Below are 70,993 nucleotides of genomic sequence, written 5' to 3'. Positions count from 1 at the left end.
GCAACCGAGGGGGAGGTGGGGCCTGAGGAAGCCTCTAGTCTTTGCAGTTCAGCCGGAGCAACCTGCAGCTGTTTGAAGCAGTCAAATCTAGAGGCGGCCAGAGACGTGCTATCTATCACCAGAGGTGTGTGCAGACACGCAGGCACATGCATGGGTGTGGGCGCCCATATGCACATATGCATGTGGCAAGGTTAACTCCATGAGGAAGGAAATGTCTGCAGCTGAGGGATCGGGAGGCGCTGGTGCAGAACTCTGGGTCAGGCCTGTGGACAGGGCTGCATGCTGGACACATGGCTCACGCCCTACTCCCTGGCCTCCCCACACAGCTTTCTTCCCCTCAGCACACTCTCCAGGGCCCCTACCTCAAGCCAGACCAGTGCCAGGCACATTGCCCACATCAGCTCATCCCCCAGAGAGTGTTTCATCTCATTCCTTTCAGAGGCAGTCAGCCAACATCTCCAAGTCCACACAGAGCTACAGCCTGAGCTTGGGCCTATCTGGCTTCACAACTTTCGTTGCTCCAGGTTGAAATTGGGGGGATGAGTATGGGTGCTCGCTGGATACCAGGTACAGAAGGAAGCAGTAAGAGGGCATGGAGGCACAGACTGGCAGGGGCACCTCTTCAGAAAGTATTTTCTAACCAAAACAGGTACCGGAGAAGTGCTCACGGATGGACCCCTAGAGGGACTGCTGTTCTTTCAGCTGAGAACTATTCTCTAGGGAGGGCTGATGCCAGCGGCCAGAGCCATCAAGAAACTGAGGCTGAGAGACTTGAATTGGAGAGAGGTTTATACTAGATCAGAGATCACACAGTGGGGGGCCTGAAGGCTGAATTTGACCCTCAGGTGTGTTTTGGGGGGGTTTTTTGTCCAATACAATTCTGTCCCACTCCCACTAATGGTATTTTAAAAATCAAATTAGTTGCCTACATCTAACAACCAGGAGATTGTTGAAGATCCAACAATCCTACAAGACATTAATTCGGTGCAGGTGAATAGCAGCCGTCCACTCTGAAGAAGCCTGGATTGCTCACCACAGTCCCCACCCCTCCCTACCGTCCACACTTGGCTTCTGCGCTTCTTTTTTTGAGACAGAGTCTTACTCTGTCCCCCAGGCTGGAGTCCAGTGGCACACTCTCAGCTGACTGGAAACTCCACCTCCAGGATTCAACCAATTCTCCTGCCTTAGCTTCCCAAGTAGCTGGGATTATAGGTGCCCGCCACCACACCTGGCTAATTTTTGCATTTTTAATAGAGACAGCACTTTGGGAGGCTGAGGTGGGCAAACCAGTTGAGGTCAGGAGTTCGAGACCAGCCTGACCAACATGGTGAAACCCTGGTCTCTACTAAAAATACAAAATTAGCTGAGCATGGTGGTGCATGCCTATAATCCCAGATACTTGGGAGGCAGGAGGATCGCTTGAACCCATGCGGTTGAGGTTGCAGCGAGTTGAGATAACGCCACTGCACTCCAGCCTGGGCAAGAAGAGCGAAATTCAGCCTCAAACGATGTGAGAAGCCTCAAGTGGTCTGCCCGCCTCGGCCTCCCAAAGTGCTGGGATTACAGGCGTGAGCCACCACACCTGGCCCACTCACTACTTTTACTGTCAACTCCCGTGGGTCTTTGATATTGTTTGCCTGGATGATGTCCCTTCTGGCTTTCAGATGCCAGGTTCTTGGGCAAGAAGACCTATTTCCAACAGTTACCAACATGCCTGGCCCTGCAGAAGGTCACTACATGTAGAAAACACACAAAGGGGGTGACCATTTGTGCAAGTGACTTCTGCTCTCATGGGCAAGCCAAACTAAGTGAGAAGGCCCATCCCAGCGCTAAGATTCTGGGCTTCTATGAACAGAAAACGGAAAAGAAGGAGAGAAAAGGAGGGAAAGAAGGAAGGAAGTTGAGATGAAGGGAAGATGTATCCTGGAGACCTTGTGGTGAGAGTAAGGGGTGAAATGTGTCTGAGATGGTGAAGTATGGTGGATATAAAAGTACATCATTAAGTTAATGATGCATAAAAACCCACCCCCAAAATTAGAGGATTCAAACAACAACCATGTTTCTAGCTCAAGATCATGCAGGTCAGTAATTAAGGTCAGGCTCAATGGGAGGTTCCACTGGTCTTGGCAGGCTGTGGGCTCATCTGGGTGGGGCTAGCTCCACATCTGTATCAGTGATGGACCAGCTGGGGGTTGGCTGGTCTAAGATGGCATCGCTCACATGTCTGGGGGCTGGCTGGTGGACAGCTAGGGCAGTGATGAGGACTGAGCCCTGTATATCTGATCCTCCAATAGGCCTGCTGTGCCGGCTTCCAAGAAATCAAGCAGAAGAATGCAAGACTTCTTGAGACCTCAGCTCAGAATTGCTTCAGTCACTTCTGCAAAACAGATACAAAGGGAGACGAAATCGTCCTTTTGTATCCGTTTGGGGAAGCTGAAAGGTCACGTTATAAAAGGTGTGGATATAGGAAGGAGGAGGTGATTACAACCATTTTAAATCAATCTACCACAAATAGTAAACACACATAAGTGGTTTAAACAATTCTCTCAACAGTCTGAAATGGTTATCCAGAAGTAGCATGGCAGCTCCTCAAAGCCTTCGGAGAGTCTGATTTTTTCTGTCTTTCTGTTCTGCCACCTCAATGCTGCTCTACCCCTTAAGGTTGCCTTGTGTTACAAAACTGCTGTTGAGGCTCCAGCCATCAAGTCCTCATTCCAGGCAGAAAGCAGAAAGCGTTGGGGTGGGGAGGAGAGGCAGTCACCCTAACCCAAAAACTTCTGTCTCCTTAGTTGATACTGGCTATCAAGGGAGTCCTCATATTGGGAACTTTGCTATAGGGCATAAAATCAGTTTTCTTAGAAATGAAGAAGTGGAGAATGAATATTGGGTATGAAAACAGCAGAGTCTGCCACAGGGAAGAGGGGCAGGGGGAAAAGTCTCAAAAGGAATTTAAGGTGATTCACTTCCCCTTCTTGGCCTTTTAACTAAAGAACATCTACCCAGAGAGCAGGAAAGCAGGGAAGCACTCTTTTTCAATCATTTCACCTGTAAAATTATATTAAACATGCAGAAGTGTGCAAACATGTACTAAACGTATCTGTACATTTATTAATGAAAATTTATTAATGAAAATAAACATCCATGTACCCTAAGGGTAAGAGAGAATTATCAGTCACCATCCCATCAGTAGAGCCTACAGATCCAGGACTGTCCTCCTATCACCCCTCCTGCAGGAGGACACCCCTACATAGCACATCTCCTCACCACGTCCTCCTCTTCCACCAGTGGAGAACCCTGGGTGGGAGCCCCAGTCCCAAGCACGGCCCACCTCGTATCTGGACAGCACCTGCGGCCACCCCTGCCACACCTCGGCAGTTCCTCTTCACTGCTTGCACCCTAGAACTGGACCAGGCTCAGCGGCACGCCCCCCCATCCCTCTCGCAAGCCTCACTGACTCCAGATGGGCTCTCTGAGGCCCCAGAGAGAACAATAAATGTCAGGAAAGGCTGATGTCAGAGGGAGGCGATAGAACATGAAATGCAGACGTAGCTGCTCTGGTCTGGCCCAGACATACAGGGCCCACTACAGCTTCCCGCCTGAGAGCGATTTCCCCTGGCCTCCACTGAGCTGTGACACCTCAGACAAGGGCCTGGGCCCGGGGAGAGGGGACACAGTGGGCTGGGCACTCTGCCTCAGGGCAAGCATCCAGCATCAGAGCCCTCGACAATCAGGTGGCCGCTCTGTAGGGGGTGCTTTTCCCCCAGCCAAGGGAAAAGTGAAGTTTGCATCACTGCTCATGGTATAGACCAGGCACCCATTGGAGCCCCCTACCCCAGCCGGCCTCATGAGGCCCTTGGAGCCAAGTTCTTAGCTGGTATCAGGCAATAGAGCTCTGAGTCAGCAAAGGCCAGGAATTCTAGGGCATGAGCCCTACCTATGTGGAATGAATACTCTGTGTCAGAATCCCAGGGGTGCCCAGAGATGGAAGGACCTGCTAAGCTCGGGCCTCAGAGCCTCCACCCCCCTTGAGTTGAGTTGCTCCTCTCCAGCATGTTCCTCATGCTTGGCTCATTATTTCAAATTATTTCATCTGAAGAACAGGCTCCCAACTAAAAATGAATGCAGGAGTAAATGAGTGAGTGAATGAATGAATGAATGAATGAATGCCTGAATGAATAAACCAGTGAATGAATGAATGAATGACAGCCCTGTGCTGGGAGAGCTTTGTGATCTATTGCACAGGCACTTATTACATGGGTACCCAGTGTGTAAGTGGTACCTATAACATGAACAGCTCCTGTGCAGAGGGCAGGGGGTATTAAAAGGAAAATATCCCGCCTTGCCCACCATCCCAGTGGGGAAACTTGTGTTCTGAGAGGCAGACTAATGGGAAGACAAGCCTATGAGAAAGTAGTAAGTGCTGTAGTAACTGACCCTGCAGCCACGCCTCTCTGGTCTCATCCTCCCTCCTACCAAGGCCCTGATTTTGTGCCCACATTCCACCACCCCACAAGCTACCGCTGTGTCCCTTCCTATTGCAAACTGGCCCCATCCCAGCTCCAACGTGAACCTAGATGATGCCCCAATAATGGCCTCACCCCATTCCTTGCTGGTGATCAATGGGGCCAACAATCCTGGACCAGAGGCTCCTGAGGGCCTCTGCCCCATTGTCCCTCTCTCTTCCAGAATCAGAAGTGACTTGCTCTGTCCTCTCCAGGCTGCTGTCCTGCAGAGACATGAGCCTAGAGCTGCTGCAGGGTCTCACGCTCTACCCAGAGGGGCTACAGCCCACAGGCAGAGTGGAGGACCGTGGACAAGGTGCACTGAGTCACCCCCGGAGCCCTCTCTGCTCCTGACCTGCAGTCCTGTGGAACCCAGAGCACCAGCGCATAAGCCTGCCGCAGTGGAGTTCTTGTCTTTCACACAGAGTCACCCCCTCAAAGTGGCCAGATAGAGGCTACAACAGGAGAGATTCTCTGCCTGGAGACAGAGATCTCTAGGCAGAGTTTGAAGAGATGGGCATGAATTTGCCAGAAGGATAAGCAAGAAAGAACATTCCACGTAAAGAGAGTGGCAGGAGGAGGATCCTGAAACTTTAAGAAGAGAGGAGTGGAATCCTAGCACCAACCCCACAGTGATCCATGAGGACCTACAGATGTGATCTCCATTGGAGGCTAATCATTAGCTTTATACCCATGATGAGATTGAGGCACAGAGAGGGTAAATAACTTGCCCAAGGTTGCACAGCTGGTAAGTGGCAGAGCTCAGATTCCCAGTCAAGCTCCTGGGAAGAGTCCAGACTCTTTCTGCTCTGAATCTGGTCATGTCACCTTGGGCAAGTCATTTAACAGGCTGAGCCTCTCTCTTCTCCGCTGTGAATGGAGATATAAAATCCTAATGAGAGACCATGGACCTGAGCAGCAGAGCTTACATCTTTTTCAATCTGTAAATGGGGGTACCCTGCCCTTTCTCCTTGAGGGAGGCAGTCTTGGGAAATGGATGGATGTGCAGGCTGAGAAGTCCCCAGGCCTGGGCACATCCACTTGACCATGCTCTTTCTCAGTGGCTTTGGGCATGTCTTTTAATTGAGGAAACTCTGGTTCTCATATGTAAAATGGAACTAGTGATTCCCATCTCATGGGGGTCTGACTCACTGGCAGTTTAGCATGCTGGCCTGCTGCAGTATGTCAGGAGAGGGGGCCGGGGCCAGGGAGGGGTGAGGGACCAAGGAGTGCAGGCTCTATCCTAGCACTTTCAGAGGAGGAGATGAGCACGGGAACAGGGCAGCCTCAGGAGAGCAGCCAGTAGAGGTAAGCCCCAGCCCCAAGAACCCCACGGGGGCTGAGGAGGGGGCCTGTGGAGGCCAAGGGCTCCGGAGCACAGCACATCAGGGCACAGCAGATGCCAGGAGCCAGGCCAGCCGAGGAGCCGGGCAGGCAGGTCAGCCTGTCAAATGCCACAGAGAGGGCAGCCTCGATAAGAGCCCCCAAGTGCCTGTCAGATCTGGCAATTAGGAGGTCATCAGTGACCTTGACAGTGGCTGTCAGGCAGTGGGAGGGCAGGAGGGAGCCGTGGAGGGCCATCCAGAGGGAGTAGAAGCTGGCAAAGCGGGAGAGGCCCTCCCACAAGAGGAGATAACTAGGAACACCAAACAGTGAGATACGGCGGGCAGGCAGTGAGGCCTGAGAGTTCTCAGGCACGGAGGGCCCAGCGGGGGCAGCTGAGCCCTACACCCACCCCATCCCCACCCCACCTCAACCACCCAGGGCAAGGCAGGGCAGCCACTTCCAAGGACACGAAGGTTCTGCCTTTCAAATACACGTCTGAAGTCCAGCCCCGCTGGGAACCCAGGTCGGGAGTTGAGGCTCTGTCTCGTTATAATTCCAGTACTGTGTGCCTCAATGTCCTAAGTCAATACAGACGCTTGGGAAGGTGGATGGGGCATGCATCACGGATGGTTGGATGGATGGAGGGATGGAGGGATGGATGGACAGATGGATGGATGAATGGATGGATGGATGGATGGATGGTCAGTTGGATGAATGGACAGATGTATAAAATGCTAATGATAAATGAACTCAGAAAAATTGAACTTTTAGAAATCCAAAACTAGCCAGAAGCAATTGAGTGAAGAGTGACAAGTAGATCCCCCTGCAATGTCCTGGAGGTGAGCCCGTGTATGGCATAGAGGGGCGGCAGCTGGCTCTCCAGCCCCATCTCTGCCTCCTAGCCAAAGGGTGCTCTGGGAAGCTGCCCAGTGCTCTCTGCCCAGGCTGGTCCTGCTCCAGGAATACCCTTCTCTGCCTTCTCCATCTGCCTTTTTCCTTGTCATTATCCTTCAAGGTGTGTTCAGATGTCCCCCTTCTAGGAAGCTGTCCCTGACCTTTGCCTTCTGATCCTTCCTGCCCCCAGCTGGGTTGGGGAGGGAGCCATCTTGCTACTACATGCATCTCTTAGCAGAGTCTCCGTGGCCTACAGTAGTCCCAGAAGAGTAGAAGATGCTTAGTATGCTATTAAACCAATTTGTTAAAGGAAGGACAAATGGAAGGAGGTAGAAAAATGAGTAAAAACCTCTATTAACTAGAATGCCTGGCTCTCCACGGGGGGATAAATGCTACAGTTCTCTGCTCCTGGACCTCCTCCTGCTCCTTCCCTGACCTCCTAGCCTGGGTGTGCTTGGTAACTAGCAGCACCCCTGCACTCCACTCTCCCCCACCTTCCACCAAGCACATACTCAGGGTCAGATGTGTTCTTGCACCACACAGCCTAGAGATGGGGTGGGGAAGACAAAGCGCCAACCACCTACAGGCTTGCCAGAGACCAGATGACTCCAGGATCTGAGCCCAAGTTCAGAGAGAGATGGAAGACAGGCTGGCCTGGGCAGTTGAGGAGGACCAAGCAGGTCTTCAGAGCACAGGAAGGGCAGATTCTAGAAGGGAGAGATGGAGTGTTTTCAGAAGATTCACGGGAGAGACAGAGACACCACAAACATGGCGCACTTGTTTCACTACTAGATTGCTAATGTGTCCATTATTCATTCAACACATATTTACTGAGCAGCTGCTGGGGCCAGGCAATGTGCTAGGGAAGGAACCCAGGCATAAGCAAAGCAGGGCCCCACCATGCCTCCATGGAGAATTCACAGGCATAAACTACCCACGACAAACTGGCCCAATTTAAAAGATTTCTTAAAATGAGGGCATTTTAATGTCAAATGAGTAAATCAAATTAATTTGCAAGGAATATTGCAGCCTCCCCCCCACCATTCCTTATTCCCTTTCCCCTCTTTATCTTTCTCCATAGCACTTTACCACCATTTGATATGCCATTTACTTCCTTTATTTTAAGGCTTGTCTCCCCCAGTAGAATGTCAGCTGGAGAAAGGAAAGGATTTTTGTCTGTTTTGTTTGTCTAGAGCTGTGCCTGGCACAGAGTAGACACTCAATTATTGAGATGGATGAATAGATGGATGGATGGATGGGTGGATGGATGGGTAGATGGATGGATGAATGGATGGATGGATAGATGGATGGATGGACAGATAGATGAATGGATAGATGGATGGATAAATGGATATGTGGGTAGGTGGATGGATGGATGGATAAATGGATAGGTGGGTAGATGGATGGATGGATAGGTGGATAGATGGATGGATAAATGGATGGATGGATAGATGGATGGACAGATAGACAAATGGATAGATAGATGAATAAATGGATAGGTGGGTGGATGGCTAGGTGGATAGGTGGGTGGATGGATGGATGGATGGATGGATGGATGGATGGATGGATGGATAAATGGATGGGTGGGTAGATGGATGGATGGATGGGTGGATGGATGGATGGATGGATGGATGGATGGATGGATGGATGGGTGGATGGATGGATGGATGGATGGATGGGTGGATGGATGGATGGGTGGATGGATGGATGGATGGGTGGATGGATGGATGGATGAATGAATTGGTAAGTATGTTAGTGAGTAGATGGGTGGATGGATTGGTGTGTAGATGGATGGGTGGATGGATGGGTAGATTGTTGGATGGGAGGTTGGGTGGGTGAAACATTTTGGGGATATATGGTTTGGGGCAGTAGATAAGTGACCACTAATATCACAGGAATACTTTGAAAAAAATCAGAAACACTTAAACACAATATATTTCCCTATAAATACAGAAAGTAACTAAAAATCCTCCAGCATTTTTCTCTGATCGGACCATCACTATTTGATTACAGAATACAAATGTTTATCCGAGCTGCATCTGAGAACCCTCATCATTTTAACTTACTACTCCCAGGTCCTGGACTTGAAGTAACAGCGTAGTTAGAGTTGTTCCCCACACAGCTGTGTCTACACAATGCTGATCAGATGTACCATGAGTAAAGTATAAAGAAATTATTTTTGCACAGGCCCAGAACACAGTAGTTGCTCAATAAATGCTGGCTCTTATTTTACTTTTCGGGTGAAATCATCACACATTTCAATGAGTCCTAATTGAGTGGTTTTTCTAGAGTTAGCATCTTGTCAGTCATTCTGGGGACCAACCCAGAACACCCACAACCACATTAGCCTTGCCAAGTCCCCCACCAAGCCCCCAAATTCTCAAGATTCAGAAAAAGAGAAATTACTTCTCTGAAGCCAGACTAACCAGCGGCAGGGTGGGACAGCAGCCTCTCCCATGGCCCACAGCACAACCACCCTGCAGCCAAAAGGTCTGCCTCCAGTGCTGGCTCTGCTCCTTACCCAGCTGTGTGACCTTAGACCAGCAACTTAACCTCTCTGAGCACCACCCTTCTCATCTGCAAAACAGGAACAGTAATAGCATGTGAGTACAAGGATGGTTGTTAGGATCAGGAGTAAAACCTTTAGCTCCACACAGAGAGCGCATGCATTTAGTAAATGGGAAGTAATAATCATTATTACTTCCTAAAATAACAATTCTCCCCAGGTAGATCATTCTTACAATTACAATGAGACAGAGCAGAGGTTCTCATTCAAATCATGTCCATAAGGAAACAGGCTGATCAGAAAGGGTGAGAGACTGGCCTGAGATCACACAGCAAAAAGGAGGTATCAGAAAGATGCCTCCACCTCCTGCCCAGACACCTTCCCAAGGCCCCTCCTGAAACCTAGCAAGACATCCTCTTCCACTTCCCAGGACTAGGCCCTGCTCATCTTTGTCCTGTCTTCCCCTCCCCCTTTCCCAGGCAAACATGATTTCATTCAGCCCCAAACGTGTGAGAAGCTTGGGCTGATGCATAATTCATGATGCCAATTTGCATTCCCTGTGCCAGGCCTCCAGCCTCCTCCCCCACCGCCCCCAGCCCAGCCCAGCCGATCCTCCCAGATCGAGCATCTGCGTTCCCAGTGACATTTTTCTAGCAGCAGTGGTTCTGGAAGCCCATCCCAGGGATAGGATCTCACAGAGCTGGAAATACTCTGTGAATTGCAACACGCTTCCTTGCCCCAAGGGCCTTATCAGCAATCCTGTGGCCTGTCCTTGGGGACGTTGGGTCAAGTTCCAGTCAGAATGGCAGCAGGGGCAGGAGGAAAATGTGCACTTGGCATTTAAAGCAAGCTCACGTGCAGGGATCCTTGTCATTGTCCCTCTGTGGAAGGTGTGTCTCACATTTCATTTTGGCCCAAACCACAGGGTGCCCAAAGTCATGTTTGCTGACCCCCCGCTGACCTGCCAGAGCTTGTCCTCAGATGAGAATATTGGTCTGGTTGAGTCCAAAGTCCACGCTGTCGCTGTGGGATGCCCTAGGGCATCCCAAGCTTCTGCAGACGATTTGGCTGAGGCCTGGGGAGGATGTGGCCTTGACTCTGTGTCCTCACCTGTGGGCCTGAGCCCCCATGATCCCCGACTTCACCCTGAGAGGGGAACGACAAGGGGAAGAAGACACCACCAAGGACTGCCCAAGAGGGAGGCTCCAGACTGGTCCAGTACAGGGAGCTGCCAGGCGAGACTACCCCATCCAGGAGGCCTGGCAAACCCCAGGAACCTGGCACAGGCCCATCCCCTAAATGGGGCTCCCAGAATGGACAGACATCAGGACATGAAAGCTTCCTCTGTGACATTAAGGAGGCTCCTAGGGACATATGTGGGCTCGGTCACCCAGAACAACTGCCCTGATACAGTGGATCATGGGGACAGCCAGATTGCCCAGTGTGGGGAAAGGGTCTTTGAGGGTGAGGCTCTTGTCAGCCCAGCCTCTCCATCCTCATGATGACACACACTAGGCACTCAGTCTTCAAAACTCCCACCACACACTAAATGTCTGCTGCATGCCAGGTGTCCTGGACTGTGGTCCTCAAGGTCCAGCCCCATTTTGCACATGAAAAAGACTAGTTCAGAGAGGTGGCATCAAAGCCATTTCTAAGTGACACAGCTGGGAGACGACAGAGCCTGTGTTCAAGCCTGGCTGAGTGGAAAATCCACACTCCTCCTGACCAAGCCCAGGCCTCAGGAAAGGGGAAAAGGGGTGAATTCACATTCCCAGTACAGGAGAATCCCTTCCCACCAGCCCTATCCCAAGGCCAAGCTCCCAGCCAGACACGGCTGCTTGGAGAAAAACGGGGAGAGGGAAGAGACAGTTTACGCTAGAGCCCAGCTGGGTCTTATCAGGCAGTAGACGCAGTGAGGTCAGCAGGGGCTCCTTGCCCCTCACCCCAGCCCTGCCCTCCTGGGCCCCTCTGTTGTGTCTGCCACAGGCGAATAGACTCAGCTCAGTATCTCACCATCTTACGGCCAGAGGTGACTGGGCTGGAGAGGAATAGGCCCGGGCTTCCTCCCAATCTTGTCCCCCAGTCTGGCTGCAACCTTCTGGCTGCACGGCCACCCTCCAGGGCCACGGGAGATGAATGGGAGTCCTAAGGCTCACCCAAGAGGCCTGAGAATGCAGGGCCCTTTTTAGAGATAGCCCTGAGAGCCAAGGGAATGTCCCGGCCATAGGCAGCCCACCGGCCAAGTAACTGATGCAGGCTGGCACTGCATGCACTAGGCTGGTCTGCATTCACGATCTGATTCTCACACTTATTTTTTCAGCTAGGACCCTGAGGTACAAAGAGATGAAGTTTCGCGCCTGGGAGTTGTGCAAACTCCTGGAGATTGGAGAGGGAGTGTTTGGTGGCGTGGGTTTTGCGGCGGCACAGGGAGGATGCTCTACACTGTGGGTCTAAACACCACACGCCAGTGAACTCAACAGCAGCTCCACCCAGGCCACACCCCCATAGCCCACTAAGCCTTGCAGGAGGCTCAGGTTCAGCCCTTTCATGCAGATGAGTACAATGAGCCCAGCAGGTGTAGTAGCCTGCCCAGGGCTGCACAGCAGGCCCCGGAGAGTGAGGTTTAAACCCAGCCTCAGCTGGGCTCAGTGGCTCATGCCTATAACTCCAGCACTTTGGGAGGCGGAGGTGGGTGGATCACCTGAAGGCAGGAGTTTGAGACCAGCCTGACCAACATGGAGAAACCTCGTCTCTACTAAAAATACAAAATTAGCCGGGCATGCCCGTAATCCAAGCTACTCGGGAGGTTGAGGCAGGAGACTTGCTTGAGCCCAGGCGGTGGAGGTTGCGGTGAGCCGAGATCATGCCATTACACTCCAGCCTGGGGAACAAGAGTGATACTCCGTCTCAAATAAATAAACCCAGCCTCTAGGGTCTAGGGCCTACACACTCCACCACACCCCACTGCCCCTCCAGGTCAGCAATGCTCACTTCACCCAACTTGTGAAGAGGACTTCCTTCCCTTGCTAATGGGTAAAGGGAGGCATAGGCCAATTACCTGTCTTTGCAAGCTCTAAGAAGAAGGGAAGCTTTCAGCACACACTGGGTATTTCCAACGTGTCTCCTGCCTCCCCACTCTTCCCTTCATTATTTCATGGAATCCTCACAATGATCTCATGTGGTAGATGCTACTGTTCCTTCCTACAGATGGGAAAACTGAGGCCAGTGAAGTGATCTGTCCTCAGTGGCAGTGCCAGGTGAATGGCAGAGCTGGCCATCCAAGGTCCCAGCTGGCTCACGAGTCATGGCTTTGGCCATGTCACCCAGCCAGCTGAACCTCCGGGTGGCCTGGCGGCTTGTGCTATGAGTTGTGAGCCCAGTGCCTGGGTGTGAGCCCTGGCTCTGCGACCATCTGCTGTGTGACCTGGGCGAGTGTCAGTTTGCCCATCTGTGACATGGAGTAATGCCCATGACTGCCTCAGAGGCAGTTACAAGGACCGAATGACAATGCAGGTAAAATTCTGGGGACGGGGCAGCACACAGAAAATGACCAGCACACGTCAAGTGCTGCTATTGCCATGACGGTCACATGGTGGTGACACAGACTGATGGGGCTTTGAAAGTGTGACACCTTGTAGCCCAGGGGTTCTCCAACTTCAGCGAGCATCCACTCACCTGGGGGCTGCCCCACCCCCTGTCTCTGACTCCTGGGTCTGGGGAGGAACCCAGGGATTTGCATTTCTGAAAGTTCTCAGGTGTTACTGAGGCTGCTGGTCTGGGGTCCACACTTGGAGGACCACAGTGTAGAATTGGAGGATGTTTAAGTTCATGAAGAGACTCATGGGCAGGAGTGAAAATCTGGCTGCTGGGCTCAGAGGAGGCAGCTCTGGGTGGATCCCTGCAGGCACCAAAGCAGAAGGGAACAGTCAGACCCACAACTGCCCTTTGATTGGTGAATCAGCCTCATGCTTCCACTCACCTCAGTTGTCCCCTGTCCCCAGCTGTGGGCTGGAGTGAAGCCAAATGCCTCTTCTGAACTGGGGGTTGCCAGTTCAGAACCTTGGGTTGGGGTCCTGGCCAGGCCTCTTTCATCCCTCCTCCCAGGCATCAAAGGGAGCTCGTCCTCCAGCGAAGTGCCTACCTCTGCCGGCTGCTTCCCCCATCCCCACTGAAGCCTCCCATCAGCTGGAAGAAGTAGATGTATACCATCCCCATACTGCAGAGGAAATACCTGAGGCTCAGAGAGGCCAAGTAACCTGCCCAAGGCCACACAGCCAAAGAGGGGCCAGCCTTGTCGCAACCCCAGAGAGCTCCCCCGGCTGCTCCCTGGTCACCATTGCGGTCCCATTCAAGCACACTGCTCAAGGCCTCCCAGGCCAGGGCTGAGGCCTCCGCATAAGCTCTGATCTTCCTTTCTCCTTCATGGTACTGACCACAGCTGCAGTTAAACCAGTCTCTGGCATTTTGTGTATGTCTTTCCCACCAGCGTGCCGGCTTAATAAAGGCAGGGGCTGTACTTCTTGTTTCTCACCCAATCCCCAGAACCTGGCACAAAGTGGGCTCTCCCTAAGCATCTGTTTACTGAAAAATGAATGAGCCTGATGGTGCCACAGCACTGCCCAGGGCAGCGGGCTCGGGTGGCAGACTCACAGGGAGGTAGAGACTCTGGGTACCTGCTTCCCCTGAGCACCTTTACAGGTGGGAGCTTGGGGCCTGGGAGGTCAGGTATGTCATTCCCCAGGGACTTCCTGACCCAGCCAGACTAAGCCTTGGCACATCCTGAGAGCCCACAGCCTACAGCCCACCCCACCGGTTCTCATGCCCGGTCAGTTTCCACCTCAGGGGAGCCCAGGAGATCTTAGCAGACCCTACCTGCTGTCTGCCCCGTCCTCTGGCATGCATCTCTGCTTTTCAAAACACTTTATCTTACAACCGTGAGAGCAGAATGTCTCACCATCTAAAACTGAAATTCTGCCCACCTTGCTTTCCACACTTGTGAACTGGGATGATAATCCACAACTGCCTTGTGGGGAGCTTGAGGGCTTAGGAGATAGTGCAGATGAGATCCATGGGGTGACCAATGGTCTGGTTTGCACAGGACTGGGGAGTTTCCTGGAGTATAGAACTGTCAGCGCTAACACTGGGACAGTCCCAGGCAAACAGAGACAATTGGCCATCCCGCCTGAGAGGCCTGAACAAGGACGTAACGCATGTGTTTTAACTCTCTAAGCTGAGGAGCAACAGCTAAGGGATCCACTCCTAAGGTTGCACAGCAAGTCAATAGTGGAATCAGACCAAACTCCTGTCGGCCTTCCTGCCTCTCAGAGTCTGCTCACCTGCCAGAGGCTCCTGACACCTGTTCCTTGTGGCTCCAGCAGCTGGGTCTGCACGGCTGGGGAGTGGGAAGCTCACCTGGCAGGGCAGCTTTGTAGTGGGAAACTCAGCAGCCAGGTGGGGCGGGGTGGGCCACTCTCTCCCCTGACTCACTGCTTCACCTGCGCTTCTTTTAAAGCATGTTCCTCCTCCAAACACAATCAAGTTCAAAACAAACATAGTTCAACCCAGCTGCCAGCAAGGGAGCAGCCCACATGCAACAGGCAGAAAGCATTGCTCCCTCTGCTTAGAGGACTTGGGGAGGCACCTGGTCCCTACCCAGGAGGGACCCACATCCTGCTGAGGACCAGTGCATGCTGAGGACCCTGCAGGATACCAGGGTGCCTGGATGCTACAGGGCATGCCTCCCCCATAGCCGAATAGACAGGACAAGGGGGGCAGAAGTGGCTAGGAAGGCTCCAGTTTCCCCGGGCTTTGGCATTCAGGAGACCTGGGTTCAAACCCAGGCTCCATCACTTGCCAGTCAGTGTCCCTGGGTGAGCAGTTTAATCATCTTTCCTGAATGACCTTCTGTGTGCCCGGCACTGTACATGGATTATGTCACTTAATTCTCACTGCAGCCACATAAAGAAGCTGCTGAAATCTGAGGTGGGAGGGCTGCCAAGTCAGAGCTGAGTTGCAGAGGACGGTGGTGGGCACGCGGGGCTCTCCTGCGGAGCAGTACAAGCACATGTGTTTTGCCCGTGGCACAGAGTTGGAAAATCAATACACACGAGGTTCTTTCCTTCTATTTTTTGTATTTCTGAAACCCTGGTGCTGGGGCTATGGTAAGTGCTCAGTAAAGGTTTATGAAATGAACGAATGCATTAGTGCATTTTGTCCTTTTAGAAGTGTCCAGAGCAGGCCGGGCGCAGTGGCTCACGCCTGTAATCCCAGCACCTTGGGAGGCTGAGGTGGAAGCATCACGAGGTCAAGAGATTGAGCCCATCCTGGCCAACATGGTGAAACCTCGTCTCTACTAAAAATACAAAAATTAGCTGGGCGCACGCCTGTAGTCCCAGCTACTCGGGAGGCTGAGGCAGGAGTATTGCTTGAACCCGGGAGGAGGAGGTTGCAGTGAGCCGAGATTGTGCCACTGAACTCCAGCCTGGCAACGGAGCCAGACTCTGTCTCAAAAGAAAAAAAAAAAAGTGTCCAGAGCAAATATGAACACACAGGCAGCAAGTACTTTCCCCTGAATGTCTTGATGGGGGTCTGTTTCCCCATATCCCTGTAAGTGTCCACATGTACCCTTAGTGACTTCTAGGGGACACTTCTGGCACAGGGTTGGGCACGCCCCCACTGGAGAGCAGACCCACTGACACGCGGGCGGCATCGGAGACACCTGCCTTAACCAGCTCCTTGCTCTCCTCAGCTGACCTGCCCTGTGGTACGAAGTGCGGAGGCCCCCAGCCCTCCCTGTCCTCTCTGCCCACTCGGTAGCCTGGTGCCCAGTCTTCGCTCTGAATTGCTGGCTCTCTGCTGGGGCACACCCCACCCCAACTCCAACCCCTCCCCAGTCTTGCTACCCACTTGCTTTCTGGATTCAGCACTGTGTCTGGGTTAGGTGGGGTGGCCACCAGCCTCTTTACAAACTAGCTCCTGTGTGGAATTCAATAAACCGCTGGTCTTCCTAGAGCAGAGGCCAGCCTGGGGCAAGCTTGGTAGGGCCTGAGCTTGGCGGGGCCCTGTCGGGGGCTGCCTGAAGCACACACACTCTCTGGGACCCCTTGAAGTGGCTCTGCCTGCCTGAGCCTGCCACACTGCTGGGCCTGGGGTGCGTGCGGCCTCAGCTCTGGTATCACCAGCCAGCCTCAGAAACGGGACGGTCAGCAGGGGCGTAGACCCCCAGCCTTGTTCTCTCTCAGGCCCAGGGCTCTAAGTTCAAGGAACAAGCCAGGCTAGGTGGTGGGTGGCGGGAGGAGGGGTGCGGTGGGGAGAAGAAAGGAGAACATCAGAGCCCCAGGCCACAGAATTGGAGCTGGGGGTGCCAAAAATCAGGAAGTCTGGGTCACCTGCCCCTTTTTGAGGGTGCAGAGGCCAGTCCTCTCCCAGATTTGCACCCCTCTCATCCCCTCTCCTCTAGCCTGAGGTGCCCTGAGACCCCCACCTAGTGCAACCCGCCTACCCCTCTCCTCTGCCCCATCCTCTGGCTGTGCTTATCCATGCTCTGCCTCAGCCTGAACACCGGCCCACAGTGGTTCTGGTCTTCCAATTAAACCTGGACTCCACAATTCAGGGCAGCTGCGTGTCCTTGGGCAAGTCACTTAACCTCTCTGAGCCTTGGTTACCTCAAATGTAAGTGGTGATGAAGGTCTCTCCCACTCAGAGGAATCATTGGAGACCATGTTTATAAAGGGCACTGTCCTCTTTCACCCTTCCTTCCCTTTCCCCTTGGCAGTGAAACCCAACATCACCCTCGCTGGCTTCTTCCTGCTGGCCTCACCCCCCACTTCTCTGCAGGCAGCGCCCCAGCTGCTCCCCGCTTCTACCCAGCCATGCTCTCCCCTAGCCTTTGGCCTGTGCTGAGCCCTTTTCATGCCCCTCCAGTTACCCGCAGCCCGCCCCCGACCCTAGCCAGAGCACTGGCCGTCAGAAGGCAAGGATGCAATTTCTGCTTCTCCTGCAGAAGTCGTGGACTCTGTATTGACAGGCACATCTGGTGACCTGAAATCCCAGGCCCGAACCGCCACCCACGTCAGGGCATCCTCTCCGACCAAGGGCCCCATCATCATAATGAAAATGATGTCTGGTTTTCCGCCCTCCATGCATCAGGCATTTTACAATCCTGACTCGTTGAATCCTCACGGCCCAAGTATAAGTACTCATCAACCCATTTTACAGATGGGGGAACTAAGGCTGAGGGAACTTGGGTAAGTGGTCAAGAGTGCCCAGCCAGAGACAGAGTCAGATGGAAGCCCAGATATGTCTGTCTCTGATGTTCACCCGGTGCACCTGCAGCCATGCAGAGGCACAGGCTGAAGGGGGCAGGCCCCACATAGCGCACAGCCCTGCAGCTCTCCCTGGTGGGGGACATCACCCAGTAACTCTTGGCGCCCTGGACAGTGGGCCCCCAGGGGAGCAGAAGAACGGGGCTCCAGGCTGGCCTGAGGCTCATCAGGTCTCAGAACTCTTGCATGAGGCCTCTGTTGTTCTACCTGTAAATGGGGTGAGGCTGAATCCACTAAGCGATGCTAGACTCACAGTGAGTTGAGGCCAGAGAGGAAATCACAGCATGGGCCAGTCAGCCAACTGCAGCCATAGGAGACCGTGAGAGACAGAGTGGCAGAGCCAGCCCCAGATGCCTTGCAGGGAGCAAAGGGAGCAGCAGCAACCCAGGCAGGAACCAAAGAGAGGAGCCAGATGCAACGAGTGTGGACTGGGGTGTGCGAAGAGAAAGATCCCTGACAAATGGTTCCAGTTATCTGGGGGGGGACGGGGTGTGAGGAGGGCATCCCATGGGGTCAGGAGGTGCTGGGGACAGAGGGGACTTGAGGAGTAGAGGGGCACTGGTGTGCAGCTGGCATGTGCTGGGACAGAGGTGTTCAAGGGCCCCTCCCCACCTGGCTTGATTCCTCCCACCCCACCCTGGGGAGCTGCTGGAACAGGAAAGGAACTTTTGGCCTCCTGCAAGGAGACCCTCCACCCCTGGGAGTAGAGGCGGGTAGGCATGGGCAGGGGTCGGGGCTGCAGAGGCAGTCTGGACATGGGACTGGCTACCCAGGGCCAGAGAAGGGAGCAGTCTGCAGGGCGGTATTCCCACTCCCCACATTAGGTGGCCCACAGAGGGTGTGGGTGGGGACTGGAGTGGCCAGACCCTTAAGCCAGGGGCCAAGGTACGTGGTGCTTCCTGTGGGTCCTCCCCTCTCCCTCAAATCTCCATTTAAACCAGTCATGGAGCCTGACTCCATTGGGTCATAGCCAGGTGACGCTGGGGAATTCAACCCCCTCGCAGAGAGAACAGGAAAGAAAAGGCGTACACATTCATTGAGCACCTGTTACATAGCAGGCGCTATGCCAGACTCCGGAATTAGGACACCATCAAACATCTAAAACAGCCCTTTGAGGAACGTGCTATGATCCCGTTTTACAGATGGAAAAGCTGAGGCCCAAGGAGGCTGAGGGACTGGCTCCTGCTGCATCAGCATTGTAGTTGAAATCCTAGGTCAGTGAACTTGTGTTTAAATCCTGGCTCTAAACAGCTGTGGCTTAGGGCATTTTACTTGACAGCTGTGCCTCAATTTTCTCACCCATAAAATGAAAATCCTAACAATTCCTCCTCGGTTGCTGTGTGGGTCACAGAAAACCATTGCTATGGGTGCCAGGCACACCTCGAGGACTGACTGAGCAGGACTACAGTGGATGCCAGAGCCGGCCCCACGCCTGGGGAATGGAGCCTAAAGTCACACCTTGACCTTGTGCCCAGCTCAATCACATCCACCTGTGGCATCAGTCTTTGCAAGAGACCTTTTCTTTGTGTTGGTTTATCTTGAAGTCACTGAAGGGATGAGAGAGAGAAAGGCAGGAGGGGGTGGGCCCCAGAGGAGAAGGGAGGAAGGAGGGTGGGCCCCCCAGGCAGCGAGCAGAGCGAAGGGGAGGCCGCAGCGGGTGAGAGGGGAGATTAGACCCCAGAGAGGAAGGAATGCCAAGGTCTCCAGGGTTAGGCTGGCTGGGGCTGCCGACACCGCCTGAGACTCAGATCATGGCCGTGCTTTCTGGGCTAAGTCACCTGTGTGGTTCAAGTGGGAGGAGGGGCGCCAGAATGGTGCACTGCTAGAACCACAGAGGGGGGTCTTTTCCCTCTGTGGTTCTACCGGTGCCCCAGTTTCCACCATTCGTGCCAAAGTAGTCAGTGGTAGAGGCTGAGTCTAAACTGAGGTCCCCTGGGCCCACGGCTTCCTCACCCCGAAAGCCAAGGCCCTCCTGCTTTAAATGTCTGCCTTCCACATAGCCTCTGGGCTTTGCCATTCTGACTGTCCTCAGCACCCCTGCCATGCAGACCTGTCTCCTGGGGCCAGGGTGCAATGCAACGTGGGGTTTGCAGGGAGGGTCACTGCGTTCCCAGGTCTGGGCGACACACAGAAAAGGCATTCAAACACACTCCATCCAACCTGCTCATTTCTCATGGAACAAACTGAAGCCAGCCAAGGTGGGGTTGGGCAAGGGGTTGGGGGTGTCCTGCCCAGGTTAGGCACCTGACCTGCTGGCCGTGTAGCTGGGCTAGGGCTCACCAAGCCTTGGTGGGCAGGAGCAAGACCCAGCACTGGGGATGCTCAAAGCCACACGCCAGCAGGGAAGAAACCTGCCAGGCCTCAGGAGACCCTGGTAGAAGGCAAATCCATGCTGCTTCCTCCGTTTCCACCATGGGGTCCCCATTCGTACCACCCCACCCTGCAGGAAGACCTTCCGTGCCCAAAGGACCTCAGGGCGCCCTGCTTGCCGGTCTTAGCCAGGAAGCAGTGAAGTCAGCCTGGGTGTGAGTCCAGGGCTGTTGGTTCTTTGGCAGTCCCCAAGGCTCTGTCGGTTGAGAAGGACTCATGAGCTGGTTCTCCAGCCCTGGGGGACAGGAGTCTCTTGAGCAGCTGGGTCAAAGGGGAGCTCAAGCCTGCCCTGGCCAGCCCACAGCTGCAGCTGGAGATCAAGAAGCCCCCAGCCAGCCGTGAGACACAACAGCGATAAGGGGTATCGGCCAGTGGCTGGGGCAAGGGAAGGAGCCTGAGCAGGGCCTGGGTCTGGGGACCGGGGGCGGGGGGTTCTCCTTGGGAAGGCAGTGAGGGGCAACCCGGGGATATCCCCTCTCAGAATAGATGCCTCAAACATTGTCAAGGGGACTGAAGTGACCCAGACTCCTGGCCCCATCCAAATTCTGGGCTGGCCACTCCCTCCGCTCCTCAGCAGCCACAGGGGCAGGTGTCTCATGTGAAGCATGGGCTTCCCAGCCAGGGAGGAGGACGCTGACTTCGACCCAGGGCACCAGCCTCAAGCCTGTCCTCAGGTTCAGAAATGCCTTCTGGTGAGGGTGAGGTGCCGCAGCCAAGAGACAGCCCATCCCTCTTGGAGATTCCGGGGAATGACTTGCCCTGTGGAGGCCAGGGGTCTCCCAGCCCAGGGCTCAACCCACATCCCACACGTGTGATGACCACAGGCAGCTCATCTCCAACCTTACACCTCAGACAAGAACATTCCCTTTTCGGGGTTGCTTCAGGGAGTGGATGGGGCGGTGCGGGGAGCATGCTAACTGCCTTCTGATCTCGCTGGCGGAGGAGACGTCCGTGGTTCATCAGGGCTGATCCCTTCCCCTTCCAGGGAGCCCCGGGTCTGTCCAGCTTTCCTCTTTGCCTGGATCTAAACTCTCCTATGCACCTAAATATTACCATAGCTCTGTCCTATACAACAGCCCTACAAGGGGATCTGACTGAGGTTTTCCTCCCATTGTGCACACTAGGAAACGGAAGCCCGGGAGGCTGGGACGGGCTACTCCGTGCCCGGGGCAGACTGGGGCTGAGGACCAGGGTCTCAGTAGACCCCTAGACAGGGCACACCTTCTGAGACAACACAGCCCCCACAGAAAAGGGTCGCCTCCCCTTCCAGGCCCCAGGGGGATTTTTAAGTAAAGATGACTGTCCCCTCCTCCAGCCCCATCTGGGACTCCTTGTCACTATTCTATCTGTGCTTCCCCGCCCTCGCTCGCATCACCTGAGAGTCACAGGAGTTAAGAGCTCAGACACAGGTGCCTTCGGTGGGACCTTACACAAGCTTCTTCATCCCTCTGTGCTGGGGCTTGCTCCTCTGTGAATGAGGCCAACTTAGGACCCACCGCATTATCCTGCTGTGAAGTCAGTGTAAAGTGTGCGGAGCAGAGACCGGCCTTGGTAAGCACTCAACACACTTGATGGCAACTCCCTCAGCCTCTGCCTTGCCCTTCTCTCCCTGAATGCCCTTGCTTCACAGAGTAACTCTGGCTCATCTCTCAGGACCTGGCCCCAGCATCCTCTCCTCCATAGAGCCACCCTTCATGTCCCCCTGCCCCCACCTAGCATCACCCTCCCTCCCCCTCCCTCTGGGCACCCGGGGGTTTCTTCTCCATCAAAGGGAAAGTCTCTGTTTCCAGGCAGGCCTCCCCACTGTCCAGGAAGCACTGAGGCCAGGGGTTGATTTCACTCTGGGTTCCACTCTCATGGGCTTGGCAAGGGCCAGGTCCCAGGAAACGTCTGCAAAGCCAGCTGTGGGAGTCTCTGTCTTACTGTAAGGGTTCTGCTGCCAGACGTCATTTTACTTCTTTAAAAAAACATTCTTTTTGCATGGCAATTAATTTTTTTGCAAGTAAATTCATGAATACATTATCCTTGTAAAAGAAAAAGGCAAAACTTAAGCATAGATATGACTAAGATCCCCTCAGAAATCAAGCCCATCTGAGGCATTTTGCTCTCCCTCCCCAGAGAGAACCGTAGGCACCAGGCGGCCAACCTCTCTTCCTCCTTCATACATGTGATTGTGTGTCCACAGGTAACTCTGTGTGTGTATGTCTGTGTGTGTCTCAGTGTGTGTGTGTATCTGTGTGTATGTTTGTGTGTCTATGTGTGTGTGTATGTCTGTGTGTTTGTGTATCTCAGTGTGTGTTTCTATGTGTGTATGTCTCTGTGTGTGTCTGTGTGTATGTCTCTGTGTGTCTGTGTGTCTCTGTGTGTGTGTCTGTGCCTACATGTCAGTGTGTGTCTACATGTGTGTGTATGTGTGTGTATATGTGTGTATGTCTGTGTGTCTATGTCTGTATGTCTATGTATGTCTGGATGTCTGTGTGTGTCTGTGTCTGTCTGTATGTCTGTGTATGTCTATATGTCTGTGTCTGTGTGTATATTTACATGTGTATGTGTGTGTGTCTGCATGTGTCTATGTGTGTATGTGTGTGTATGTCTATGTGTGTATGTGGGGGTGTGTGTCTATGTGTGTGTATGTGTGTGTGTGTGTGTGTGTGTGTCTGTATGGGTCTGTATGTGTGTGTCTGTGTATGCATGTCTGTGTCTGAAACACTCCCAGCGAACAAAACACAATGCAGACTCTGGAAGTCCTGCGGGGAGGAAGCCTTGGTGACTTTCCCTAAGCCAGATGCACAGGCTCAGGAGATGGTGGAGGCCTTGAGGATATTTATTCTGCACTGAGTGAGGCTCTGAAGGTCAACATGGAGGTGAGGCTCTGTAGGTCAACGTAGAGGTGCTGAATTCTCTGATTTAAAGAAAAAGGACGCCACCATCTTTAAATTGACTCCATGACCCTCCTCGTTTCTTCATCAAGTTCACAAGGGTGCCTTGGGAAAATGGATCTCGCCCTGCTTAAAGCGCCTTGCAGCCTCCGCACCATGTCCGTCCTCATGCTAACCCATGAAGAAAGCAAACACGAGTGGGACCACTTGGTTTGTGCTTGCTGTCCCGCTGGCTCCCCTTGGTCACCTCCTTCCCACCTGCTTTCTCTCCAAGCACTGACCTTGCCTGAGGATGGGAAGTTGCCAAAGCACAACACTGCATCTCTCCCCATTTAGTTTCAGGGGTTATTTGCTCCCTTCTAGCCTGGGACTCTTGCTGTTCTCCAACCTCCTGGCTGCTCTCCTGGCCTGGAAAGTCTTCTGAGCTTCCCCACGTGGTTCTCAGCCTGCTGGGCCAGGCCACCCCCACACAGAAAGGCAGTGGTCAGCTGGGGGAGGGCTTCGCTCCTGCCTACCTTGTGAGTCACCGTCGACCAGCTGTTAGCTGTCCCACTCCTGCCCTACTGATCTCAGGACTTGCCTCCTGCTCCAGCATTGGGGACCTCTGAGCAATGAGTTCTGGTGGCCCCAGACCCACACAGAGCCCACCTCTTGCTGAATTTTGTGATGGCCTTGACTCCTTGCCTGGCTCTGGGACTGCTTCCTTCCCACACGACCACATGCCTCCTGATCAGCAGCCCTGCCCAGGTATGACAGAGGAAGTGAGGAGGAAGCAGCTGCCCTCCACGGCACAGTTGGGGTGGAAGGGTGCAGGAGCTGGGTTGAACCAAGAGGGGCATTCCGGGAAGTGGGAGGAAACAGGAACTGGGAAAATAGAGGACGGCACTAGTCAAGTGAGAAGGCACCAGTACAGGTTGGCAATGAAAGGGAGGAAATTGGGTGAGGGCCCCCGAAGCTGAATGGGGCAGCTCTAGAATCTGTGGATGGATGGAGTGGGGGGCCCTTTTCTGTGCAAAAGTGGATTCCCTGAAGGTTCCAGGCAGGGCACTTAGACATGCCTAAAATAAAGGCATCCAGATTGGAAAAGAAGCAGTAAAACTATCTCTCTTTGCAGCTGACATAATCCTGTTTATATAAAATTCTAAGGAATCCACTAAAAATCTATTAGAACTAATAAATGAGTTCAGCAAGGTTGCAGAATACAAGATCAATACACAAAAGTCTGTTCTATTCCTGTGCACTTGCAATGAACAATATGAAAATAAAAATTTAAAAACATTCCATTTACTATGGTATTAAAGTAGACATGAATAAATTTAACCAAAACATTGCAAAAATTAAGCTCTGAAAACTACAAAAATGTGTTGAAAGACACAAAGGATGTTGTAAGCAAATAGAAATACATCCCATATTCATGGATCAGAAGATTGTTAAGATGACAATACTCCCCAGATTGTTCTACACATTCAATGTAATCTCTATTAAAATTCCAGCTGGTATCTTTGCAAAAAGTAATAGGCTAATCCTAAAATTCACATAGATATTTAAAGGATCCAGAATAACTAAAGCAAAATTAGAAGATTCACAATTCCTGATTTTAAAACTTAATACAAAACTACAGTAAATAAGTGAGTTTGTCACCAGCAGGAGGATAGACATAGAGCAATGGAATCAAGTTGAAAGTTCAGAAATAAACCTGCACATTTCCAGTCAATAATTTTTTAAAAGGGTGCCAAGATAATTCAATGGAGAAAGAATTGTCTTTTGAACAAATGGTACTGGGGCAAGTGACTATCCACATGTGAAAGAATGAAGCTGGACCTGTTCCTTCCACGATATACAGAAATCAAGCTGAAGACCTAAATGGAAGAACTAAAATATAAAACTCTCATAAGAAAACATACATATAGATATTCATGACTTTGGATTAGGCAGTAGGTTCTTAGATATGATACCAATAGCACAAGCAACAAGAGAAAACCGATAGCTCACGCCTGTAATCCCAGCACTTTGGGAGGCCGAGGTGGGCAGATCACAAGGTCAGGAGATCAAGACCATCCTGGCCAATATGGTGAAACCCTGTCTCAACTAATATATAAAAAAATTAGCCAGGCATTCAGGCACATGCCAGTAGTCCCAGCTACTCAGGAGGCTGAGGCAGGGGAATTGCTTGAACCCAGGCAGTGGAAGATGCAGTGAGCTGAGATCATGCCACTGTACTACAGCCTGGGCAACAGAGCAAGACTCTATCTCAAAAAAAAAAAGAGAAAAGAAAACAGATAAATTGGATTTTAAACAAATTTAAAACTTTCATGCATCAAAGAACATTATCAAAAAAGCGGGAAAAAAAACACAAAAGGGAATAAAGTATTTGCAAAGTATACCTCTGATAAGGGACTTGTATTCAGGCTATATAAAAAGACCTCTTACATCTTGATAATAAAAAGACAAATAATCCCAGCACTTTGGGAGGCAGAGGCGGGTGGATCACCTGAAGTCGGGAGTTGGAGACCAGCCTGACAAACATGGAGAAACCCTGTCTCTACAAAAATACAAAATTAGCCAGGTGTGGTGGCACATGCCTGTAATCCCAGCTATTTGGGAGGCTGAGGCAAGAGAATTGCTTGAACTCAGGATGCGGAGGCTGCAGTGAGCCAAGATTACACCATTGCACTCCAGCCTGGGCAACAGGAGTGAAACTCCAACTAAAAAGAAAAAAAAAAAACAAATATTCCAATTTAAAAATGAGCAAAGGACCTGAATAGACATTTCTCCAAAGAAAATATACAAATGGCCAATAAGTACATGAAGAGTGATCAGCATCACCAGCCTCCAGGAGAATGCACATCAAAACCACAATGAGGTACCATTGCACACCCTTTAGGATGCCTATCATTAGGAAGAGAGATTATGAGTGTACTAAAGAGAATGTGGAGGAATTGGGACCCTTGTGCTTTGCTGGTAGAGACAAAAAACGGTGCAGCCACTTTGGAAACCAGTTCGGTGGCTCCTCAGAAAGTTAAATAGAGAGTTACCATATGACCTGGCAATTTCACACTAAGGTGTGTATCCAAGAGAACCGAAAACATTCACACGAAAACTTATACTCATAGCAGCATCCTTCAAAATAGCAGAAAAGTGGAAACAACCGAAATGTTTAGCAACGAATGAGTAGATACACAAAACGTGCTTGACCCACACGAGGGAATGTGATTGAGCTGTAAAAAGAAACGGAGGTCTAACACCGGCTGCAACGTGGGTGAACCTGGAAAACGCCCTGCCAAGTGAAAAAAGCCAGACACAAAAGGCCGCACATCGTGTGACTGCATTTACATCAAATGTCTGGAAGAGGCAAATCTGCAGAGACAGAAAGGAGATGAGGGGTTGCCTTCAGGTGCAGGTGCAGGTGCAGGTGAGGAGGTTGCAGGGGGGTCGGGAGAAGGGAGTGGCTGCCGATGAACATGGGTGACAAAAATGTTCTGAAATTGTGGTGGTGGTTGCACAACTCTGAATATATTAAAAACCATTGAATCATATACTTAGATAAGTGAATTGGATGGGATATGAATTATATTTCAATGTCACTGTTATAATTGAACAACAAAGCAGCTGTGGACTCGTAAAGGCTGGCATTGGGGCTGGGGAGGTGGGTACGAGTCTCCTCAGTTGTACACTCCCCTTTCTGGCCTCCTGTCAGTCCACCTGACCCTTATGTGTTCACCTTCTGGAGAGTTCCTTCCTCAGCACTGCCCCTGCTCCGCTGTACACAGTCACCCCAGGTGACCTCACTCCTTGCCTGCACTCCCCATATGCTCCCAGTGTGCAGCAAACTTCGAATTCCGTCCCTCTATCCAGGACCTTTCTCCTGAGTGTCTGGGTGCCAGGCCCATTTCCATCTCTCCTGATTACAACAATAAGGACAATTACAGCAATGAAGACGATGACTATGAGATGGTGATGCTGAAACTTGCTAACATTTATTGGGCATTTATTACACACCAAGTCCTTTATATGAATTACCTCATTGAAATCTCACCACAATCTGATGACGCCAACACTACTACTTTTTTTTTTTTTTGAGACGGAGTTTCACTGTTGTTACCCAGACTAGAGTGCAATGGCACGATCTCGGCTCACCGCAACCTCCACTTTCTGGGTTCAAGCAATTCTCCTGCCTCAGCCTCCTGAGTAGCTGGGACTACAGGCACGCACCACCATGCCCAGCTAATTTTTGTATTTTTAGTAGAGACAGGATTTCACCTTGTTGACCAGGATGGTCTCGATCTCTTGACCTCGTGATCCACCCGCCTTGGCCTCCCAAAGTGCTGGGATTACAGGCGTGAGCCACCACGCCCAGCCCAAGACTACTACTTTTATCCTATTTCACAGATAAGGAAACTGAGACTGAAAGATGGAGTCACTTGCCCAAAGACACACAGCCTGTGAAATGGAGGAGATGGGATTCGAACTCAGGCAGCCAGCACTGGGGACCATGCCTTTAAGCACCATGCTGGGTTCTCACACTCCAACACTCAACTCATCCCCTTGGCCACCCCTCTGGCCTCCCTTCACCCTCCTCCTTCTTCCCCTCACCCAGCCACTGCCTGACATGGGTCCTCCTCCCAGGTGTCCATCCTGGCTGTTCCTCCCCTACTCCTCCCTCACCCTGAAGCCCTCAGGGTCCTTATCTAGCCTCTTTTGAAGCTAAAACAGCCCTCAAATCCCCCCAGGCTTCTAGGTAGCCATGGGGCCACACCATTCAGCCCTTCAGTGTCTCCCGGGTTCTCCACACCGCAGAAATGACTCAGGGCCACCCCCTGATGCTCTGCTGTCTTCTAGGAACAGGGCAGCATTTTGATACGAGGTGACTCAGGGCCCAGATGAGTAAGGCAGACTTGCAGCTTGACAGACAGACAGATGACAGACAGACAGACAGACAGACAGAACATGAAAGCTGGAGTGCATGGTCCTCAGCCCACAGATGCCTAGGGTCCTATGTAAGACCTGTCTGAGCTCACACACTCAGGAATTGGGTTCTGAGGACCAGCCCTGCCCCTGTTCCTAGGACCCTACAAACCCCCCAGGACCAGCCCCCAATCCTAGCCGCAGGGAGGAGCCCCCAGCCCCGCCTGCCTGCTGACAGGATCCGTCATTTTCTGTGCCAACCACAGCCCTTCCCCAGGGCTCAATGATCTAGTTTCTCTTTTCCTACCTTAGAAATAGCTCATTGCAACAGTTAACCGGCAAGCCCTTCTGAGGGCGGAGGGCCCCCTACCCCCAGGAAGAGACTCTCACGGGCTAGGAATTTCTGAGGTCACAGCCGGCCTTGGGTGATATTCAAATAAATTTTTCTTGAATGACAAGGAAAGAAGGAGAGAGGAAGGAAGAAAAGGAGGGAGGGAGGGAGGGGAGACTCCAGAGATCCCTGGTTCATCAAGTGTCCTTGCATTTGTTGTCTGAGTTTACCCTTGCTTGTCTCCTAGTCACTGTGTAACCTTGGGAAGGTAAACAGTGTCACTGGGCCTCCTTTGACCGGCAGCTAGTGAAAAGGTAGAGTAGGTGAGATTCCACCCTTGCATACCTCCTGAGACTTCAGTGATGCAATCCCAGTTACAGGGGTATTTCAAAGTCTTCTTAGCATCCGGGAACCAGCTCGGTGGACCTCCTCTTGACAGTCATCTCCCTCCCCACCCATCGCCACCTGCCAGCATTCTTGCCTGGCAACCCACAGGATGCAGGAGAGTGGCTCGAACACCAGCCCCCCAGGCAACCCATAGGACTGGGCCGATTTGCACGTAGGGCATGGGGACTCCCTGCCCCTCAGACATTCTGGGACACTTGGCTGGAACTGCGAGTTTCCCAGCCCGTTGGAATCTAGAACATGCCCCCACTCCCACACACAGTTTCTACAAATTCCCCACTTCACTGACTCATGGCTCCCCCTGCCCATCCCATTCCAGTGGAGACCCAGGCTGCTGGCAGGCAGACCCCAGCCCCTTAACCATGCCTTGAGCATGGGAAATCCAATGGTTCTCATCATTGTGTGAATTTGGAAGCTGTGCTGATGCCTGTGGGGTCCTCATCTGGGAAGGATGAGCTTAGCTCACTCCCAGCGTACGACCTGCCCCACCCCATGCAGCATCCCCCAGAGCATCCTCCTGCACACACACACACACACAGGCATGCATGCACACACACACGGACATGCAGACATGCACACACGCCAGCCTCCACTCATGGGAACCAGCCCCATGGGTGCCCTGGAGTTCTGGCCCATAGACAGCTCCATATCCTCTTTCACAAGAAACGAGGCCACGGGGCGGAAGCAATGGGACAAGGCCTGTGAGCCCACTTCATGGCCTAACAGAGACTGTCCCCTATCTCCCAGCCCCAAGGACGAGAGGCCCATGGCAGCAAACACAAAGAGCCCCAGCTGATTCTGTGGTGTGGCCTGGGCAGGGGAAGGTCGGGGCCACGCAGGCAGGTCCCATGTGTCACCCTGGGGGGCAGTAACACAGCCTCCCACATTTAGCCCTCGGAGGTTGGCCATTCAGTCCTGGCTTTCCCCTGAGACCCCAGTGAGCCTCCTGCTTGGGCCTCCCTGCCTCCCCTCCACAGCACAGCCTACAGCTACATGGCCCTGAGCCTGCCTGCCCCTCTCTGCCTTGCCTGTCTGTCTTTGGAGTCCAGCTAAGTTTGGGTTCTTCTGCACATCTTCACACCGCCTGGACACCGCAGGAGCCTCTGGCTGGGCTCCCTGTCTCTCTCTACCCCTGCCAAGGTCCATTCCCTACACAGCAGCCAGGGGAGCCCTTGAAATAATAAGTCAGGTTCCCATGCCCTTGCCAAAGCCCCCATAGTGCTCCTCACCCACTGCCCCTGGGACCTCTGATGGTGGTGTCCTCTCCTGGTTCACCTCAGGAAGCCCTTTACTACCTCAGGGCCTTTGCACATGCTGTCCCCTATGTCTGGAATGCCTGACCCAGCCCACCCTAACACAGCCGCTCCTATAACCAGCTCCTTCTTTAGCACTCAGCTGAATCGCCCCCTCTGGAGCTCGGTGTCCCCCACCGCCCCATCTGAAGGAGACCTCCCTGACTGCAGCATCTGTTTCCTTTTCCATGTCTGCCACTCTCACCAGATAATAAGCTCTCTAAGAGCAGGGGCCATGTCTGCTTCATCAGCCACTATGGCCCTGGTCCCTACCACAGCATGGTTGTAGACACTCAGTGAGGAGCTGTGGAATGAACAGAGGGTCTCACAGATGAACACGGACGTGAAGTCACAAATGGGAAGCCAGCACTGGAGTCAGCTCTGCCTGTCCCAGCCCCCTTGGCCACCTGCTCACTGCTCATGGGAATACGAGTTCATGGTAGCCAACATGGTGAAACCTCGTCTCTACTAAAAATACAAAAAGTAGCCAGGTGTGGTGCCGGGCACCTGTAATCCCAGATACTCTGGAGACTGAGGCAGGAGAATCACTTGAACCCAGGAGGCGGAAGTTGCAGTGAGCCAAGATCACGCCTCTTCACTCCAGCCTGGGTGACAGAGTGAGACTCCGTCTCCAAAAAAAAAAAAAAAATTTAGAAAACACCATAAAACCCAGCAGCAGAAGCACCTTCCCCTGCGCTCAGCCCCATCTCCAGCCTCGCTGGCAGCAGCCATCCATGTCCTCTAGCCAGTGGTCTTCACCCGCTCTCCAGAGCAGGGTGCTCCAGAGCTCCCCCACCTTCCCCAGCCTGTGAGGTTCCACTGTGAGTGAGTGGGTGTGTGTGGCCTGTTCCCTCAATGCCAGGCCTCACCTGGGGCAGGGCCGGAGATGGGTGTCAATACCACCCCAGAAACCTCGGGTGCCCAGGGAAGCCCCTGAGAGAGTAGGCTGCCCCAGGAGCCTCCCCAGAGAAGGTTGATGTGTTCAGTATGATGTAGGCCCTGGCCTAAGGCTGGGCCACCTCAAGGAGCAGTCTGGCCAGCTCACCTGGCTGGTTACAGTCCTCAGGACTCAGAGACTCACCTGGGCCGCATCAAGAATGGCCCCCACCTTTCCCTTATAGACCCACAGCAAGTGTAAAGCAGGGCTTTGGGTATGTTCTCTTGGCCAGGCATGGAACAGGCACTCTCTCATCTCATTTCATTCTTACACAGTTGCTCAGTGAGACCTGGGCACCATGAGTGCCTGCCCAGCCTTGGATTGCTGCCAGGCTTCAGACAGAGGGGCTTGGGGCGATCTGGAAAGATCTGGAGCCTGGGGCCTTGCCAATTGGGGTTCTGAGACCCAAGGGCTGAGGTGGGGTTCAGGAGGGCACCAGGGTCTACAGGAATGCTTGGCTTCTGTCCCTAAATGTTTTTCTGAAATTGTCCTGCTTGGGACGTGTATGTAGGCCCTTTGTAACTGTTAAGTGGAAACTGGAGGAGAGGGCAGTGCCCAGGTCAGAGCTGGGAGCTGCAGGAACACCAGTGGATACTCACGGCAGGGGTGCCCAGGTGAGCCGGGAATAGGACGAGAACCGTGGTCCTCTCAGGGGCTGGTGACTGGGGTCCCACATGCTAGACACAGCCATGACACATGTCTGAAACATCTTCCATCACATGTTCAAAGTTCTTTGTAGGGGGCCCAAGGGGCTACTGAGGGAGCCCAGAGGCCTGGGGGTTTCTCCATGTTGGTCAGGCTGGTCTTGAACTCCTGACCTCAGGTGATCCACCCACCTTGGCCTCCCAACGTGCTGGGATTACAGGGGTGAGCCACAGCACCCGGCTGGTATTGCTGGTCTTAGTGCCAATCTGCTTCCCTCATTTATTTAGTCCTGCCCTGTGCTGGGCATGAGAAGGGCTCTGAAGAATCACAGAGTACCACCCTTGAACTTCCAGGTCCTCACTCTCTAAATGCCTTCAGTAGACTCACTGATAGTGCATTCTGATGTTCAGGCAACTGTGATTATCTTGGTCAGGGCCACAGGTGCACCCATCAGCAGAGGATGGTCATAGAAGCAGCATGGCCACCCAGGAGAGATTCCTGGGGGATGATGGAGGGGGAGATGTGGTGGCCTCCTGGGACATCTGCCAGCCAAGGAAGCCTCTGGATCAGTGGCCAGCAAATTTTCTCTGTAAAGGGTCAGCCATAAATATTTTGGCTTTGCAGGCCATATGGGTCTCTGTCCTAATTAATATATAAATGAACAAGGTCACTGTGTCCAAATAAAACTTTATGTATAGGCATTTAGTGTGACTGTCATATAATTTTCATGTCATGCAATATTCTTCTTTTGATTTGTTTTTAACCGTAAAAACGTAAAACTATTCCTAGCTTGTGGACTTGGCCCGCAAACCCTGTTCTAGAATCAACGGCAGTGACACTGTGAGAGCACAGGGCTCTGCGCAGCTCATGCGGTGGGGATTCCCTGAGCTCTCTGCAGCCTGATGGCCTCCATGGGGTCAGGCGTCCTTGAGTGACCTGGTTCCGTGATGGAACGTGAGTTCCTTCAATGCAAAATCACTGCTCACCAATGCCAGGCTCTGCGGCTCTGGTGTCAGCAGGCAGAATCCACAGGCACCTGCTGACCCAGAAGGATTGGGGCCGAAGAAAGGGAAGAGGATGGCATGAACTCTGGAGGAATCAGCGCTATCGGCTTGCTTCACTATTTCCTAAAACAACTCGAGGCCTTTCTCAGCTTTGTCTTGGAAGGAGGGTCACAGTCACTCTGGTGGCCCTGAGAGGACAGGCAGGGGGAGAGAAAGGTTGCACCCCTCTTCCTGGGGCAAACCCACCTCACAAGGTCAGCAGGGTGCAGGTCCCAAAGACCAGGGCTGGGGACTCAGAGCACATGACCCAGGACACAGGGGATTTAATTCCAGCTCCTCCCTGCCATGCTGCATGACCTTGGGCAAGTCACTTGCACTGTGTGCACCCGAGTTCCTTCATCTGTGGAATAGAAATGCCAATACCTCCCAGAGCTGTGGGTCAGGTGGATTAAAATACGTACAGGGCTTAGAAAGATTCTTGGCATGTGGAGAGAGTGACTCAGTAGTAGCTGTTAGTATTATTAGCTCATTTAATCTGAACAACAAGCCCAGGAGGTGAGTACTATTCTTAGCCCCATTCTACGATAAGGGAACTCTGGCACAGAAAAGTTAAGTCACCGGCCTTAAGGCACACAGCTAGGACAGGGTGCTGTCTGGAGAGCCATCCGAAATCTGCAGGCAGACCTGCCCTCTTAGCCCCTGGCCTGTGCACACATTTCAGAAGGCATAAGAGGAGGCCCAGGAGCATGGAGCCTGGGCCTGGGACAGATTCTGTAGGAAGGTGCCTAAGACTCATCCAGCAGAGGCCTGTTTCCTCTAGGAAGCCCTCCTGGTGACCACCTTCACCCTCTGGAGCCACGTTCACACTTGTGTGGACCACGTGCCAGGTGAGGATGACACCTGGGGTTCAGCCTCTGCTCAGAAGGGGCCCTGTAATCCTGTGCCTATTAGCTGTGGACTCTCAGGCACTCCTCTCTCTAGCCCTCAGTTTCGCCACCTAAAGAAAGAGAGGTGAGACGGGCTTCTCCACAGTTCTCAGATCTAACCAGCCTATGAAAGGTCTCCCACTTTCACCCCACCCGCAAAACCACTAAACCGCAAAGGGCCTGCCTTCCCGAAACTCATGAGTGACAGTATAGGAGCTTTCTTTTTAAACTTTTACCCAGAAGAAACTCTCTGGTGGGTGTTCCAATACAAACCAGCACATTTCTGACTCACTGTGCTGGCCACCACCGCCTACCCACCAGGGACAGATGCCAGGCCCTGGGCAGTGAGGGCCCATCCTGGACTGGAGCTCAGAAGAGGGGCAATGCTGTGAGGAAGCCAACACGCTGTCCCATACCATGGCTGGAGTCACCACCCCAGCCACCAAGGCCCACAGCATAATCCTGTAGGAGCAGGCCAGTGGGCACACCATGGTCTCCCCTGGGACCTGAAGTTGATATGATGCCAGCTTAGGGCAACTGGCCACTCCTAGCGCCCTCCCAAGCCTACAGAAGCCCAGAAGCCCTGCCTCTCCTACGGGAATGACCGAAAGCCACAGCACAGATCTTTGTGGGCTGCAGATAACTGTCCTCAGAGGGACAAGGATGCTGGCTTCTGTGTAGGGAACACACTCTGTGCCTACTAGAGAAATGAATGAACAAATAAATGAACCATCTAGTCCAACCCGCTCATTTTTCAAACAAGAAAATGATAGGCTAGACACAGTGAAAAACTTGCCTGAGATCACGCAACCACTGAGGGACAGGGCCTGGGTATACAGCAAGCCACCAGCAAGCATCTCTTGAGCACCTGCTGTGTGCCAGCTACCGATCCGAGTGCTTGCATAGAGCATTGAACAAGCAAACCCAGCCCCTGCCCCCACGAAACGTACAGCCTTGCTCCTAACCAGAGTCCAGGCCCTGGACGCCCTGTCTAGGGTGCTTTTCCCACACCTTGGAAAGTAGTAGCAAAGAGGCCCCACTCAGATGCTCTGTGGAGGCGGTGAGCAGCACGGGGTGGCAGAGCGGCTCATGGAGCTGACTCGAGGCTTGTGTACTTTCCACTCCTTCTCAGAGTGGTTGGAGATTAATTATTAATGCTGAAATAATTGGCACTCATTAATGCGCCAGTCATTCACGGGGGAGTGGGTCCCCACATTAACCAATGCATCACTTGGTGATTGATTAATTAAGCTGAGCTTTTATGAGACACCCTCGGGTGACAAACCACACTCTCCTGAGGGTGGAAGATATGAGCAGGAAAGGCTGCCTTCCTCGGGGTGCAGGGAGGAACCAGGAAGGCTGATCTTCCCTGGCGCCTGGGCCCAGCTTGCCACCCATTTGGAGTGGCATTGCCTTTGCCTGAGGCACGGATGGGGCTGAGCTTCAACCATGACCCAATGCCGGCGCAAATTATAGGCTTTTGAAAATGCTATTACATGAATCACCTGCAGGGCATGAGGTGCTCCTAAAAGCAAGAAAAATAGCAAAGGCGTGGCCGAGAGTGCTAACCTCTGGTCTTAGCCAGGGCCTCTCCCTGGGTCCTGCTGACCTGCTCAGCCTCAGTTTTGCTCCAGTAGGAAAATGAGTGAGTGACGTTAACTTCTGACCCTGAGATGGGTGTGCCTTCATTCACTGTATAAGTGGGGATTGACATGGACATAAACACGAGACCAACACGCCCTGCAGATAACCAGCAGTTGGGGAAGGCATGGGGGGCGGGGGAGTGGGCTGAAAAACTGCCTATTGGTGACCATACTCACTACCTGCAAACACCCATGGAATGGAGCAAATCTGCACAGGTCCCGCCCCTCTGCCCCGAATCTACAATAATACAAAAAGACCTAAGACTTTTAAAACTATAAAAGTAAAAACAAAGTTTGAAAAAGAAGTATGTGGGCCGGGCGCGGTGGCTCACACCTGTAATCCAGCACTTTGGGAAGTCGAGGCGGATGGATCATGAGTTCAAGAGATCGAGACCATCCTGGCCAACATGGTGAAACCCCGTCTCTACTAAAAATATTAAAAAATTCGCTGGGTGTGGTGGCGCGCCTGTAGTCCCAGCTACTTGGGAGGCTGAGGCAGGAGCATTGCTTGAACCTGGGAGGCAGAGGTTGCAGTGAGCCGAGCTCACGCCACTGCACTCCAGCCTGGCACCTGGCGACAGAGCAAGACTCCAACTAAAAAAAAAAAAGGATTATGTATTGAGCACTTAATCTGCCCCAGCCTAGGGAGACTGGTGTGGTGAGCAACACAGACTCTAGCACCCCTAAAATCCAAGCCAGCAGACTCTCAGGGGAGGCGAGTGACCGTGCAGACAGCAGAGGGGTTCCACCAGCTGTGGGAGTCACGGCTTCTAGCCCAGAGCCCTAAAGGATATATCACAATTAGCCAAGCAAAGGTGGGGTAAAGGAGTTGAGGGAAAGGAAGGGCATTTCGAAGGTGCAGAGGTGGAGGGTGGTGAGCTGCGGGTGGGAACCAAAGCCCAAGCAAGGTCCTCAGGAGGGGAGACCCACCCGCTCCAAGAGAGCAGCTAAGCAGGGTCGGGGGCATCAGGATCCTTCATACTGGCAGCATGGGTGAGAGGACAGAGTCACTGAGAATATTACCCAGAAAAAGCAGGAGAAAACCATTGGCGTGTTTCCGAAAAGGATCTTCTGCGATCTCCCAGCTGCAGTGCCAGCCTACAGCAGGACCTGGGGTGTGCCAGCCCTTCCACACTCCCGTTGCCGGCCATTCTAATGGTACGACTTGCCTAAAATGCAGCTGAGGCATCGCCCCTCCCAGGAGTAAAGCTGGGGAAGGAGTGAAGTTCCCAAAGGAACTGGTTACTACAACTTCCGCTCATCATGGTCGAGGCCTGGGGTTTGGCCTGTTTGTGCTGAGAGGGTCGCTGAAACTCCTCCCTAGAACAAGGCCAACCGGGGCCCCTCTCAGGCAGGGAAGTTAGGAGCTGTTGCAGAGTGGGGCTAAGTTCCGTGGCCCTGCCAGGAGAGTCTCCTGCCAGGAGCTTCCCATGCACATGTGGATAATAGTTCTAACTTACCTCCCTCCCAGGGATCCTGTGAGGAGTGAGACGAAACCCAGAATGCCCCTTGAAGGCTGGACAAGCTTGCAAAGCTCCTCTGAGGGGCTGGGGTGCTTCCCCCGGGTATGTAACTTTGCCAGTGGCCTTGAAACTGGGATTTGGGCTCAAGAAGAGCCAGCACTGTTTCTACGAGACCCAGAGCTGCCTGGGGGAATCCTCCAGATCCACACCCACCCAGCAACACACAGACACACCATCACACACCAACACACACACACACCAACACACACACACACCACACATGCACCAACACACAAGACACACACCAACACACACAACACACACCACAACACAACACACACACCACAACACACACACCAACACACACAACACACACCACAACACAACACACACACCAACACACACAACACAACACACACCAACACACGCAGCAGCACACACACCAACACACACATACACCAACACACACTCCAACATACACACACACACACACACCCCAACACACACATACAAACAACACACACAGGATGGGGACAGCGGTCTTTGATGGGGATGCAGAGGCAGATGGGAATACTCCAGATCCACACATACCCCACCCCACCCCCCACACACACAGCCCAACACACAATCCAACACACACACATGCAGGTGCCCAGGGCAGTCAGGAAGAGTCTCCCTCCCCTGCCTGATGCCAGCCTCTGGACCCTGGGGCCTGATTTGTGTTCCATCCACAGACCCCACTGGAAGAGGTAGGGAGGGGGATGAGTATGGCAAACCCAGCTCCCCTCATTCCAGGGAAGGGCTGGAACTGGCACCTGGAAAACCACCACACCCCATCCTTCACCCCAGTCCCTGGGTCTGGGCAGAGCAGACCCCAGGAGCAGAAGTGGAGTGGAAGGCAGAAGGAAAGAGGGAGGTGAGATGTCCAGAGAAGACAAGAGAGTGGAACAAGAGCCTGCTCTGCACAGGAGGGGAGGTGCAGGCAGCCTGGCACGTCCAGCTGCCCAAAGCTGCCCATCTGCCTTTGCATCCCCAGCAAAGACCACTGTCCCCATCCTGCCAGCTCCTCCCCCAGAGGAGAGAAGGGCAGGAGAAGCTCCTGCCTGGGAGGGGGTAGTTGGCTCATTCTACAATGTCTCTCTCCACCCTACTCCCCTGCCCCTCCCCACACAGGGTTATGTAGCCCAAGTGGTCCAAAAACCCTTGCCTGAAATCCCACTTGAAAATGTGGTCAGTGTGCATTTTCTCAACACTCAGAGGGTCCTCACCCTCATCAGATTCTCTGCAGGCCTGCCATGACCCCAGACAGTCCCTATTCCTGCTCACAGTGGCGGTTCTCACCAGGGACCTGCAGGTGTGCGCACCTGATTGTGAAGATAGCAAGACCTTCCGGCCCCCTATGAGGATGGGATAGGAAGAGAGCAGCAGCTTTGGGGCTCTGAAAGGCCTTCCCAGGGCATCCCCAGCAGCCCCCAGGTCCCCTCTGCCCTGACAACAGCTGTCTCTCCTACTCCCAGTCCCTCAGGGCTCAGGGTCCCACAGGTCTCTTGGAAACACTGAAGGGAAACAAGGCAGTGTCTGGAGAACCACAGGCCTGCGTCTTCCCCTTGAATAGCTATGAGGCCTCAAGCAAGATACTCAACGTCCCTGAACCTCAACTTCCTCATCAGTAAAATAGGCACATCTCACCTGCCCGAGAGGGAGGTTATAAAGATTATCTACAAAGCTGTTGCACAGCGCTGCATCTGACCACAGTAAACGATAAATGTTAGTCAACATCTTCACTGTCACACTTCTGTGAATATTCATCGAATGAATAGCTGAGAACGAAAGAGGGCCTCTTGGAGGAAGGGCAGGGCTCTGGCTGGGCACCCAGGACTATGCCTGACACAGAGAATGTGCCAGAAAACAGCAAAACAACTCAAGTGCGTGGCCCTTCTAAGCCGGTGAATGCTCACAACCCAATAAGGTAGGCACTGTCATTGCTCCATTTTACAGACGAGGACTCTGAGAGGCTGGGCCAGGCTGCGACTGCAAAGCCAGGTAGGCCAACCCATGCCTATCCTCCCAGTGACTAGTCCCAGTGACAACTGTTCAGCCCCTGCCCCCAGCCCCGCGTGCAGCAGCCACCTCACTCACCAGAGATGGCTGGATGTTTGCTTTCCCCACAGCCACAGAGAAGAACAGCTCAGTGCACAGTTGCCACTGATGCCTCAGGCCAGAGCCAGGGCAGGAGTCGGGGAACAGACCCCTCCCAAAAGAACGCTGAGAACACCCTAGACCCCAGCCTCCCCTCTCCTCCAGTCAGGCCCCAGAACAGCTACCCCTCCCCCCACCACTCTTCCTGGGCAGCCCAGTGGCTATGAGTGGCTCTGGATGCAGCTGCCTGGGGCAAGTCCTAGAGCTGTGCAACCTTCAGTGAATGGCTGCCTTGCTCTCAGCCTTTGTTTTTTCATCTACGCAATGGGGATAATGATAACTGCTCCCCACCTCCAGGTGGGGAGGACCACCCTGAGATGAGGGATGAATGCCTGCACATAACATCAGGCACCCTGAGAATGTTTGTTGAGTGACTGAATGACTGACTAGATGGTACCTTTCTCCCTTTAAAGTGCTCTGACTTTGAGGTTACCCCCAGCACACTGTGTAGCCAGAGCAGAGCAGCAGGGGCTGTGAAACCATGCCAAGGACAACTCCACAGACCACAGAAATAGTGCCGGGCATGAGGGCGATCACAGATTCTAACTACCCCAACCGCAATGCGCATAACTGGCTAGGTGCATCACCTCTCCATAAGGAGGAATACGAAAATGGCAAGACATGCACACAGCCAACCACACCCCTACAATCACAGTCTCCAACCCCACACACAGTCTCACACACTCACCCACACAGCCTCACAACCTCAAGGCCAGCCAACCATACACTACAAACTCACAGCCAACCGCACACGCCCACAATCACAGTCTCAAGCCCCATGCGGCTCAACACACACAGTAACACCTACAATCACAAAACAGTTCATCACCCACCCTAACCCACCCACGACACCCTGGCCACACCCATGAGCAGCACATGCACAGCCTCACACACCAGTGACTGCCTTCCCACAGTCCCCGCATGACACAGAGCCCCCACAGCCATCATGCTCACACCCCACGCCTCATCTATAGCCAATCACCATCAGCAGGTCTTTCAAAGCCCACCCTGTAATTTGTCAATTGCTCAAAACATCCCATTGAAAGCCTAGCGACAGGGCTGGAGGCACTCCCAGGGCCTCTGCCCACAGAAGGCTGTTTGGTTTTTACTTTTTGCCTGAAAAACCACACTTTCTTAACCCCCAGTAGTTTCCATGTTTTGGTGGCCACCTGTGACCTCCCACCCCCATTCCTATCCTGGCTCTTCGTCCTCAAGGGAGCTCTAGGTAGCTGCAGGATTCTCCAAGGTGGGGATGGCCTACAAGTCCCCTCAGGCAGCTGCAGCACTAGTTCCCACCAGCCTCACAGAGGCCCTGGGCAGGCATGGTGCTGGGCTGGCATGGTGCTGGGCAGGAGTGGTGCTGCGCAGGCATGGTGCTGGGCTGGCATGGTGCTGGGCCAGCCTGAGCCCCAGGTGAGTCAGGAGTCCAGCCACAGTGCAAGAGGCTGCTGGGACACCGTGACCTGGAGCTGTGGCAGGGCCTGAGACAATGGTATCCCACCAGGTCACAGGTATAAAGCTTGGACACCTCGTAGCCCCTCCTAAATGCTGGCCCCACCCCTGGGCCCTACCACTGGGCACTCTGTATGCCCCACTCTAAGCCAGGCCCTGGGAGAGCTGGGAGACAAAACACAAACCAAGCATATGCTTGGAGCCTCTGAGTACTGAGCCCGTTGGCTGCCTATCTAGGAATTGGGGGAAGCAGAGGGCAGGCAAGTACAGGTGCTGTCCTTACCCCAGCACCCCAGTCCAGGCCACAGGCTCCACTGAGTCACTGAGGACTTGGGGCATATTTGAAGGTCATGGTGACCCCCAAATGGTAGGATCCCAGGTATGGCAGTGGATGGGTGGGGGAGACATTTGAGGTGGGTGGGGACAGCAGCCTTCCAGCTCAGGCAGGCCCCTTCTGTCCCACTGGTCCCAGGTTGGGCTGGGGATGAGTATGAGAAGCCAGCAGCCTGGAAGCCAGAAGAGGCAGGGAGGACTGAAAAGAAGGAAGGCTGGGGACCTTGAAGTCCAGCATCGGAGAGTTCAGCCAGAGGCAGTGGACCTGGGGGCAGAGCTGGGCTCCGGTGACATTTTCAGAGAGAGGCAGGGCCCTCAGGCTGGACCACTGGGGAAATAAGAGCAGACGGAAGAGGCTGGAGCATTGAGTAGGGGGAACAGAGCAAGGAGAGCAGTGACCACAGCAGCACAGGAGACCCTGCTGGTGTGGGGACGTCCAGCGGAGACGGCGCCAGTGCCTGTCCTCACTGCCTCTCTCAGAAATAGGAACTGCTGTCCACCAGTGGCCCCAGGCCAGACCCCACAGGAACAGGTGCCAGCATAGGGCAGCAGAGTCACTCAGGGACCAGGTCAGCAAGCACCAAGGCCTTGTGCCCCTGGGGTTCCCAGGCTCTTCCTGGGGCTACTTCAAGACTTGTGGGGCCATCCTGTGATGCTCAGCCTGGAAAGGCCTGGGTAGGTGCTCAATGTTCAAACAGCAGAAGCACCTCAGTGAGTCATCTTGCACCTCCTGGCCACTACCTGAGAAAAGTCCCAGGGCAGCAGGGAGGCAGGGCTGGGCGGGGGGCCTGGTGCCGCCAGCAGCTACATCCAGCCCTAGCAGAGTAGAGGGCAGAGAGGCCGTGACTCACTGCCTGAAACGCAGAGGCCAGAACTGTCTTTGCGACACTTTCTTCTTTCCCCTGTGAATTACAGTAATACTGTTTCACCGCTTCCCAGATGACCAATCCTGCCCTCAGGCCAAAAGCCTGGCAGGGCAGTAGCTCCCTTGTTTGGGCAAAGAATGGAAAAAGACAGAGGTTAGAGGCTGCCTCCTGCCACCAGCTGGCTGTGCCGATTGAGCTACGCCCTTTAGCCATCTGGGCTTCCCTCAGTTTCCCACTACCTTGATGAGGTTAGATGATCCCTTAAAGTCCCACGTGCTCAAATGTCCTGAGCTCTGGGAAGACCTCATGCTACCCAAACCCCAAGGTAGAGCCCCAGCAGCCCTGCAGGGCCTCAGCGGAAGTCAAGGGCACACGGCTGCAGTCCTCCAGGGAAACAGGTGGGCTCAAATGTGCAGGGTCCCTGTCCTGGCTGTAACCTCAGGCAGGCTCTGAACGCTCTAAGCCTCAGACTTTCCCAAATCTGGGAAATGCAGACAAAGCCACTTTCCACAAAGGCACGATGCTGCACGGTAACAGGACTCGGCAGGTATCTCAGACCTGCGCAGCGGCCGTCGTTACTACACTGCCCCTACCACCACTCTCCACCACTCAGCCCCCTCAGGAAGGCCTCATTCCCACACTCACAGCCTGACTCTGTTTACCCTTCTATCCCAAATACTCTTCTGGGTCCCAGTCACCTGTAAATAGAGGTGAGCGGAGGTCAGCTAGACCTCAGCCTTTAGGGTTTTACAGCTCCATCTGGGGCTGGGGGCTTACCCAGCACTTTCAAATGGTAATGAATGTGGCCTTGGTGAAACGTAATCAGTCTTGGGACTAGAAGGGTAAACAAATGTGTAATTCATGAATTTGCTAATTGTCCTTCATTTTGATCTTCTGCCATTTTTCCTGGAATCTCTGCCTGACATCCATCTCGTGGCAAGGAAGCAGAGATGCCAGGAGCAGGCCAAGGAGATTGCTGGCATCCAAGGACACCTGGACTGGCCTTCCTCCCAGCTGCCCACCTCCAGCCCAGGCCTCCCTGACCCAGACATCACACAAGGCAGGAGGCCCGTGGCACTCAATCTTTTATTTTCTTAAACTGTACACAAACGTAAAATACTTTAACAGCAAGTCTATGGGAAAATTGTTTGGTTTTAAATTATTATGAAACAGAACCTAAGGGGAGCTTTATTAAATAAACATAAAGATGGGGATTTAAGGATACACACCTGCATTCTATCATAGCCATTTTTACTCTACCTTCTGGGTGTGTAAGGATAGAAAAGACACATCGAACCGAATAAACAAAATCCATTCATACCCTGAAACGTTGGCAGGCCACTCAAGGGACCGTTCAGAACGTCCACCTCACATCAGATGGCCTCACCGTCTAATAAAATTAAAACTGATCTGTTGGCCTCTTTGGTTCCAAAATTATGTATAATACATTTAACTGTATTCATTTTTTTGCTGCTATAAAAATAACTTCTTTTTTCAAATGGCAGTTTCTGACTAATCATGCAACTAAATCAGTGCAAACATTAAAAGCAATCATTCGCTTAAAAAAGAAGCAAAGGATTTCATTTCAAGTATAAAAAATATAAAAAGAGTCGTACGAGTCCAGTTTCATCTAGTGTGGGTCAACCCTTTAAATTGCATAGTTCACGTGGCACTTGGACATCTAGAGGGCGAGCGAGTTCGGTGCTCAGCCAAGGGCCACTTCTGGACACACGTGGATCGGCAAGTGCTGTGTCATGTGCCTTCAGGCAGGTCTGCAAGTGCTATGCGGGCAGGCAGGTGGGCAGGGGCCACGTCCATGGCCGGCCCTGATGGCTGGGGCCCACATGGGCAACTTCTACAAATCAGCTGAAAGCCTTCCCCATCTCTCCAAGACCAACTAAGCTGCTCCCTTCCCTCAGCCTCTGCTGAAGGGGCACCCTCCACCCTCAGCAGTTCAAGAATGCCTCCTCCCCACCGTTTCCCCCTGTGGTCTCATCCCCTTGCCTAGGGGTCATTCCCACCCCTCCCCAAAACAGTCCTAAAGGAATGTCCCCAGTGAAGGGCACAGATTGCAACTTTTTTCCTTTCCATTTAGAACAATTCAGATTTTCACTTCAAAGGTCATACCTGGTAGAAAAGTCCTTTTTCAGTTATACAACTGGCAAGGATGACCTGTCAATCGTTGGAGATCAGTTAAAGCATTAAATTTAGCCCCCTCTTCTCTCCCTCCCTCCCCACTCCAAAAAAACACACATAAGTCAAGTCAGAGGCCCAATCGACGAACAGTCACTTGCCCCTGCTCCCCGGTCTCTGATGGGTTATGTCCTTTCTGGGTCTCTTTCCCTTGGCAAGGGTGTGGGAGGACAGGCTCTCTTGGTCTTGAAGCACGAAGGATCCCAGGCTGGGGAAGAAGCAGATATTGAGCCGGAGATGTGGTGGCAGAGCAGGCCTGGTGAAAGCCACGGGGCACACACAGCCTCTGCCTGGCCGCGCTCCCCACCCTTGCATCTGCTTTTCCTCTCCGTGGCTCTCTCTCTCTCTGTGTGTGTCTCTGTCTTTGTGCTTTTATGTGTGCTCGGAAGGCGCAATTCAGAGTGGCCAGGCCAGCTGGTGGGAATGGTGGCTGCTCACCCCATTCTCTCCAACTGACAGGCATTTGTAGCTAAGCTGCCATTTGTCACCGCATCCATTTGCTGGTATCCTAGAGGCTGCTGTGTGGGTGGCAGGATGCGTCTGGCTGTGCGTGGCTACGTGTGCATTTTAAAGTATTTCATGTCAGTTGAGGGTTCTCGCTCTGGTTTTGACTGTTTGCTCTATGAAGTCGTAGAAGAATATCTCAGGCCGCACCCTGGCACCTTCTCCACAGCCCAACAGAATGACTGTGCCCAGCCCACCGTGCACCCCCGTTCCCGCGGGGGCTGGAAGAAGCCCACCCAGGACTGTCCTCCTCGCCCCAGCACCGTGCCCCCACCCTGCACTGTCAGGCACAGCCGCACTCCTCCACAATCATGTTGGGCACGTCCCGCTTGACGATGTTGTACTCATCATCAAAGTACAGCATGGACATGGTGCTCAACTTGGTGGGGATGCAGCAGGAGTTCACTGTGCCGGGGTTCAGGCCCCGCATGCGGTACTGGTTCACCACAGCCGTGTGGAAAGAGGAGGCAGAGCCGGGGACCCCTGCCAGATAGGCTGGGCAGCTGCCCTCACAGTAGTTCCCATAGTAGCCGGTGGGTGCGATGATCCAGTCATTCCAGCCGATGAGGCGGAAGTCAATGAAGAACTGTTGCCTGCAACAGAGGTTGGTCCGGCCATCGCACTCCAGGCCTCGCTTTCGAATGCGGTGCCTGCTGTCGCCCAGCCGAGCCTGCACTACCACAAAGGGCCTGTGTGACTCTTCCCCTGGGTCCACGAACACCGGCACCACGGCCAGCTCCTGGCAGCTGTCACACTGCACGTCCAGGTTGAGTCGCCGCTCGCCCCGTTCAAACAAGGCCTGGATGGCCTCTGTGAGTGGGAAGGTGTGCCAGCCGCTGCGCTTGAGGTCCACCCTCTTCTCCACCACGTTCCACCTGTCACCGTGGCCCTGCTCCTGGAAGTACACTTTGACCCGAACCTTCCGCCGGCTGCCCTTCTCCAGGACGTAGGGCAGGAGTTTCAGGTAAAGCCACAGGCTGGCCTGGACCACAAACAGGTTCTGGTTGCCTTCATTGGAGATGAAGAAGTACAGGCGGACCCGCGAGGAAGCGAGGCCATCTGCAGAAAAGGGGAAGAGCAGGCCAAGTTAACTCAAGGAGAACACGAGGCTATGGGGGAAACACACTCTCTGCTGCAGGATGCTGGAATGCAACTCGCCACACAGCTGGAAAACGTTATTAACCAGAAATACCGTTCTTGGGGCCAGGGCCTCTGACTGTAACCTGGGAGAGGCAGAGAAAATTGTTTCCCATTGAGAAACCCGGACCAGGTTGGGGCTGGAGGGTCCAGGCCTATAAAATCCTGCCTCACCTCTCCCAGGCCAGGGCTCCCTGGAGACAGGCTGTCAGGCCTCAAAGAACAACAGAAGAACTTGTCAGGGGGCCAAGATCTTAACAAGTTGTTATGGGTATCTGTGAAATCTGAAAAACAAAACCAGGATCGCAGGGGTGGGTGGTTTTAGTAGGGCTTTTTTTTTTTTTTTTTTTTTGGTTAACTTAATGCATTGCAAAATCAAGCTGAGCCACCTACCGCCTCTTTCCAGTGTTTACCTAAGTACGATCTGATCCAACCCCCAGTGGAACCTCCATTGCAAACAAGCAGCTCTACTCAGGTTTCTGACACAGGGACGTGTGCTTTGCAGGCTGCAGAGCCTGGCCCTTGTTTCCGAGTAGTTCCAAGGGACAGGACATTCAGCCTTGAAACTTGAGGTCCAATCCTTTGACAAGACTCTGGCTCCCCGTTAATGGCACGTTCAAAATCTCCAAGGAATAGGGGAGCTGGCTTGTTAATTTTCTCAATAATCCAGCTTAACAAGAAGAAAGCTGTGCCAATCAAGAGATGCCTCCCCTCTCATCCTACTTTTCCATGACCCTTCCCTCTGACAATCTACGTTTTTCTTTTCTTTTTTTATTTTTTCCACGAAGAACAAATAACGAAACTCTGTGGCCAGGGCTGGTTTTATCAAACCTCCCACCATGCCCCTCCCAAGCCCCCATCTCAGGCCTCGCCTGGCTCCTCTAATAACACTGACATCTGACTTTGAAATGGGGGAAACTGCGGCCTTAAAAGCTGGTCTTGGACGAGCTGCCTGTGACCTGAATCTGTTATTTATAAGTCAAAGAGCTGGCTCCGTGAAACGGACCAGAAATATAACAGCCCCCGCTGTCATTTTGTGCCACCGGGACCAAAAGGCCTCCTCGACCTTCCAGAATCACATTTCTAACTCTGGGCCCCAAAGCACCTTTTAATCCGAGCCCTCTAATTGCATGGCGAGCTTTCCCTGACTCACTTTAGTGGACAGCTAAAACGGCAATGCATTTCTTTCTAAGCACAAACCAGCCCCGATTGTCTCTGCTTTTCTCCACACCCGGCCATGCAAAACTTTTCATCCCTTTTCATCCCCAGGCTGCCTGCTGCCTGGGGGTGTGGGGGGGGGGCATCTGCAGCTAGGGGCACAACTGCTCCCCCACCCAGGCTCCCCGCTTGCCCCCGCCCTGACTGCACCGGGGCTTCCCCCTCTGCGACCTTCTCCGCAGTCCCCTCAGCACAAATGGGGCCGAGCTCCAGGCACAAAAGCCAGCCTGGCTCATTCAAGTCCTGAAAAGGACAGCGGAGTCGAAAGCACTTGCAGCATTTTGGCGCGGGCACATTTTTCTCCTTCTTTTAAAGTTCCGAAAGATTTTTCTCTCTCTGATTTTTATATTTAGACAGTGTTAGGGATTTGCAATCTGGGGCCTTAGGGTGGGTGGGGGGATTCCAGAAAGGAGCCAACCCCTTTGTTAACTACGACTCTGTGCCTCTCGGGCGAGGGGTCTGCTGCAGCTGCCAGGCTAGCCGAAAGGCACCCGGCTGTCCCCGAGCCGCGGCTTTCTCTGTGTAAATGATGGACCTGTTGAGAAGCCTGCCTTCCGCCCGATTCCGGTGCCCACACAATCGGAAGAGAGGTTGCCTAGCTCTCCCCAGCGAGGCTTCAGCAATCCTGGCAAGCCCACGCCGCCGGTGATGGAAGCGGCCCCAGGGGCCTCTCACGCAGGCACACACACACATACACACAGACACACACACACACACTCTCTCTCTCTCCCTCTCTCTCTCTCTCCTCCGGCCCACGTATATCAACAAGCACACACATCTTCATCCACACTGCTAAGCCTACACTTCGATCGTGGGAAACAAAAACATTAAGCAATCACCAAGCAAGTGCCCGCAGAGCCAGGGCCGCGCGCATCTGCCGGGAGGGGGACGCGCGCCCAGAGGCGCTGGGGCCGGATTCCGGAGAGCTGGGGTGGAGGGCAAGGCGCTCGGCGGCGGGGGTTGAGGCAGCAGGCAGGGGTCTGCGGCCTGGGGGAAGATGACTGCAACCGGGGCGGAGCGCACAGGGCCACCGCCGAAGGAGTCCTGCCGAGAGTCCGGGCTGCCCCCAGGGCGCGCGGGCTGCGGCGGCGCGGCAGCCAGAGCTGGCAAGGAGAGGGAGAGCGGGAGCGAGCGGGGACCGCGGCAGATAGCCGAGGGCCGGACCCACCTGTCTCCGCGAAGCTGATGATTTCGGAAACGCGCTCCTGGCCGTCGGCGCCCGGGCTGGCGTGGCCGTCGAGGTGCGGGATCTCCACGCGGCCGTCCTCGCGCACCTTGCCCGCGTGCAGCTTGCGCAGGGCCGTGACCATGGCGGCCTTGGGCACGGCGTGCGTGATGTTGGGCCGGCCCCGCATCTGCAGGCGGCTCAAGATATGCCGCTTCACCGCCTCCAGGAAGTCGCCGTCCACTCGGCCGAGCTCCTCAGGCCGCCGGAAGCCGCCACACGACGTACAGGTGTCCTGCGAGCCGCCAGGGGCTGCGGGCGGCGGGGGTGGTGGCGGTGCGGCGGGCGACGGCGGGGGCGTGGGTGAGCCCCAGGCCTCAGGCCCCAGCCAGCCGCCCGCCAGCAGCAGAAGGCAGGCGGCCCCCAGCGCCCGACCGGGCAGCCCGTCCATGGTGCGCCGCTGGCGACGAGGGCGCCCGCCGCGAGGCGAACCGAGCCTAGCGCAGGGCCGGGCTCCGGGCTTCAGGCGCGCCGCCCCGCCCCGCCCCCGCCCGCGCCCGCCCGGGCCTCCGCCCGCCCGCCCTCCGGGAGGGCCGCCGCCGGCTCACTGGGGGAGGGGGCCGGCCGGGCCGCGGGGGTTCCCGCGCGGCGGGGAAGGGGCGCCGAGGGCCACTGGGGCCTGAGGGGCGCGGCGGGGGTCTCGGGTCACTGCCGCGCGGACGTCTCGGGGCGCCTCCGCATCTGCAGCCTTCTCCCCATCCTCTCCGCGTCGGGGGCCCCGCAGCCCCGGTTCGGGTGAAGCGAAAGCAGCAGGAGCGGCGGTTCAGCCGCGGGCCAGGGAAGGTGGGCGAAAGAGCGGGTCCACGCAACTTGGCCGAGACGGAAGCGAAGGCGCTGGAGCCCCCGGAGCTGAGCCGGGCGCGGCTTGGCGCGGTGCTGCGGCGGGCGCTGCGGCGGGGCCCCGCGCTCGCACCTGAGCGCTTCGCCCTCACTGCCTCGCGCCGAGAAGGGCCTCCAGTGGCGGCGACGGGCAGGTCGTCCTCACCGCGGGCCGGTGGGCAGCGGCTTGGAGCGAGCGCGGTGACCAGGAGCGCCGGCCGCGCGAGCCCGCTCACAGGCGGCGCCAAGCCCTCGGCCGCGGGCCCTGCAGTCCTCCCGGCGCGTCACACGGCAAAGTTGTCTCCAGGCTCCCTGGGCGCCGCATCCACGAGCGGGCGGCCGCAGCGCGCTTCGCCGGGGCCTCTGCGCCTCCCGCCTCCTCGCCGCCTCCCTCCCTCCCTCCTCCTGCTCGCGCAGCCCGGCCGGGCGCGGGGCGCCGGGCGAGGAAGACAGGCGGGAAGCAGGGCCCTTCTCGCCCCTGTCTCTTCTGCCTGCCGCGGCGGCGGCGGCGAGGTAGGCTCGAGCGCCGAAAAGTCTCACAGGGTCCCCGGGTGAGGTGCCCTCGCTCGCGCTCGCACTGGCACCCGCTGCAGGGCCGGGAGAGAGCTGGCGGGCGGCGGCAGCCGTGGCGTCCCCGCGCCTGGCCGCGGCACGGAGTGCGGAGCTCGCCGAGGACGAGTTCTTCTCTTTGCCCTCTCTTCTTTTACTCTCCCCGTTTTTTCTCCCAAGGGGGAAAAAAGCCGCACAATCTCCGTATGTGCGCGCGCGTTGAGATAGACGTTGGCAGAAAAAGGGGGGGAGGGAGGGTGTCGTCCTGCCCGCTCGGGCTTCCCGGGGTGGGGGAAGGAGGGGGAGGCGGAATCTGTTCAGGTTGGGGCTGCCCGCCCCCCGCGCTCACCCTAGCTTCCCACCGCTTTTTTCCTTTCTGCCTTCGAGAGAAGGAGGGGCGAGCCGGCCCTCTTCCCTCCCTTTCCTTCCCCTCCCCTCCCACCCCCCTCAATGCCGGGCTACTTTTGCTACCTCGAAACTTTCCCACCACGTGGGCGCCCCGGACCCTTGCCCAGCTGGGCGGCGGGCGGCACCGACGGGCTCCAAGAGCAGGACCCGGGCGCTCCTCCCGGTCCGCCGCCCCCTCCCCGAGGCCACGCAGGCCCTGCCCCTGTCCCAGCCGCCGCCCTCCCCAACCAGCAGAGGCGACTCCCGCCCCCGTGGCCGCCCCGGCCCTCCCGGGGCGCTCCCTCGCGGCCGAGCTTGGCGAGGCGAGCGGGGTGCGGCGAGGCCTGGGACGCTAGAGGCAGACCCCGCCGGCGGCTGCCGCTCCCGGGCTACAGCGCCCTTACCCAGCGCCCCCGGCCGCCGTCCCATTGGCCGAGGCCTGGGACCCGCGGGCTGGAAAGCCGGGAGGCAGCAGCCACTGGAGGCCTGGCCAGCAGCTGCCTCTGCTGGGCCGGGAGGAACGCCCGGATTGTGCGGGGTTCCGGGCCCGCGGCCCGGAGGCCACTGAGCTTCAGAGCTTGCAGGGCTGGCAGGATCTCCAGTTCTCCACCCCCACCCCCACTTTCGCCAGCTGTGGAATCCCCACTTTCGCCAGCTGACAAACTTTGGCCTCACGCAAACCTGGGTTCCACTCGGGCTCAGGCACTGCCAGCTTTGCAGGAGCGACCTTGGGTAGAGTCCTCACCTTTCCTAGTCTCTACCTCATCTTCTGTGAAGGGACATTAACACCTGTATCACACGGGCTGGGTGGGAGGCCCAGCGAGTCAACTGGGCCAGGCTCTTCACAGAACCCGATAAAGGATAGTTCTAAGACCACCGTTCTCAAGCCAACAGACAAGGAACGCTGTCAGTGGAAACCTGACTTTCAGACCTGTCCAGGGCCCCAAGGGCAATGCACTCCTCTATCCTTCACGCCCCCACCCGGGTCTGAGGCCGCATAACAATGCCCACAGGACACGGCGCCGAGCCCCGTTCCCTCGCAACGGGCTAACTCAAGGCAGAAGCACGATGGGAGGTCATTCTGGCTTTCCTAGGATATTCGGGAATCCGGGACGTCGGAGGCGGAGCGTGACCTCCTGCCCCCTCCTCCCCCCCCCCACCCCGCCTCTCGGGCCAGCCTTGCCACAGTGAAGCTCTGCCGGGACCGCAGGACGGCGGTGGCCCACAAGTCTGGAGGCCGAGCGCCCCCTCCCTCCCAATCGGTGGAACCGACCCGAAGCTGGCGGGTAAAACTAGGGCAGGTGTGAGTTTGCCGACCCAAGTCAGAGGCAGGGATCGAGAAGGATCGAAATGGCAGCCCTTCTGCCTCCTTAGAACCTCCACCACGGCCAGAGTCTCTGCTCTCCCATCAGAGGCCTGGGAGCCTGTGGCCCCGGAGCCTCTGCCTTCTGGGAAGCACCTCCTGCCTGATGGCCTTGAGCCAAGCTGGCCACCTCCTGGTTTTGCTTGTATTTGCGTACCCAGCTGTCTCCATCACCACAGCCACCAGCAACTTGACAAACTCATTCTCAGGCTCTCAGAACCAGCCCAGTCTCTCCTCCTTGGCATCACTTCCCTGACCCGTTTGTGCCCTGGATAGTTTTTTACCTGGCTGTTCTCTCCTCCCATGCCTGTCCCCTTGCTTGGGAAGCAGGCCTCCTGGGCCCTATCTGGCACCAGACCTAGCAGTGTTCAGAGACAACTTATTGAAGTAATGATCGAATGAATGAATGAGAGAAGCTATAAAGCCAGTGAAGGAGTTAACAGCCTCCACTCCCCAACACAAGCCTTGCAGGAGTGTTCCTGGCCAGCCCTTCTCATAGCCAGTCCCACCTGGGCTAGACAGGGCTGTGGAAAGGGAGGGAACGTGGGTGAGGGCTCCCTGCTTTCAAGAAGGGGCAGCATCTTGCCCGTTGACCTGGTGCCAAGGGGGAGCAAAAGCCACTGTGTCCTTGCTGGTGGGAGGAGGGAAAAGGAGGTTGGGACGAAGGTCCACACTTTGCTCCCCTGGTGAAGGAGCTGTCAGCCCCGCTGCCAGTCATCTGCTGGGAGGGAACTGGGTCAAGCAGTAGTCAGAAACCATCTGCTCGAGAAGCTGGGATTATCCCGCCCTCTGCTGATCCCCCAGCCCACGGGAGCCAAGGGTGTAAATTGAGTTCTTCCAAATCACCTTGTGTTTCTAGGGGGTAGGGGCTCCCCATCCCCTCCTGAGGGGCAAGTACCTGTTCCTGTTGCTTCAAAGCCTCATTTAGCATTGAGCCTGGTTCTCCTTGTACTGGTGTCCTCAGCCTTCCATCTAGACTAAAGATGTGACCGCACCTGTCCATTTTGAATACAGTAGTGCACACCAGTGCTGTAGCAAACACCCTCCAAGCAGCTGCAAGACCAGGCCACCCCAACGAAGGATGCTGGCTCCCTGCTGCCATCAAGGAACTCTGGCACAATGGAGAAGGTGGGAAGGAAACAAGGCGACACTATAGCTTCGGCTTGCAGAAGATGGGAGAGTACAGCGCAGTTGCCCTCATGTCCTTTTTTTTTTTTTTTGCATAACCCATCTATCTGTCAATTTGAGAATGACGAAAACGTCCAAAAGCAACAAGGCAATCCATAAAAGTGAGCCTTAGGGCTCATTTGCAAAACGAATTGAGAACCCAGATGCCGTTCTTGGCCCTGCAGCTCCTGTAAGGTGTGGAGTAGAGAGAAGGCCTTTGCACCAGTGGGCAGTAACTAGGGTTCTGGCTGGAAGAAGGCCTTTGGCAGGGTTGGGCTAAGGGACCTGGCATTTATTTTTCTGTCACTGAAGCCACTGTTGCCAAGCTTCACTGGCATATGTCACATCTCTCCAGAGCAACTCGATCTCTGCAGAGGAGGTGTATGCCAGGCCCAATGCAGTGTCCTGCTCAGCTGGCAGCCCTGGACACTGACGATGGACAGCCTGAGCCTGGAGCCAGGTGTGAAGGACAATCCAGCTGGGAGTGCCTCCTAGGAGTGGGGTTCAAGCTGGCCTTTGTAAGAGCTCAGACACCGACATGGAGCCCCACCGAATGCCCCAAGGCCACCTCATGCTTTTGAGGTCACAGACTCAAGTCCTTGAGAGAGTGGGCATGGGAAGGGTATTTTGATGAGACAGTCGTATATTTCTTACCAGGGCAGATGGGTGGCTCCTACATCAGGAGGGTACTAGCAGCCATCTACATCCGTAAACCCAGCAGTGGCCTGCTTATCATCTCTGGCAGTTCATGGGCTTGGGGGTGCCAAGACCTATGCTATTCATCTGACACGGCCCAAGTGCCCAGCACAGCACCTGCACTGGTGAGTACTTATGGACGGAATGAAGTAGGGGCACCAGATGGGGCAGGCGGAAGAACTGAGGTGCCCAGTTGGCTGGGCCAAGGCCTCGTAGGTCAGCAGCAGGCCCAAGACTCCAGCACAGGCTCTGCATTCTGGTCAGCTCAGATGGCAGGCCACTCCGTGCTCCCACATGTCTGCTGCTGTCTCCTCCCCACAGGTGTAAGCAGGTGGACACAGACACATCACGCCTGCTCATGCCCTCATTCTATTGCTTAACCAGGCTTTAACACAGAACCATTTCGTAGGGCTCCTCATCACCTGTGGGACTTTTGAGCTGATATCCTCAGTTCCCAAACTCCTGAAATCTATTATATGTCAGCAAGAACCACACAAACTGTTGTGTTCTGGACCTCTTTCTCACTAAGACTGAGGAGCCCCGACGCAGCTAGCTTGAGAGGACCCACTTCTGGTTCATCCAGGAAGGGCCTTCAGATCAGTTCATGGGGATACTGGAGGCTCTGTGAGAACTGAATTCAATATGTTTTGAACGTCCAGGAAATTTGTGAATATTCAGGAAATATTTCAACAGCAGGCCCCATGGGGATGGCTGTCCAAGATGGTATATTTTCTAGAACAAAATAGAGGTGCTAAATACAGCAGTTGGTTAGTGGCCCACTTCAAATTGCTAATCGCAAACTTCCTAGCACAGAATTCCTTCCCTTTCATTCAGTAAACGCACTGAACTAGCTGCTGGAGATACAGCAATGCGTACATAAGTCAGGCCCTGACACCCCCACCCCCAAGTCTACTGGGAAGACTAGTATATGAGCAGGGAGATCCTCCCTCTCCCAGAGAGACCACAGGGAGAAAGCTGAGGGGGAAAGACACCTAAGTCTACCAGAGGTATCTCAGGAGAGGCAGGATTTGAACTCAGCCATGAAGCACGAGGAGGCATTTTCCAGGTGGCCTCCAGGGGAACATGAGAGAAGAGGTGGGCAAGAAAGAAGGTCCCATGATGAACGGAGTGAGAGTAGGTCTAGGAGAGGAACCAGGTCAAGTCCAGGGTAACTAGGCCTGGGTTTGTCAGCCCAGAAAGAGGTGATAAGGCCAGAAGAACATGTGACTCCTTGCAGGGGTGTTTTAGGAGGACAGTGACAGTGCTGTAGCACCTAAGAGACCCAGCCCATCGGGGAGGCAACAAGGGCCAGCATGAGAACCAAAAGGGAGGAAGGGGAAGGATTGGAGTCCTTCCACCAGGAAACAGGCCTAGGCAGCTCACAGGAGGAGGGACTGAGCAAGAAGAGCTGAGGAGCCCCCTCCTCCTATTCCTGCCATGGGAGCTCCTGTAGATGGCTCCCGGGTGCCCATGTGTGGCTGAGAACCCAATGAGCTGGCTATTTTGCTACTAACAAATAAAAAGTAGAGCATTTCTAAGGTTTTTTGGTTTAGGGTCTCCAAGCCCAACTGTGTCCACTCTGGGAACACTTGGGTCCAAGTACCAAACTTCCCTTAAATGGCATGCCTCAGTCCTCAGCTGTCCTTGAACATCCATCTGACTTTTTCTCCATCTACTCCTGGGAGGACGAGAAGTGACCTAACCGTCCAATGGGCCACCAGCAAAGAAAAATGCGCATCTGACCCAAGACAGCATTTCTGAGGTTCTGATGGGTAACAGGGACAACACAGAAACCAAAGAAATTACGCTTGTCTACAGACAAGACATCTTTTTTGCTTTTTAAACAGAACCAAGAAATTCATCAATCCTTTCATGTATGTGAAAGCTGAGGACCTCTGTCTCCCACAGCCCACACTCCCTCCAGCTGCACCCATATGCTCTGTATTAATGGAACTCACTTCCTAGGAAGCCACCATAGTAAAGCAGCTCAAAAAGAGAGCCACGATAATGCTGGGCTTCGCGAAAGTTCTCCCCACGCTGACATAAGACTAATTGAATTTTCGCAGTCAGTAAAACGGTCTCCCATTGAAGGGAACTCCACAGAGGGAACCACTGTGGCTGCGAAAGGAGAAAAACCCAGAGCCATTAGCGGCATCTCCCTGCAGCCTGGACCTATTGACTGGCTAGGAAAGCTCTGTTAATTTCAAGCCCTCTCAATGTTCAGCCCTTTCCCTTTTGGGCTGGGCGCTGGGCAGGCTCCTGGTTCATACCAAGCTCCCTGTTTTTCCTCTTCCTTCCCCACCCAGGCCCACAGCCCACGAGTCAGGTGCTGGTCTGAGAAAGGAGGCATTTCTCACCTATCTCCCTAGCCCAGGTCATTCAACCCCTACAGTGCCTTCTCTTTCCTATATATTAGATTATGGATTGAGATAAAATGAATGAAAAGGAAAGGATTTTATTTTTTTGCTTGATGGATTTATTTATATCTAAGTAAGAGGCCCCACTGTGAAGGGGGCAGATGTTTTAGTTCTGACCTGTTAAAGGGCAAACACCTATTATACACTTGCTGTCTGCATTGGTCCAAGATTCCCAGAGTCAAGCCACATGCATTCATGATGCTGATAGGACCATGAGCAGAGCCCAAGCCGCCAGGCAGCATCCTCAAGCCTCCACCCGCCAACAGGGCCTGTCACGCAAACTGGTCTCAAGCCAGGGATTGGAGGATGTGCCTTTGACACTGTACACCTTTCTAAGCAATAGAGGAAGAAAGAGATGTAAAGATAGACCATATAAATAGATAGCATCTTTAGGATGAAGAAATACAAAACATTAATCTTTCATTTGACCTTCACCTCCCTTAGGGTATTTAATGTTTCCCATACCCCTACAACTTCCTGCTGATTCAGAAATAACAGCACAGAGCAAGGCACTTAATTAGAAATAAAAAGGAGAACCTGCCAGGCATACAAATACTGAAGCACTCATCAACTGATGTTAAGTAACACTGGTCAAAAGAGGTGTCACATGCTTTATTACACAATGTAGTCAAACTTATTCACCTGAGCTCAGCTAACCGTGAATCTTTTCATAATTAAATCTACGAACACTGTCAGACACACTCACCGATCTTGTACACATTGGTGATAACTCTCTTCTCCAGCCATAGAACATATTCCTTTTTTTTTGAAATGGAGTCTTGCTCTGTTGCCCAGGATGGAGTACAGTGGAGCCATCTTGGCTCGCTGCAACCTCCACCTTCCGGGTTCAAGTGATTCTCATACCCCAGCCTTCCGAATAGCCAGGACAACAGGCACCTGCCACCGCACCCAGCTAACTGTTGTATTTTTAAAAGAGCTGGATTTCCCTGTATTGGTCAGGCCACTCTCAAACTCCTGATCTCAGGTGATCCACCTGCCTTGGTCTCCCAAAGTGCTGGGATGATAGGCGTGAGCCACTGCACCCTGCCTCCAGCCACAGAACATAGGCTGGGTTCAGGGCCCTCAGGATGGTCTTTAACCTTTCTGATGCCTCCAATTATTGTTCAGAAAGATTCTTGTATTCATTTCACATGTGTGCAGAGGACCTAGTAGGAACAGAACACTGTACCAGGCAATGACAGGGTCACGGCACTGTCCTGCCTTCAGATCAATTAGCAGGGAGGGTGGACAGCTTGGCAGCAAGCACCAGGCTCCGAAGAAGGCAGGACAGCGGGAGCAGATGAGCAGGACAGGCCCTGGCACTACGGGGCTTGCAGAGGACAGAGCCGACAGGAGCTTGGGGGAGAGCTGCTTGGGCCTGCGCTGGGAACTGGAGCCACCCTGGAGGAAGTAGGGCCCAGCCAGTCAGGGTTGGGAGCAGGGTCTGGCCAGGGCCTTCCAGAGAGCAGATTCCTGAAGGTCAGACTGGGGTCGTGGTGACTTCGCAGTGCCTCCACACCAGCCCCGAGCTGCTTCCTCTGCTGTGCTCTCATGGGACAGAAGAGAAGCTTGGGCACTTCAGCCGCCACTGTTTGGGGTTTTCCATTATGTGCAGCCAGACCTGATGGTAACTGAGTCGAGAGGCATAGGGCTGAGGCGGGAACGGGAGAGCAGGAGAAAAACGAAAACAAGAAACAGAAAGGGGCAGTCAGGGAGGTGGAAGGAAACCGGAACAGGTGGTGTCCTGCAGCCAGGGGGTGGCCAGGGAGGCCAGGCACAGCAGGGTGGGCTATGGAGGAGGCAGGAGAGGGTGCTGCAGGTGACAGTATGTAAGAGAGGGCAGGAGGTGGGTGGTCTCTGAATGTAAAAAGTGACCGGAACAAGGAAGTTGCTGGGGATGCATAAGGGCGAGGTCTGCCCTCCTGATTCAGGTCAAGGAGCTGGGAGCTGCGAGCCTCCTCAGCTGGGAAGCTCCCAAAAGTGGGAGCTAAGGGATGGCTGATACTCAGAAGGAGATGCAAGCAGACAGTGTCGGGGGTGGGGGGCTGGCTAGCCCATGGACAGAGTGCAGGAACAAGGCCCAGTCGGTGGAGGCGAAGGGGGGGGGGCGGGGACACATTGCCTAGAACATCAAGAGAGGCAGAGATGTGGCCTAAACAGAAGCCCCGCCCTTGAGGGAGGTGCATGGGTTGGTGGTGGGCCCCAGAAGCTCCATGCAGGAACTGAATTCAAAGGACTCGATAGTGTATGTGTATATTTACAATATGTGATATGTGTATATTCACAGATTGTGTGTGTGTGTGTTTATCTGTGTGTGTATTAGGGTATGTATGTGTTCAGGCATATATGTTATGCAGTGTGTTTGGGAACATGTATGTTGGGGTGTGTGTATCTGTTGGGATGTGTGTATTGATGTGTTAGTGTGTGTGTTGTGGCACATGTTAGTGTTTGTACGTTGTATGTCATGTTTGGGGGATGTGTATTGCGTGTGTATGTCGGGCATGTGGACGTTAGTGTGTGAGTGTTCGTGCAGATACATAACTAAGGCACCAAAATACAGGAACACAGCAGCCAGCCCCAGGAGGCTTCTGGAGAGATGTAGAAGGCAGACTCCTAGGGGCTTGTGATTGGTTGAAGGAGGAAGAAAGGGAGAAGGGAGAATGAGGAGCAGCAGGTATCTGGCATCAGGGCCACGTTTCCTCAGGCACGTGTGACTGCAGAGCAGGTCCTTCACTCTGGTGTGGTTGCTGGGCCCCACTGCTGGACCCCTGGGGCTGGAGAGCTGCCAGCTTGCTGAGACACGCTTGCTTTTCCTGCATCCCCACAGCCACACAAAGATAATGTTGCCCGGATCCTCCTGAGTGACTTTCCCTGAAAACAAGGAAAGCATGGCCTGCAGGATAAGATGGGATGGGAAGATCAAGGCCACCCTGTTCTGCAACAGTGGGTCTGAAAGGCCATCAGAGAAAGAGCCAGTGACTCTCCCCAGAACCACTGGCGACCACCCGACCACCAGCCCCAGGACTTGGTGGACAACTGGCTTCTGGCTGATGATGCCAGAGCCGGACGAATACAGGAGCCATTTGCTCAAGCTGGTGCCTGTGCCTGGTCTGCCCTGGGTACAGGTGTGCTGCTTTGGGAGAAAAGTGGTGGTAGCCAAGCCTGCCACATAAAACATGCAGGCTGTTGAGCAGCAGCTCCATGTGTATTACAGTAGGAACAACCATTCTCCAACGGAGAGGTCGTTCATTTCTTTACCGCCTCACTCCTATCCTGAAGTATTTTTCAGTGATTCTCCACTATTCAGGAAAAAGATCCAGTTCCTTTGCTGCCTGGGAGGCTTTTTATCCAGCCCCTGCCAAGAAGTAGCCCCTTCCTCATCCCCCACAACTCACTCACTGACTCAACTCCAGCCACTGAAAGCTACTCCCATGGCCCTAACAGACCTGGATCTCTAAAATGACCCATCTTCCTGCTTGCCTCGGATGAAGGGCTTTCCTGGACCATAGGACCTTCTATGGTAAAACCAGGACAGTCTCAGACAAACCAGGTCATGCTACATACCTCACCCCTTCATATCTTCACTTCTTCTATGTGCTCAGCCTGCAGCTGCTTCCCCTGAGCCTTGTCTGAGAGGAAGACACTCTACTCCATCCAAGCTTGCCTCCAGCATCACTGCCTCCCCAAAGCTTCTCCTAATCAGCCCCTGACTCTGTCAGAACCACAGAACCTACCACATGGTCCTCTGTGCCTTTTTGGTAGCCTGCACAGAGCTCCAGCACAGCACTTCAATACTTTCAGGCCGGGCGTGGTGGCTCATGTGTGTAATCCCAACACTTTGGGAGGCCGAAGCAGGCGAATCATTTGAGGTCAAGAGTTTGAGACTGGCCTGGCCAACATGGAGAAACACTGCCTCTACTAAAAACACAAAAATTAGCCGTGCATAGTGGATAGTGGATAGTGGCGCACCTATGATCCCAGCTACTCAGGAGGCGGAGGCAGGAGAATCACTTGAACTCAGGAGGTGGAGGCTGAAGTGAGCTGAGATCACACCACTGCACCCCAGCCTGGGCAACAGAGTGAGATTCCATCTCAAAAAAAACAAATAACAAAAAAACATACTTTACTGTCTAGATGCACTGCATTCTCAGTCATGCCCTCTAATGTCACACATGCTGGGGATATGTGGCCCTGATGCCAGGCACCTGCCACTCTCCATTCTCCCCTCTCCCTCCCCTCCTCATCCAACCAATCACAAGCCCCTAGGACTCGGCCTTCTAAGTCTCTCCTGAAGCCTCCTGAGGCTGGCCACGGTGTTCCTGTATTTTGGTGCCTCAGTCTTCTATGCTCTACACATGCTCTTGTTCACTCAGAGTTTCCAGAGGACAAGGAGCTATGCTGTCTTTACATCCCAGTGCTGCAGCAGGCTCAGCAAGTTGTGGGTGAGCCACAAGCATTTGCTGGGTTACGTTCAAATACCGCAGAAGGGATTCTGTGATGGATAGCCACACCCAAGACCAGTTTTTTCCAGAAACTTCTGAAAAATCATCTCATTCCACACATTCATTTAACAAATAACTTACTAAACATCTATCGTATGCAAAGCCTAGGAGATAAAGCAGTGAACAAGACAGTCAAAGCCTCTGTCCTCATGAAACTTACAATCTGAGGGAGGGAAACAGACAATAAGCATGTTTTACAAAGTAAATAATCCCAAAGAGTGAAAATGCTATGGATTTTTTTAAAAGGAGGTTAAGGAGAAGCAGACTGGTTAGGGGCTACGTAAGTCGTGAAAGACCTCTCTGAAAAGGTCAAAAGATCCAAAGGAAGAAGTCACGGAGATCTGTGAGCAGGACTTCAAGATGGGACTACGCTTGGAATGTCAGGGAGCACTGAAAGAAAGCCAGCATGTGTGAGACATGGCAAAGCTAGAATAGAGCACTTTAAGGAAATTAGAGAATTGAGGCCAGATTACATCGTGCTTTGCAAGTTTTACTTCTTAGGATTAGATTCAATCAGTAGCTAGCACAAGATATTTCTTAAATCTGAGAAGCTCAGAATTAGGAATTCCAAGCCTGGTGTGATGACTCTGTGGTCATCTGGCAGCCCTGCTCCTTCTATCTCTCTTATGAAGTTTTCATCATCAAGGTTACTTTATATCACAAGATGGCTGCTGGAGCACCATCCATCACGTCTCTATTTTAAGCAGTAGGAAAGAGGAAGGCACGAAAGAGGAAAAGTTTTGCATTCTCCCAGCTGAGCCAGCTCTCTTGGAAGGACAATACCAGAAGCCCCACTCAACAGCTCTGCTTTCCTCTCGTTGGCCACCCCTAGTTATAAAGGAGGCTGGGAGATACAGGCATTTTACTGGGTACCGTGCTGCTCCAAATAAAAAGGGTTCAAGCAGAAAGTAAGACACACAGAATAAACACTGGGTATGCACAAGGGAGTGCAACCTGGGCTGCATTCTAAGTGCAATGAGAAGGATTGAGAGGGTTTTATCAGGTGCTGCTGTGATTTGATGTACCAGGTAAGAAGATCACTCTGGCTACAGGTGGAGGGGACCTCTGGCCAGGAGGAGTGGAAGCAGGGAGATGAGTTAGGTGCTGTTGCAATAATCCAGGTAAGAGATGAGGGCGGCTGAGCCAGCGCTTCAGCATGGAGGTGGTGAGAAGTGGCTGGATTTGCTTCTTCTTGGGCGCTGGTGCTGACAATCCTGGCTGAAAGATTGGGTGTGGGTATGAAGGAAAGGCAGACACATGAAGATGGATCCCAGCTTACGGGGTTGAGCCAGGAGGAAGATGCCATGGGGCGGGAAGGGATGGGGAGAGCCCCAGGACAGTGAAAGTTCTGCTTGGGTATATTGCTTTCAAGAGGCCTGCTAGGTGCCAAGTGCAGCTGCTAAAGAGGCAGTTGATGGGGAAGTTTGGGATACAGGACAAAGGTCATAACAATTTGGAAGCCACCAGTAAATGGCTGGCATTGAAGCCCAAGGGCCAGATGAGTTCACTCAATGAGAGGGTGTTGATGAAGAGAAGAGGGCCAAGGAGGAACCCTGGGGCACTTTGGCCTTTGAAGGTCAGAGTCAGCAAAGGAGGAGGAAAACAGGCCAGTGTGGTGGAGAGGGAACCAGGGCCAAGTGCCAAACACTGTGAGTATGGAGTATGATGACGACAGGAATTCACCCAGGACGTGGCCACGTGGAGGTTGGTAGGGACCCTGATAAGAGGCAAGAGCTATCGCAGTAGAGTTGGGGAGGAAGGCCTCGGAAAGAACGGCTGATGAGCAAGTAGATCCTCCAGGAAACTTCCCAACGGTGCTGCTGTGGAGGGCAGGAGAGAAATGCATGGAGCTGGAGAGGACAAGCAGTCGGGAGGGCTTCCTCACCAACAAGCCCTGGGGCTCCCACGCGTCCCTCGCCCAGCCTCTGGTCATTTCACAGTTCCTGTTGCTTACACTGCCACAGAGAGGATATCACGCCCCAGGTACTATTGTTTTTTCCACCCATTCCAAGGACTGGCCTCGGAGGAAACAATTAGAAGCCTCCAGTTACTCTCTGGGGCTATAAGGACTCCTATCTGGATTCCTGGCCCTCTGGGCTCAGCGGCTAACAAGAGCCCTCCCCTGGGTCCCCACAGCGTCACTGAAAGCGTTACCTATAGTGAGTTATTTAGGGAGAAGAGCTGGGCTTACGGAGGAACCGTGGAAGGATCACAGGCTATCTTCAGAGAAGCTGCTGGTAGAATTCCCAAGACCTTACTGGATTTAGGGCTTGATGACCCACTCAGTGCCCAGCTGGTCATTTTCATGTTGCCCAAACACCAGAGGAAAAAAAAATGCCTCCAAAATCTAGCAGCACCCCGCTCACCACCTTGGCTGTGAGATGAAACTGCATCCGAAGAATATTTATTTTGGGGAGGGGAGAAGGAGAACGGCAGGATGGTTCATTTCAAACTTCAGTGGCTCTGTCTGGGTTTTGCTCAATGCCCAGCTAACAGCTAAACTTTCAACTCCAAACCAAAATAAATACATCTCTGAAGTTAAACAATGTTATGACATCAAGGCTGATGTAATGGTTCCAAACCATGAGAAAATCATATTCCAGTATAATGGGTCCCTCTGTTGAGCCAGAGGAAAGGCTGGGCTTCTGGCTCCTTGTCAACCAGAATTTGGCGTTTTCTACCATTGTTGAGCTGGGTGTGTGTATCTGTGTGTGTTACCTAATTAACGATGCTTTAGGACTTGTGGTGTGAAAGTGTATAGATAGATATTAAAATATAATTGATGGGTACAGAATAGGCCTCTGGACCAACCCAAAGAAGGGCCCCTGCCTGCCCCACACCTCAGGTCCCTCCCAGACTCAGCTTTCCCCAGAGTGACATTTAGGATTTCGATGGCCCCTCCAGGTTCGGGATGGCAAAAGGTTATGTGGCTTGAAGGCTGCTACACTGTGAGAGACAACTTCCAAATAAAAGAGAAAGTGGTACCTGCCCCCGAGAACATATCTATATGTGCTACTCTGCATCCTCGGGTGTCTCCAGACAGACGGAAGCTGACTCCCGCAGCCAAGCTGAGCTGAGCAGGGCACAGGCCAAACGAGGAACATCCATTGGTTGACACTGCATCAATGGTGTCGACAGGCTTGCAGCCCCCACGCTCCTGCTAGCCCTGTCCCTGGGCTTGAGGGCTTGGGCCCTAGGCTCTGTTCCCATGTACATTTCACCAGGGTCAAGTCAGGCAGATGGTTCCTGGAAGACACGCCCTCTCCCCCTCCCCCACCTCCCTGGAGGCTGCCGTAGGAAGACTGATATAGGGAGTCCCAGGGTGCCCAGTCAAGTTCACAAGTCAGAGACATCTGCCAACTAATGAAACTGAGCACTTCCGATTCCAGGTTCTCCACAGAGTGCAAAAGGCTTTTTGGTTTGGGGGTTGTTTTGCATATCATTGATCAACACCGACTGTCAACCACAGGCAGAACTCACAGCTAGCCTCCGCCCCAGGCCCATGGGCTTCTTAACCAAATCAGGCCGAGACATGCATGGGGACAAACATTCGTGGTGTCCTATCTCATTGAATCCTTACCACGAAATGATCATTAATCCCTCTTTGCAGATGAGGAAATAGAGGCTTGGGGAGGTGTAGGAACTGGCCCGACGTTCTGTGTATGGCATCTGGCAGAGCCACAGAGCTCATCTGGAAGATGGGAATGGCACCCCGCTCCACGGAAGCTGCGTTCGTTTGCCAGGGCGGCCCTAACACTGCAGCACGGACGGGATGGCTCAAACAACAAAATGTGTTTTCTCACAGTTCCGGAGGCTGGAGGTCCAAGATCAAGGTGTCGGCACGGTTGGTTTCTCCTGCAGCCTCTGTCCTTGGCTTGCAGGTGGCCGTCCTCTCCCTGTGTCTTCACACGGTCTTCCCTTTGTGTGTGTCTGTGTCTTAATCTCCTCTTCTTATAAGGACACCAGCCATACTGGATTAGAGCCCAACCATATGACCTCTTTTTACCTTGATTATCTCTTTAGAAGCCGTATCTCCAAATGCAGTCACCTTCTGAGGGGCTGGGAGTTAAGGCTTGGACATATGGATTTTGAGGGGACATGGTTCACAGCAGAGGTGCCGGCAGGGTCAAGAGAGATGGTGTAGGCTGAGTGCCTGTAGCTGCATGTGCCCCTGCCATCCTCACTTGGGTCAGGGGTAGGACAGTGCACAGCAGGTTGTAAGAACCATCACCCATGGGTTTTTTTGTTTGTTTGTTTGTTTGTTTGTTTTTTTGAGACAAGAGTGTTGCTCTGTCACCCAGGCTACAGTGCAGTGGTGCGATCTCAGCTAATTGTAAGCTCCGCCTCCCAGGTTCAAGCAATTCTCCTGCCTGCCTCAGCCTCCTGAGTAGCTGAGATTACAGGTGCCCACCACCACGCCCTGCTGATTTTTGTATTTTTAGTAGAGACAGCATTTCAACATCTTGGCCAGGCTAGTCTTGAACTCCTGACCTCATGATCCGCACACCTTGACCTTCCAAAGTGCTGGGATTACAGGCATGAGCCACCACATCCAGCCAAAACCGTCACCTGTCTTTACTGGGTGACCACTCCACATCAGTCCATGGTAGCTGAGGGGGAGCCTGGATAGGAAAGTGCAGAGAAGACCAGCTGTTCCCAGCACAGCAGAGCCATTCCAGAGAGCCAGAGCAAGCAAGCGGGCTGTGCAAATATGTTCAACCCCTACCCCCGCCCTGCCGACAGCACAAGGCTGTGCAGGCCCTGCCGGTGTCCTACAACCTTGACAACCTTGGGCTGGCACCTCTCTCTGACAGCCAAAGCAACCTGGACACCCTCCAGTTCTCATTTCTCCCCTATCCCCGTGCAGTACGTAGTGGGGGTCAGTAAGAATTTGCTGAATAAGTGAAGAGATGTCAGTTCTGACAGATTCACTCCTGCTCTGCTCTCATTTCTTTCCTGCTGAAACTTCATTTCTTCCAGAACCAGAGCCTGGGCTCAGGAGGATTCTGGACCAGACTCACTGTCCACCAGCAGGGATGGGGCACCTCTCAGTTAGGGCTGCCCCGGGAGTGTCAGGCCCCTCACAGACAGGGAGCCAGACCTCCGGAAAGCCCCAGGCACACATGCTCTGCATTCCTGGCTCACTCCACTCTTTGCAGCGAGAATGTCAGGCTTCTGATTTCCCCAGCACACCAGCAGATGTTCAAGAGGGGCATCCAAAACCCCTCCAGGGACGAGCAGCAACCAGATCTGAAGCAAGGAAGCATCCGTGCCTCCTGATGGAGGGGCTCGTAACAAGTTACCCCAGGGGGGCTTCTCTGCAAGTTTTCCCACCAGGCCTGACCCTCAGCTAGCTGGATCAGTTTTGGTGTGGTCTCACATCAAGGCAGGAGGGGGAACTAGATGAGCTTTTGGTTCCTTTCTGCCCTGGGATTTCAGGCAGACATTAACATCTGGGGAGTGACAGTAGCTGAGAGATCCCAGTGGCCCAAAGCCAGCAGTAACAGGGTGGCCCAGTCTGGGCAATCCACCTGGAGCTAACCAACAGGTAGGGCTGCAAATAGCAACAAGTCTGGCAGCTGCCACGATTACCCATTTGACAAAGCAAGAAGCAATGGATGGAACTGCTCATCTTCCGAGGAAACAGGAGCAGAGTCCCTGACTGCCCCGCGTGGGTGTGCGTCCCCGCAAGCGTCACAAGAGGCACGCACATGGACAGGATCTGTGCTAAGTGGGTGGGAGGCCTGCTTGGGAAGCCTCTCCTCTCAGATGCTAACAATCCTGATAAGAATCACAGCTTCCAAGCAAGACCTGTACATGATTTTAGCATCTCATTTCCCTCACCATATCCTCCAAGGGGCAGAGAGCCATGGGGCCCCCTCAGTTTTATGGATGGGAGTCAGGAAAGAGTAAGAGATGGTCCAGAGCACATCACAGTTCCCCAAACTCAGCACATCTGCATCTACTGCTGTGGTCCCCAGGCCTTTTCATCACCTTTTGGTTCTAGCCTCCTCTGGAATTAGATTGGTTTTTTTTCCAAGCCTGGTAAAGGACAGCACTTTATCAATCACCCACTAACCTGATCAGTCAATCAGCCAATCTACATACATTTTCAAAGGTCTACACTTGAGCTAGATTCCAGAAGTTGTGGTGAAAATGATACCTTCTTTCAAAGAGCTTCATATTGGGAACTCAAGACAGATCAAGAGAAACAATGGTAGCCAACGAGAAACTCACATGATGAAGGACGCAGGCAATCTGGACATCCCAAGGACTCAGAGGCCTGTGGGGCAGGCAGGGAGGCCCGGGGAACAGGCAGGGCACATGCAAGGCCTGGAGGGCAGCTTGGAGGGAGAAGTTGCTGGAGATGAAAGACATTCTAGGTCACCAGCAAGGGTATGGCAGAGACACAAGCCTGGAGTGGGCACAGGCCAGAGGAGGCAGGTGGGGCAGGCCTCTTAGGTTAAGGAAGGGAGCTGCCACCAGACGCTGTGATGGCTCGGAAGCTAGGGAAGCTTTCTGCACAAGGCAGGACTTCCTGAAACCATTTCTAAAGTGACTGCCGCACATTTTCCGGTGTGGAGGAGGCCTTCCATGGATGTGCACACCGTCGAACTGCCTAGCACAGCACCAACCATCAAAGAGACAGAGGCTGTTTCACTGTCCGGGGCACAGAGGGCTCCAAACAGAGCCCCGGGAGCGCTGGCGCTTCTCTGGTTATTTAGCACCTGTGGCTTTCTCAACAGGTTAATAACACACACTCGCACGCACACACATTGATTGAGACACAAGAATATACTAATTGACTTCACTTACCTGAAAACCATGTATTTGACATCTAAGCCTTCAAGTGAGCCCCTTAGAAAGGTCTCTGCATCTGTTATTAATTGATGAATCTGAGGATTCTGTGTACCCTCCGCACAGAGCATGGAGGGGTTGAGTAGCAGAAGCCGGTGCTGAGCTGGTTTTTCCTGTGTTTGACTCTGGGCTTCCCTCTGAGCATCCTGGCACGCCTTCCCTCAGGCCCCTCTTCTGCGCGGAACCTTCCCTGGCTCGCTGCTGGCTGCAGTGCCTTGTCCCAGCCCCTCTGCCCACATTTGCCTCTGGAGTCCCTCATTCCTCCCATGCCTGTGTCTATGGAGTTCTCTAGGCCTGCAGGGCACTGACATTCTATTGATGGCAAACTGAAAATAAACATGAAAATAATCCAGTGGGCAAAACAATCACATGTTGTGATTAGTTAATAAGGAAAAGAGAGACAGAGCAGGAGTTGGTGGCTCTCCTGATGGAGGTGTTGCTGGAGCCGTGACCCAAGACTCTGCATGTGCAGAGTCCCCGCGGCACAGTGCCGGGTGCAGTGAAGGGACCAGGAGATGGCCCAGGGGGCTGAAGCATGGTGGGCAAGGTCCCAAAACAAGGTTGCACAGGGCTTTGAGGGCCATGGTTGGACTCTGCCCAATCCTAAACCCTTTCCTTCCCCTATAATCCCCCATGGCCAATGGAATCACCTGAAGCCCTTCCCCTCCCTCCCCTCCCACATTCAGCTGACCACCAAATCCCACTGATTCTATTCTGACTCTCTCTCGACTCTCCATCCTCTTCTTTTCCCCCTGCCGTGGTCTGGATCCTCACCCTCACCCACCTGAACAAGGCTACCGACCCAACCATCTCTCTTCACCTCCAGCCCCACTTCTGGCACGGGAGCTGCAGGCGAAACCAGGCAGCTTCCTAAAGCTCATGTCCAGCCCCACCAGTCCCAATGGAAGACTCCTGTCTATACTGGCAGCTGTTGGAGCTGGGCAGTGGCACATGACCTTCTGCACATTTGTGTTTTTTATAATAACAACCACAAACAAGACAAAATGGGCCAGGCGCAGTGGCTCAAGCCTGTAATCCCAGCACTTTGAGAGGCTGAGGCAGGCAGATCATGAGGTCAGGAGATCGAGACCATCCTGGCCAACATGGTGAAACTCCATCTCTACTAAAAATACCAAAAAAATTAGCTGGGAGTGGTGGCGTGCACCTGTGGTCCCAGCTACCTGGGAGGCTGAGGCAGGAGAATTACTTGAATCTGGGAGGTGGAGGTTGCAGTGAGCCGAGATCGTGCCACTGCACTCCAGCCTGGCGCCTGGTGACAGAGCAAGACTCTGTCTCAAAAAAAAAAAAAAAAAAAAAAAAAAGATAAAACAACACATAACCCTCCTCCTACCCAGAAGGTCTTGTGTTCGAAGAGGGCTATTTTCTAGGCTTGCCCATGTGAGTTAAACATTACAAACTCAATCAAGGAAATCATCCTGTTAACAGGTTCTAGAGTCCATCTCTGCTGTATTTTTAGAAACCTCCCCAGTCTCCACTGCTTTAGAGACATAGTCTAAGCTTTGCATGGCCATCGCCTGCCTGGCCAGCCTCAGCTCCCCTTGGCATGCCAACATCCCATCCAGCCACAGTCAAAGTTCCCAAAACGCAACACGCCCTTCCAGACTGTGTGCTGTTGTGGGTCTCTCTACAGGCATGTCTTTCCCTGAGCTGCTCTTGCTAAACTTCTACTTCTCTGTCAAGCTCAGGTTCAATGTCAGGTCCTTGGCAAAGGTTCTCCTTCCTTTCTGCACCGCACTGGTCTGCATGTCCACCTCCCCTCCAGCCTAAGGGCTCCTCACAGGGGGGCAAGGACCCAGCTGCCATCAGAGTGGTGTGGCGCCTCATTATACCACACCTAAGTGCCTCAGTGGCACATCAGTGCTGGCATCGGAGCTCATTGCCCTGTCCCAGGACTACACTGAGTCCTTCACCATAACTGTCTTGTGGGGAGGGCCCCCAGGTCCATGTGAGAGCAGACTCACCATGGGAAGCACCCACTTGGGGAACCCCACTGAGTCCAAAGGCAAGGGGGGGACCCAGACAGCCATCTGCAGAGTCCTGATCGCCCCCATCCGCAAGCTGTCCCTCTGCCAGTGCCCACCGGGACATCCAAGGCCCCTTCTGCTGAACGAATGGTCCCTTGCATGAACCTAGCTCCTCTTCCACTTGTTCACCATCTGCCTTCGTGTCTTCTCCCTAACTTTGGGTGCCAAGCTCTGCTGGCACCCAAGTACCAAAGCTACAGACCCGAAGCCCAGGGGCTCCCAGTGACACAGGCACAGAGGGCAGGGCAGCCTCGGGAGACTGTCACGAAAGAAGCCTCAAGTCCCCTGATGCCTTACACATAGGCCTGTGGTTGCACCTCAGGGAACCCAAAGGGGGCAGATGGCTGACAGGCGTTCCCGGGATGACACCAACCAAGCCAAGCTCCTTTCCAGGCAGTTTCACAAGAGTCCCTGATTGTGTCATGTCCTCACAGAAAAATGAGGAGCAGGACCTACAGCCACGGCTGAGGTCTGTGTTCAGTCTTGTTCCTGATGTGACAGTAACCACACCCACTCCCACAATGCACCTGTTTGTAAAATGTTTCTTGGCCAGGCACGGTGGCTCAAGCCTGTAATCCCAGCACCTTGGGAGGCCAAGGCAGGTGGATCATGTGAGGTCAGGAGTTCAAAATCAGCCTGGCCAAAATAGTGAAACCCCATCTCTACTAAAAATACAAAAAAATTAGCCAGGCCTGATGGCTCATGCCTATAATCCCAGCTCTCAGGGAGCTTGAGGCAGGAGAATTGCTTGAACCTGGGAGGCAGAGGTTGAAGTGAGGCAAGATTGCTCTATTGCACTCCAGCCTGGGCAACAAGAGTGAAACTCCATGTCAAAAAAAAAAATTATCAAAAGAGCTCATATAAGTAAAGCATTAAGTACTAATTTCTCCCCTGGGCCTCTGCTGAGCGTTTCACAGCGAGAAAGGACAATGAGCAGCTGCTTCCCACGATGCCGCGAGTTCCCACAGCGGCAGCTCCCTTGGCCCGAACAGAGAGAGTGGCTGGGCGTGGAGTGGCCTGAACTTGGCTACTGGTGGCACCACACTTAAAGATTTGTTGAAGCCTGTGACTGCTCCAGATGCAGACAACCTTGGGATCCATCCCAAGTGAGTTTGTCTCCACTGCTGCCTGTACTTGTCCCACCCACACGCTTCCATCTTCAGTAAGCCCTCCTCACCCGACTTATGCTCAGCCAGCAAGGTACTTGGCTGTCAGTCACCGGGACAGGCTCTGAGCCTGGCATGAGAAAGATAGCAGATCTTCGTAAGCCAGAGTCTTCAAGAAGTTGGGTTTAGATGCAGAGGAAATTTGTGCTGCATGAAGAAAGGATAACACCCAAACGAGGCGTCAACATTGCGTGATCAACGGCCACTCGACTTCCATCCACGGGTTTTTGGTTTTTTGTCTTTCTAAGCTCTCCACAGAAATCCAAAGTGGGGAGGAACACGGGGTGTCTCAGGTCTGTCCTCCAAGCCTGATAACGCAAGGACTAACATCAATCATAACTTCCTGGAAAGATGGGTGGGATTACGAGCCAAGGCATTCAGTACGAGGGGCCTGGCCCTGGCAGAGCAGCCAACACTGGGCCCTCCCAGGCCTCAGGCGGCCTGCACCCGCCCTTCTGCCTGCACAACAGCTGCTGTGAGGCTGACACAGCAGGGCACCCCATTCGCTCCCCAGCACCAGCCACGATGGCCCATGCTCAAACTGGAGATTCTGTGGCATCCAGTGGCCAAGTTGCGCTGGGCCACCCCAGCAGGTGAGTGGCAACACCCAGAATAACACCCAGGGCCAGACCGTCCTTGATAGCTGGTCAGAGAAAATTGTTGGTCAGCTGGAGACGGGGCAGGTGAAGGCCCTCGGGCAGGTACAGGACTTTCTGCAAACCTAGGAATGCTCTTATTCTGAGAGTGTCTCAACACTTTCTCATTTTCGTTACCTTTTTTCTCTTCTCAATGGACCTGGCCCAGGAGTTTCAGGCTCTTATTAAGCACTGGAAGTGCATTGGAAACACAGAGCCGTGACTCCTCATCCTGTCCACACTGCAGCAGAGTAGCAACTGGGCCGCCAGAGACACCTGAGGGCCCTCCTTCAAGCCCTCAGGTTAGCTGTGCAATCTTGTTTCCTGGCAGAAGACCTAGAAGCTGTGTGGCATTTTCCCTCGTCATGACCTAAAGCAATGTCACCCTGACCCAGCCCAGTGGGTGACTTAGGAGTCACTTCTGGGGAGGGGGTCTCGCTCATCGAGGCTTTTGCAACCTCTGCCTCTACAGTGGATGAAGACTTTCCAGTGGCCTAATTTTCTCCCAGGGAGTAAAACTCAAGGTCTGGAAAAAGAGCTCAGTGTTTATAAACATCCTAGAAGTAAAAGAGCTTAAAAATGAGCAATAAAAACATGGTTTCATATCTTTGGGTTTTTCATCAGATTAGCAAGGTCCTAGAGCAGGAAACCACAGCTCACCTGAAGGACTGGTCAAGCCGTAGCAGCTTCCTGCACTCCTCGTGGCCACAGGCCCTGGACTTATCACACCAGGCTTCCCTCCAGTGGGTCCCAAGAGCTCCACAAGAGGAGGGAAGGGAAGAGCCACCGGGCACTGGACACCTGCTATGTGTCCCCAGGGCTGATGGCCTTCCCATATGTTATTTCCACTGCCCCAGTAAAGTTGGCAATATTGCATTTTACAAGTGCACTGCCTCCAGGAACGCAGTGC

General features: G+C 53.7%; 1 protein-coding gene across 1 annotated transcript; it reads right to left on the bottom strand.

Moving 5' to 3' along the window:
- Positions 1-42,269: 42,269 nt before the first annotated feature.
- INHBB (inhibin subunit beta B) lies at positions 42,270-47,917 on the bottom strand. The gene is made up of 2 exons (XM_035305104.3): positions 47,423-47,917; positions 42,270-44,958 (listed from the first exon to the last, which is right to left on the bottom strand). Exons 1-2 carry the CDS (start codon positions 47,868-47,870, stop codon positions 44,183-44,185), a joined length of 1,224 nt encoding a protein of 407 aa, XP_035160995.1. The 5' UTR covers positions 47,871-47,917; the 3' UTR covers positions 42,270-44,182.
- Between the last annotated feature and the right edge of the window lie 23,076 nt (positions 47,918-70,993).

The sequence above is a fragment of the Callithrix jacchus genome, chromosome 6 (assembly GCF_049354715.1).
Source record: "Callithrix jacchus isolate 240 chromosome 6, calJac240_pri, whole genome shotgun sequence".
NCBI classification, from domain to species: domain Eukaryota; kingdom Metazoa; phylum Chordata; class Mammalia; order Primates; family Cebidae; genus Callithrix; species Callithrix jacchus.
This window is presented reverse-complemented; position numbering and strand designations above follow the sequence as displayed.

Coding starts and splice junctions, on each gene's coding strand:
- INHBB (XM_035305104.3), bottom strand. CDS start 47,870: ATGGACGGGCTGCCCGGTCGGGCGCTGGGGGCCGCCTGCCTTCTGCTG. Junction 44,959..47,422: donor CATCAGCTTCGCGGAGACAG/GTGGGTCCGGCC, acceptor CCTTTTCTGCAG/ATGGCCTCGCTTCCTCGCGG.